The 71,733-nt window shown below is 49.1% G+C and overlaps 1 protein-coding gene, 1 long non-coding RNA gene and 1 other non-coding gene across 10 annotated transcripts; 1 reads left to right on the top strand and 2 right to left on the bottom strand.

Annotated features, from left to right (window-relative positions):
• Positions 1 to 38,461: 38,461 nt before the first annotated feature.
• Positions 38,462 to 38,542, bottom strand: TRNAL-AAG (transfer RNA leucine (anticodon AAG)). The gene has a single exon. It is a non-coding gene; the product is annotated as a tRNA-Leu (tRNA).
• A 298-nt stretch (positions 38,543 to 38,840) lies between these two features.
• Positions 38,841 to 56,872, top strand: LOC125547748 (uncharacterized). Of its 8 annotated transcripts, XR_015619380.1 has the most exons (13): positions 38,841 to 39,056; positions 41,134 to 41,245; positions 41,790 to 41,868; positions 41,980 to 42,084; positions 42,655 to 42,823; positions 43,423 to 43,516; positions 47,260 to 47,326; positions 47,400 to 47,617; positions 48,359 to 48,506; positions 48,590 to 48,648; positions 48,727 to 48,928; positions 51,612 to 51,665; positions 51,756 to 56,872. It is a non-coding gene; the product is annotated as an uncharacterized LOC125547748 (long non-coding RNA). The 8 variants fall into 8 exon arrangements; XR_015619376.1 differs by having other exon boundaries at positions 51,612 to 56,872; XR_015619378.1 differs by having other exon boundaries at positions 48,727 to 51,665; positions 51,756 to 56,870.
• Positions 44,563 to 47,040, bottom strand: LOC125547736 (transcription factor MYB61). The gene is made up of 3 exons (XM_048711532.2): positions 46,524 to 47,040; positions 46,259 to 46,388; positions 44,563 to 46,141 (listed from the first exon to the last, which is right to left on the bottom strand). Exons 1-3 carry the CDS (start codon positions 46,654 to 46,656, stop codon positions 45,115 to 45,117), a joined length of 1,290 nt encoding a protein of 429 aa, XP_048567489.1. The 5' UTR covers positions 46,657 to 47,040; the 3' UTR covers positions 44,563 to 45,114.
• Positions 56,873 to 71,733: the final 14,861 nt, after the last annotated feature.

Below are 71,733 nucleotides of genomic sequence, written 5' to 3'. Positions count from 1 at the left end.
TGCTTATTCCGCAGCTCCTGTTTTGAGTTACAAATATGAGCAACCGCACCGGTATCAAATACCCCAAAGCTACTACGAGCGCTGGTAAGGTACACATCAATAACATGTATATCACATATACCTTTGGCGTTGACGGCCTTCTTATCCGCTAAGTACTTGGGGCAGTTCCGCTTCCGGTGACCATTTCCCTTACAATAAAAGCACTGAGTCTCGGGCTTGGGTCCATTCTTTGGCTTCTTCCCGGCAACTGATGTACCGGGCACGGCAACTTCCTTGCTGTCCTTCTTGAAGTTCTTCTTACCCTTGCCTTTCTTGAAACTAGTGGTTTTATTCACCATCAACACTTGATGTTCCTTTTTGATTTCCACCTCCACTGATTTCAGCATTGAATATAACTCAGGAATGGACTTCTGCATCCCTTGGATATTGTAGTTCATCACGAAGCTCTTGTACCTAGGTGGAAGCGACTGGAGGATCCTGTTAATGATCGAGTCATCTGGAAGATTAACTCCCAGCTGAGATAAGCGGTTGTGCAACCCAGACATTTTGAGTATATGCTCACTGACAGAACTGTTTTCCTCCATCTTACAACTGTAGAACTTGTCAGAGACTTCATATCTCTCGACCCGGGCATGAGCTTGGAAAACCATTTTCAGCACTTGGAACATCTCATATGCTCCGTGCTGCTCAAAATGCTTTTGGAGCCCCGGTTCTAAGCTGTAAAGCATGCCACACTAAACCAGGGAGTAATCATCACTACGCGACTACCAGGCGTTCATAATGTCTTGAGTTGCTGGGAAAATGGGTGCGTCACCTAGTGGTGCTTCAAGGACATATGCTTTCTTGGCAGCTACAAGGATGATCCTCAAGTTATGGACCCAATCCGTATAGTTGCTACCATCGTCTTTCAGCTTGGTTTTCTCTAGGAACACGTTGAAGTTGAGGGCAACATTAGCGTGGGCCATTTGATCTACAAGACATATTGTAAAGACATTTTAGACTAAGTTCATGATAATTAAGTTCATCTAATCAAATTATTTAATGAACTCTCACTCAGATAGACATCCCTCTAGTCATCCAAGTGATACATGATCCGAATCGACTAGGCCATGTCCGATCATCACGTGAGACGGACTAGTCATCAACAGTGAACATATCCATGTTGATCATATCTACTATACGACTCATGTTCGACCTTTCGGTCTCTCATGTTCCAACGCCATGTCTGTATATGCTAGGCTCGTCAAGTCAACCTAAGTGTTTTTCATGTGTAAATCTGGCTTACACCCGTTGTATGCGAACGTTAGAATCTATCACACCCGATCATCACATGGTGCTTCGAAACAACGAACCTTCGCAATGGTGCACAGTTTGGGCGAACACTTTTCTTGAAATTTTAGTGAGGGATCATCTTATTTATGCTACCGTCGTTCTAAGCAAATAAGATGTAAACATGATGAACATCACATGCAAATCATAAAGTGGCATTATATGGCCAATATCATCTTGTGCCTTTTGATCTCCATCTTCGAGGCGCGGCATGATCACCTTCGTCACCGGCATGACACCATGGTCTCCATCATCATGAAGTTGCTCGCCAACTATTACTTCTACTACTATGGCTAACGGTTAGCGATAAAGTAAAGTACTTACATGGCGTTTTCATTGACACGCAGGTCATACAATAAATTAAGACAACTCCTATGGCTCCTGCCGGTTGTCATACTCATCGACATGCAAGTCGTGATTCCTATTACAAGAACATGATCAATCTCATACATCACATATATCATTCATCACATCCTTTTGGTCATATCACATCACATAGCATACCCTGCAAAAACAAGTTAGACATCCTCTAATTGTTGTTGCATGTTTTACGTGGCTGCTGTGGGTGTCGGTGTCAAAACCGGCGGATCTCGGGTAGGGGGTCCCGAACTGTGTGTCTAAGGCGGATGGTAACAGGAGGCAGGGGACATAATGTTTACCCAGGTTCAGGCCCTCTTGATGGAGGTAATACCCTACATCCTGCTTGATTGTTCTTGATGATATGAGTATTACAAGAGTTGATCTACCATGAGAACAAAGAGGCTAAACCCTAGAAGCTAGCCTATGGTATGATTGTCTGTTGTCCTATGGACTAAAACCCTCCGGTTTATATAGACACCGGAGGAGGCTAGGGTTACACAAGGTCGGTTACAAAGGAGGAGATATACATATCCGTATTGCCTAGCTTGCCTTCCACGCCAAGTAGAGTCCCATCCGGACACGGGACGAAGTCTTCAATCTCGTATCTTCATAGTCCAACAGTCCGGCCAAAGGATATAGTCCGGCTGTCCAGAGACCCCCTAATCCAGGACTCCCTCAGTAGCCCCTAAACCAGACTTCAATGACGATTAGTCCGGCGCGCAGTGTTGTCTTCGGCATTGCAAGGCGGGTTCCTCCTTCGAATACACCATGGAAGAGTTTGAATACAAGGAAAGTGTCCGGCCCTGCAAAATAAGTTCCACATACCACCGTAGAGATAATAATATTTCCATGAATTTAATCTGCTGACACATTTTGACAGCATGATATCATGCCATGGCCCGGTTATTTATTCGAACCGTTTTTCTCAACCAGCTCCGCACATAACGCGAGGCGGTTTTCTTGACACGTCTTGTCAAAGCAGAGATCATGTCCCCCTTATCACGGGATCCTCATCAATACAAACATCGGTAACCCAACCGTGCCTGTTGGTATGACTCCTAGATTTCAGGCAAGTCCCAAACGGCCACGAGGAGGACGCCTGATATTCACCCTCTTTATAAAGGGGACAAGGCTTTTTCTTTTTTCCCTCCCGTGCTCAATCGAATCCTTCCCCGCCTCGAGTTCTAACACCCAAAGCTCAGGTCAGGTGCTTCAGACCTTCAACTATGTCCGGATCCAACCTTCAAGGTCGGTGGATGCCTTCCTCCGTCAGAGAGGAGGACATCAAGAAGTTGAGAGAGGCCAGATATCTGACTGCCGAAATTTCGCATAGGCTGACCGCCCGAACCCAACGAGAGTGTTGTGTTCATCTCCCACTTCCTCCGAGGACCAGGCCTCGCTCTGGATCCCTTTGTTAGGGGTCTTATGTTCTATTACGGGCTGGATTTTCACGACCTGGCCCCGGATTCCCTTCTTCACATCTCGTCATTTATTGTTGTATGTGAGGCCTTCCTCCGCATTACCCCTCACTTCGTCCTGTGGCTCAAGACCTTCGATGTGAAGCCGAAGATGATCGATGGGCAGCACGCAGCGTGCGGAGGTGCTTTAATAAGAAAAATTGCTGACGCTCCATGGCCAGAGGGTTCCTTTCCAGAGGTGTCCGGATTGTGGCAGCGGGGGTGGTTTTACGTCACAGCTCCCCGAAGTGCCAAGTGGGTAGCTGCCCCCACCTTTCGCTTGGGCCCCCACCACAACTGATGTCATGGATCAGCAGGGGACTGAGCTGGGGTCCAGCAAAGGACGTGCAAATACTGCAGAGCCGCATCCGAGATCTCTTTGAGAGAGATTTCAGTCTGGTTATGGTAATGCAAGTTATGCTAGTTCGTCGAATCCAGCCTTGCAAACGTCGGCCCCTCCGCGTGTGGGAATTCAACCGGGAAGGACCGCGAGCTATTCAGCATTTCCTCGGCATAACGCTCGAAGAGATGTACAAATCATTCTTCGGACCCCAAATAGAGTGTCCGGACACCACCGAGGACGTGGGTCTGAGCTGCAACCGCCCCGCTGCCCAAGTAAGTAATCCCATGTCGAACCTACTGTCCTTTTATTTATCATGGCATCATTATAAAGAGCCGCTTTTTGACCAGGACTGGATAACAAAGGTGATGATGATCAGGTGTTTGGCCCCCCTTCCAGAGGGCTTGGACAACCTGGTACTGGACAAGATGCTCGAGCGGGCGCCTTATCCAGTGCCCTCAAAGGAAGATGATGGGGGAACAAAGAGGGCGAAAGCGGGCCTCACTCGCTACTTATTCCAACCGGGGGACTCAACACCTCCGCGAGGGAGAACAATCAAAGGGAAGAATCTGACATTCTCTCTCCACGGGGAAGGAAGAGGACTACCTCTGAAGATCTAGAAACTAAGGTTTCCAAACGGGAGAAGAAATCTTCATCAGAGGGTCCTGCCTCGGAGGGTATTCTTGCCGCACAATGTCCGTGCGGGGATCAGCCCTCTACCGAGCTGTAAGTAATCGAAAAGTACTTAATAGTGGAAACATCCTACCTTACTTCCGAAGACAATAACCGATGCTTATAAATTGTAGTCCAAATCATAGCCCTTCTCGATAGAGTTCATCTTTGGGGGATCTTATTCCGAAGATGATGGAGAGCAAAATGCCTCCCCCGGACACCCCGCCTCATGAAGCGGGCAACCTTGAAGTGTCGTCGTGGAGGGTATCTCCAGATCCACTAAGGCCAGAGGATAACCCTTTGGCTACCCGAAATCCCCAGTATTCGGCTCCTAAGGAGAGCGACCGCAAGGGTCCGTATAGTGTGCGGTCGGACGCGCTGAAGGATCTTCTGGGGCAAGCAGCCGTCTCAGAAGCGCATCGTACGCTAATGGGTACCGTAATTGAAAGGATTTCATCCACTGAAAGTGGTTTGCATGAAGCTTTTATGAGTCTGCTGAAAGGCTTTGAGGTACGTGAAATAATGTATGTTTTTAACAGTACCACATACGTTAGGTATGCCCTATGAAGATAGTAGCCCCTGAGACTCTGGTCGTCGTCGAAAACGGCGGCAAACTGAGGATCATAGTCCCAGGTAATAACCAGACCGCCTTTATGTGCAGGTGGCTGAAGCTCCGGTGGCTAGCTGGACTGATGGGTTTGCCGAGCTAAAGCGGCAACTTGATGCGGCAGATGCCGACATCGTGCTTGTCAACAAGCGGCTTGACGAGGCACAGGGTGAGCGATTTCTCTGGTGATCGTCACATAATAAGAGTAACATGATGCCAGTATCTTTAATATGTTGTGACTGCAGATGGAGTTGCCACCGTGGAGACCCTTCGGGCGGAGCTTACCCGAGCCAAAGAGCAAGCAAGGAGTAGCCATGCGGCCGCTCTAAAGGCGGCCGAGGAGTTAAGGGCCGAACAGGCCGCGCATTGCGAGAGCAAGGAAAAAATAGCCAAGATGGCTGTAGAGTTAAAAGATGCCACTGACCGTTACCAGCTTCTTGAAGAAGAAAACCGGGCGAAGGCGACGGACCTGGAGAAGGCCCTGGTGGCTGCCAAGGAAGCCTGCTCCAAAATTAGAGCGACGAAGGAGGAGCTGAATCAAGCTGCAGATATCATGTCTGGGAAGCCCTTCTTGTTGCGGACTAAGTTCAAAGATCCAAAGTATGCTCCTCTGGACCGGCTATGGAGTTCTCCGGACGCCTACATGGATTTGGCTACAAGTGCTGCTGATGCGGCTGAGTACTTCAAGGATCAGAAAGGTCCCGAAGTGGAAAAGTTGTTCTGGTCACAGTTTCACGCTCCAGTCCGTCCGCTGCTGTTGAATGAGCGATTGGCCGAGTGGGCCGAGCTCCATAGGTTGTCCAGACTTGCCATGAGGTCCGTTGTGGATCACATGTGGCCGGGAGGGCCAAGGCCGAATAGCTACTTTAGCTTAGTGCAACAATTCCTTGGTGTTGTGCCACGCATCAATGTTGTAAAGAGATCAGCATGCATAGAGGGTGCGCGGATGGCCCTTGCCCGTGTCAAGACATACTGGGCGGATATGGATGCCACCACTGTTGCAACACAGGGTTCGACCGTAGGCCGAGTGGCTGCCGAGCACTACTTTGAAGAAGTTCTTGAAGGCACTCATTCGATAGAGGCTCAGTGCTCGAAGAATATTATGTTCTAGTGACATGTATTCCCATTGTAAAAACAATGTTTACTGAATTATCAAGGTTGTATTTATACTTTTGCCTGAAAGTACTATGATGCCTCCTATGCGGTCGTTTATGTATATATGTATATAACCTAAAAGTTTGCAGTCGTCGGCTTCCGCCCCCACACATATAATGCGGGGGTGTTCGCAGAAAATGCATATCCACACTTGATCCAACGTCTTGGTCCGTTAAGGAGGTGATAACACAGCGAATGAGGCAATCGGACTATATTGCTTTAACACTTTCACTTAGCCATAGGAGTTTGACAGTGGGGCTACTATATAGCCCCTGGTACTTCTGCGCTCGTCCGAATACGGGGAGGGTACATACATGACCGGGAAACGGCCCTTCGTTAATGCGGAGGAACCCCGAAGATTGCGATGAGTCATCGAGTGGTTGACCAGTCTCTCGCTATATCATGACGGTCAGTTTTCGGCTTTCTCTACTGAGGTGCTCGTCCAGATGAAGCAGGGCACAATAGCAGTAGTTCACCCAGTGCTACCTTAGCCGATATAACGGAATGTAAGGTACCAAAACGTGGGAGCCGGGCAAACCCAACATGTGACCAAAGACATGATTCGGAGCTGATGCATATAGGGCCAAACTCGCAACGCCGAACACTCCCTAAGGTGTTCGGTCTTTATAACATATTCCGGGCTAAACAATGCCCTTAATAAGAAGTCCCATGTGTCCAGGTACGTGCAAAATCCTGACGTGGCCACATGCCTATAACGCCAGCATCCTTCTCGGTTGTGTGGAGTATCCGGAGGATGTGAGCAACAAGAGACAGTAAAAAAAGTTTACGCAGGGTCTTAATCAAAAAAGAAACCTTTGTGCGGGTCCCTGCTGCACGTCTGCGCATGTGTCTCCGTTGTGCCGTGTCCTGAACGGGTGTAGCACGATTGTCATCTGCAAAAGGAAAGAACTTAGGTGAAAGTTGCCGTGCCAAAAAGAAGAATTGGTTATTGTCAATGAACTATCAAAATTCAAGACAAGCCAAGTTGAGTCGGGCTGGCCCTAATTACACGCGGGAAGCCCCTGGTATCGTTTATGAGGGTTTGATCATCAAACCAATTGTCGGGGGTTGGGTGCGACATATGCCAAAGGATGGCTTATCATAGTGGGAGCGAGTAGAACGTCACCAGTGCTCGGAAGCGGGATTAGGCGTAAAGAAGAACGTCGGCGTACTTTACCCAGGTTTGGGGCTCTCCTAGGAGATAACACCCCTAGTCCTGCTCTATGGGGTCTTCGCATGATCACTAAGGCAAAGTGAGTACAAGTGTCGGTGTCAAAACCGGCGGATCTCGGGTAGGAGGTCCCGAACTGTGCGTCTAGGCCGGATGGTAACAGGAGGCAGGGGACATGATGTTTTACCCAGGTTCGGGCCCTCTTGATGGAGGTAAAACCCTACGTCCTGCTTGATTGATATTGATGATATGGGTAGTACAAGAGTAGATCTACCACGAGATCAGAGAGGCTAAACCCTAGAAGGTAGCCTATGGTATGATTGTTGTTCGTCGTACGGACTAAAACCCTCCGGTTTATATAGACATTGGAGAGGGCTAGGGTTACATAGAGTTGGTTACAATGGTAGGAGATCTACATATCCGTATCGCCAAGCTTGCCTTCCACGCCAAGGAAAGTCCCTTCAGGACACAGGACGAAGTCTTCGATCTTGTATCTTCATAGTCCAGGAGTCCGGCCGAAGGTATAGTCCGGCCATCCGGACACCCCCTAATCCAGGACTCCCTTAGTAGCCCCTGAACCAGGATTCAATGACGACGAGTCTGGCGCGCAGATTGTCTTCGGCATTGCAAGGCGGGTTCCTCCTCCAAGTACTTCATAGAAGATTTTGAACACAAAGGTAGTGTCCGGCTCTGCAAAATAAGTTTCCACATATTGCCATAGAGAGAATAATATTTACACAAATCTAATCTGCTGACGTATTCCATAGCGTGACATCACACCACGGCCAAGTCTTTATTCGAATCGTTTTACTGTCCCACCTCAGTGCGTTTAGCAAGGCGGTTTCCTTGGCACGTCTTGTCAAAGCAGAGATCGTGTCCCCTTATTCCGGGATTCTCATCAATACGGGCGTGGGTAACCCAACCACGCCATTGATTACGGCGCTTGGGAGATAAGCGAGTTTTACCAGGCTGGTGGGGGCGCATAGTCGCGTCCGCCCATATAAGGGGATAAGGATCCACCTTTTCATCCACGCCTTCTTCCTCCTTTGCCTATCCATTTCTGCGCACTCAAGCTCCAGCGCCAAAGTCCGCACACCCCACCTCAACCTTCTCCAGCCATGTCCGGAGCGGGAGGCAAGTGGATGGTCTCCTCCGTCACGGAGGGACACTTCAAAAGACTGAGGAAGGCCGGATACTTGTCTAACGACATTGCGCACCGGCTTCCCGAAGAGGGGCAGCTCATCCCCACCCCTAGGCCCCATGAGAGGGTGGTGTTCCTCCCCCATTTCCTCCGCGGACTGGGCTTCCCTCTCCACTCATTTGTCTGGGGGCTCATGTTCTACTATGGCCTGGATTTCCGCGATCTGGCCCCGAACTTTGTCCTCAACATCTCGGCATTTATCGTCGTGTGCGAGGCTTTCCTCTGCATCCGCCCCCATTTCGGCCTATGGCTCAAGACTTTCCATGTCAAGCCGAAGGTGGTGCGCGGCACCCAGGCGGAGTGCGGAGGCGCCATGGTGGGCAAGATGCCCAACGTCCTATGGCTCGAGGGCTCCTTCGTGGAGACCCTAAAGGGGTGGCAATCGGGGTGGTTTTACATCACCGATCCGCGCGACCCTGAATGGGTCGCAGCCCCCGAGTTCCGATCTGGACCCCCTACGCGGCTCACCTCCTGGAAAGAGACGGGCCTGTCGTGGGGTAAAAAAGGAGAGCTGACCGGACTCCAAACATGCGTCCAAACCCTGGTGGACAAGAAGCTCAAACTTGTCAACATAGTCCAGGTTATGCTCATCCGCCGGATCCTCCCGTGTCAACAACGGGCTTTCAACCTGTGGGAGTTCGACCCGGCGCAGCACCGAACTCTGAGCAGGCTCTTCGACACGACATACGAAGATGCCTGGAAGGTGCTTTTCAAGGGCGCCGAGGCCCCCGCATCCGCTATCGAGGATCGCGGATTCAGCATGCAGCGTCATGCTAGTGCGGTAAGCTGTTTTTACCTTTTACAGGGTATTAGTTTTTCATAGTTTGACTCCATGCGGGATCTAAGCTCCCTTACCTTTGACAGGATTGGCAGGAGACGTCCGGATAGATCAACTGTCCGGCTCCTTTGCCCGAAGGCCCAGCGGACGCTCGCTTGGCGAAGCTGCTGGTTCCGGCACCCTACGTGGTGTCGGAGAAGAAGGCCAAGAAGAAGGCCACGGGGACTCGAAAGAGTGCCCGGCGCCAGGAGGTGTCGGATTCATCATCCGACGACTCCAAGGCGCACTCCTCCCATGAAGACGAGGAGGAGGAAGAAGAGACCTCTCCCCCTCCAGTGGGGGGAGGGAAGAAAAGGAAGGCCGCCCCAACTGGGGAGGACGAAGGGTCCAAGAGGGCGAAGACCCCTCCTCCGGACTACTCCACCAATGCTGACGACGGCGAAGAGGAGTGGCCGCACAGGGCCAAGCCCCTAGCGAGATCGTAAGTATTCGGATACCAGAGTGATTCATAGTATTCCCCCATTGCACAACTTTTCCTTACGTCGAACATGATTGTGCAGTCCGCCCAAGGCCGGGCTCGACGAGTCGTCGAGCGGCTCCCTGGATTCGTCGGATGTGAATTCGCTTCCGACAGCTTCCTCCCCCCACCCTACGGACGGCACCGAGGTGGCGTCCCAACAGGTTCCAAGCCAGGAGGAGGTGGTCCTGGAGGCGCCGCAAGGCAACCTCCCGGACTCCAGGCGTAAAGGGGATAGAACCCCCAAGGGCTCCAAGTCCGGCCTTGAGCCAGACACCGCGCCGGAACCTTCAACGGTTCCGGACTCTAGTAGGCAGCCTCCTTCCAAGAGGAGCAAGCCTACCGAGCCGGTGACCTCCGTCCAACCGGAGGCACCGGACAATTTGCTGGAAACGCTTAACGGCGCCTCCATCGACGAGGAGCACCGCACTATTATGAGTGCGGTGATTCAGAAGGTTCATTCCGCCAAGAGCGGACTGACTGAAGCCTGTGCCAGCCTTCTAACGGGCTTTGAGGTAAGTAAAGAATATGTAAAAATATTACCGCATAGACAGTAGCCCCTGATGCTCTGTTCGGTGTTCGGAAAGAAAAGCCGAATAGAGGATCTAATAACATTCGCATGAGTCTAACATAATCAAGTCAATATGCGTATGCAGGCTTCGCTGCTGGCCTCCGTTGTACTGACTGTGGAGGTGGATACGCTGAAGCAGAACCTCGAGCGGTCCGAGCAAGAGCTCGGCCTAGCCAAGCAGCAGCTCGAGGTGAAGGAAGGTAAGAAATACCTTATTGAAATATGTGAAAGGTGCAATTGCAAAAAGTGACAGGATTAACGCGGCTATTGTAGGGGCCACAACTGAGGTGGCGACCCTTAAGCAAGCACTGTCCGAGGCCGAAAAGAGGGCGGCCATGGAGCGCACCGAGCGGGAGAAGCATGAGACGCAGGTTGGCGAGGTGCGGCAAGAGCTCCAGGCTCTCATGAAAAAACATGAGAGTTTGGAGCTTGACTCGAAGATGCGAGAGTCTGAGCTCGCGGCGGCCATTGAAGATGCCAAGTCTGCCAAGGCCGAAGCCCAGAAGGCCCTCTAGGAGGTTGAGGCAATAAAAAAGATAGCGGCGGGTAAGGCATTCTTTATGCAAAGTAAGCACGTAAAAGTGAATTACTTGTTACTTACCCGAATCCGGAGCTCTCCAGGAGCATTCGCAGACTTGCCCCGTAGCATGTCGGATGCCGCCGCCTTCTACCGAGCCGAGGAGGGAAGCTCGACGGAGAAGGTGTTCTGGTCTCAGTATGCTGAGGCCGAACATCCGGTGCCCTTAAGCGACCAGCTGAAACAACTGGTCGAGCTCCATAAGGTGGCCGAACAGGCCATGAAGGGCCTCATAGTCCGGCTGTGGCCTGGAGAGGCCATGCCTGGGAGCTACTTTGGGCTGGTGAGGCGGCTGGTGGAGGCCTGTCCAAGGCTCGAAGTCATCAAGCGCTCTGTATGCATCGAGGGTGCTCGTAGGGCGCTTGCCCGTGCGAAGGTGCACTGGGGCAAGCTGGATGCTGAGAAGCTTGTGAAGGACGGGCCACTGCCGGGAAAGGAGCATCGCAAGCCCGAGATGTATTATGAGGGCGTTCTGAAGGGTGCCCGCCTTGTGGCGGATGAATGTTCCATGGATGTAATTTTTCAGTAAACTCGCTTGTTTTGTCCTGTGCGCTAAAAACTTGTTCATGTGCACTAAGCAATGCTTTTTGAATTTAAAATATTACCTTCTGTGCGGCCGTTTATCAAATTTGAGAGATGGCGAGTCGTCGGCTTCTGCCCCCATGGCACGAGTGCTGGGGTGTTCGGGATAAACATGAGCGCTCTTTTTCCCATTCTTGGGTCCTTCGAGGGAGGCGCTCAACACAACGAACAAGGCAATCGGACTATAATTCTTGAACACTCTCACTTAGCCATAGAATTCTATAATTTTAAATTTTGGCGAAGCCCCTAGTGTTCGGAAGACCGAGTTCGGGGCGCTATCCACGCCTAGGCCGGACAAAGCCGACTCCTCGCTCTAAGCGGCATAAGTCTTTAGGGACTCGAAAACCTCTCGAACAGCGACCAGCTCTCGCCTCATCATGATGGTCAGTTTTAGCTTTCTCTACTGAGGTGCTTAGCCCAGCTCAACTGGGGCACAATCGCAGTAGTTCTCCTAGTGATACCTTAGCCGATATAACGGAATGTAAGGTACCAAAACATAGGAGCCGGGCAAACCCAACTATTGACCCAAGACATGATTCGGAGCCGATGCATATAATGCTATAAGTTCGGGGTGCCGCACTTGTGAAAGTGTTCGGACTTCTCACACCGTATTGTGGGGTACTTAAGCCCCTGGCGTATTGGCCGTACCAAAGTGTACGGGTGCAATATGTCATTAATGAACATATATTCGTAAAAAAGAGTAATGCAATAATAGATGGGAGCTATGCATTGTTTATTTAAAAAGGCTGCGAACAAAGCAGGACGATACAAATAGTGCGATAAGCAAAAGATGGGACTATCAAATATGTCCTTTCCAGGGGCGAGCTGCGGAATGTTATGCGAAACAGGTATACTGCTCGTTATAGAGACCACCTTAGAGTTCCGTAGTGCGGCGTAGCTTTCTGCTTTCCTGGTTGTATCGTTTGTGCGACAATTGTACTGCCGGACAAGCCTTCCGAAGAATGGAGTCCTGAAAATAAGAGAAAATTAAGAAATCGGCAACCCCTAGTGCGGTTTAAGCCGCGTTTCGGGCATGCCGTGATGGTGCCCCTCCCCCTGTGCCCATGGTATTTCCAGAGCGTAGTTATGTAAGCACAGCACTGGTTTCGCAAGTTCACGAGGGCTGGGGTTGGGCCGCATTGCTACGGTTGCTCTAAACGTGCCGGGCGGTCTTGGTGTAGGTTACTCCGGGCGCGCTTGATGGTGTCCAGACGTTTAATGGCCGGACTAGAGAATTGCCTTGAGAGGCTGCTTTGTACTTCCGTTGTGATAGCAGCCGTATGCTCCTCCGTTCGGAGAGAGCGTTCGGTGTTTCCATTGACCGTGATGACGCCTCGAGGGCCTGGCATCTTGAGCTTGAGGTATGCGTAGTGCGGCACCGCATTGATCTTGGCAAATGCGGTTCGCCCGAGCAGTGCGTGATAGCCACTGCAGAACGGGACTATGTCGAAGATTAACTCCTCGCTTCGGAAATTATCCGGAGATCCGAAGACCACTTCAAGTGTAACTGAGCATGTACAGTTGGCTTCTACACCTGGTATGACGCCTTTAAAGGTCGTTCTGGTGGGTTTAATCCTCGAGGGATCAATGCCCATTTTCCGCACTGTATCCTAATAAAGCAGGTTCAGGCTGCTGCCGCCGTCCATAAGGACTCTAGTGAGGTGAAATCCGTCAATAATTGGGTCTAGAACCAATGCGGCGAATCCGCCATGACGGATGCTAGTGGGGTGGTCCCTTCAATCAAAAGTGATCGGGCAGGAAGACCATGGGTTGAACTTTGGGGCGACTGGCTCCATCGCGTATACGTCCCTTAGCACATGCTTCCGCTCCCTCTTGGGGACGTGGGTTGCGTATATCATGTTCACCGTCCGCACTTGTGGAGGAAAACCTTTCTGTCCACTATTGTTCGGCGGCCGGGGCTCCTCCTTGTCATCGCTATGCAGCCCCTTGTCTCTGCTTTCGGCATTTAACTTGCCTGCCTGCTTGAACACCCAACAATCCCTGTTGGTGTGATCGGCTGGTTTTTCGGGGGTGCCATGTATCTGGCATGAGCGGTCGAGTATTCGGTCCAAACTGGACGGGCCCGGAGTATTTCTTTTGAATTGCTTTTTCCGCTAACCGGGTTTAGAGCCTCTGAATCTGGCATTAACTGTCGTATCCTCAGCGTTGTCGCCGTTAATGCGGCGCTTTTGCTTGCTGCGACGCGACCTACCACTGTTGTCCTTGGTATCCGAATTACCAGGGCTCTTGGTCATGTTATTGCTGCGAGCTAGCTAGCTGTCTTCTCCCGCGCAAAAGTGGGTCATAAGTGTCGTGAGAGCTGCCATAGATTTCGGCTTTTCCTGTCCTAGGTGCCATGCAAGCCACTCATCGCGGATGTTATGCTTGAAGGCTGCTAGGGCCTCTGCGTCTGGACAGTCAACAATTTGATTTTTCTTAGTTAGGAACCGTGTCCAGAATTGTCTGGCCGATTCCTCTGGCTGCTGAATTATGTGTCTTAGGTCATCGGCGTCTGGTGGTCGCACATAAGTGCCCTGGAAATTGTCGAGGAATGCGGCTTCCAGGTCCTCCCAACAACCAATTGATTCTGCTGGCAAGCTGTTAAGCCAATGCCGAGCTAGTCCTTTAAGCTTGAGTGGGAGGTATTTGATGGCGTGTAGGTCATCACCGCGGGCCATGTGGATATGAAGGAGATAGTCCTCGATCCATACCGCAGGATCTGTTGTGCCATCGTATGATTCGATGTTCACGGGTTTGAAACCCTCGGGGATTTGATGATCCATTACTTCATCTGTGAAGCATAGTGGGTGTGCGGCGCCTCTGTATTGGGCTACATCACGTCGCAGCTTAAACGAGCTTTGTCTACTGTGTTCGGCCCGGCCGGATTTACTGTATCCAGCGTGATGAGTACCGTCTCGTGCCGTGGGGCGCCCACGTGATCCATAGATCGATCTTGTTTGCCTTGTCCTCCAATATATCTCGCAGGTCTGGCGCATTTTCCCATGCCTTGGTATTTTTTGAGCGGCGTCGGGGTGCGGCTTGAGTGGAGGGCCGAGAGGCCTCTCTGTCACGGCCATAGGGTGGCCGGTCGGCCACATCATGCGCTGGTGATGTAGGTTTAGGTGCTTCCTCCTCTAATTGGGGTAGCAACCTGCGCTTTGGGTAGCTCTTGGAGGACGTTCGAGTTCATACTCTTCGGCCGCAAGGACTTCAGTCCATGTGTCGGCTAACAAATCTTGATCAGCTCTAAGTTGTTGCTGTTTTTTCTTGAGGCTGCTCGCCGTGGCCATAAGCCTGTGTTTGAAATGCTCTTGTTCGACGGGATCCTCCGGCACGACAAATTTGTCGTCGTCGAGGCTTGCCTCATCTTCGGAGGGAGGCATATAATTATCGTCCTCGACCTCTCTGTCTGCCGCTCTCTCATGAGGGCTGGCTTCTCTATCCTCCTGTGCTGAATCTTGCTGGAGGTGGTTGTCTTCGGCACTGTCCGGGGTGTTATTATCTCCCGTGCCGGAATCACCGTTTTTGTTTTGGCGGGATTTAGAGCGGCGCCGCTGACGCCGGCGCTTAGGCTGCTTCTTGGAGGGGTCATCCTCCGCTGTTCCATCGTCATTGCCTTCTTTTGGGGTGTCCACCATGTATATATCATACGACGAGGTGGCTTTCCAGTGCCCTATAGGCGCTGGTTCTTGATCGTCTCCTGCATCAGCGTCCATACCGTCGATGTCTTCGGAGTCAAAGTCGAGCATGTCGGTTAAATCATCGACAGTGGCTACGAAGTGGGTGGTGGGTGGGCTTTGAATTTCTTCATCATCCGCATCCCAACCTTGCTAACCATAGTCCGGCCAGGGCTCTCCTGACAAAGAGAGACTTTAGTGAATTCAGAATATCGCCGAAGGGCGAGTGCTGAAAGATGTCCGCGGCGGTGAACTCCATGATCGGCGCCCCATCGGGTTCGATCGGTCGGGGCTCGGAGGGCTCGGAGTCTGGAAAGGAGTCCAGCTCCTTGGAGTCACGGGCTTCGTAGAGAATAGGGCTGGTGTTCGGCTCGATCGCCGTAGAGATTGCAGCCCCCGAGGCGGTGTCTAACCACCCATCCTCAATTGGTGTGATCGGCTCCAAGCTAGGGGTCGGAGCGGACACAGGTGCGGCCTCCAGGGCACTATTCGGCGGCAGAGCTAAATCATGCCCATCGTGACAGTGCGGCGCGCTCGGCTGTGGCTCGAATCCGTCGAAGATCAAGTCTCCGCGGATGAGGAGGAAGGGGTGGGGATGGGGTGCACTGTAGCCATCCCCCGCCCCGCCCCCCTTGATGTGGGTACGGGCTTCGAAGGGGCCGCGGGCCGACTCCTCGGAGCCGGCTTCTCTAGAAGCCGCCTAGCAGGAGTCGGCTCGTCTCGACCTTGCCTTCTGGACTCGGCCGTCTACGGGCAGTCGGCTATTTCTCCAGCCGGCTTCCAGAAGGCGGCTCTTTTCTTTGGCATCCTGAGGGGCGCGGTCAGCCGGGATGTCTTGAAAGGTTATGGGCGTCGGGTTAGCCTACCCGTGGCCCATTACTCTGACAGTAGTCCCCGAAGCTGGTGAGGCGCTGGGGGCGACTGGTCGAGGAGCCTCAGCAGTTTCCTTTCTCCGAGTGCTTGAGGCGAAGCTTCGTTCGGCTTCTCCCGGGCCGACTGGCAAGAGTCGGACTCGCCCAATATGACTTGTCCAAAATTTTCGAATGCCTCGGCAGGATCCAAGTGGCGTGCTAGCTAAGCTTCCGGGCCGCCGCTTGTTTCGGGCCTGTCACGTGGCGACATGCGGCCGGGCCAGTCTACCCACCCACGCGCGCGACGGGACACGCCTATAGGCAGGGCCCACCACTACCATGCCACGGCACGCGAGCGGATCCGCTGCAGCCGGGGCGGACGGTTGAGATTCCCGCAGAGTTACTGTGCGCAGTAACTTTGTGTGATAAATGTGGGGGCATGGGGTAGTGGGCGCAACAAATCCCACACCCGCCCCCTCGGCTTCGCAGCCCACCGGTCTATAAGTAGGGGGAGGAGGGGGAGCAGCAGAGCACGCGCGCCCCTCCTCCTCATTGCTTCCTCCTCTTCTTTCTCTCGCCGCCGTGCCCCAAACCACGCCAAACGCCGCGGTGACCCGTTCCCAATGAGCTCTTCTTCCGCTGCCACGCCCCCCGCGGTGCACTCTGGCACCGGGACGGTTCGGAGGTCCACGATGACCACATAGATTTCCTCCGCATGACATGGCGGCTGCCCGGCAAGGACTTCGTGAGGGTCCGCCTCGCGCCGAAGAAGGAAATCTCGCCGGCGCCGAAGGAGGGCGAGCGGATCGTCTTCCGCTCGCACTGCCTACGCGGCCTTGGCCTTCCGGCAAGCGGCTTCTTCCGCGCCTTTCTCGAGTTCTATGGTCTCCAGCCGCACCACCTCACCCCCAACACGGTGGTGCTGCTGTCTGCCTTGGTCGCCTTGTGCGAAGGTTTCCTCGACGTTCTCCCCACCATCGAGCTCTGGGGGGGGGGGGGTTCTTATACTCCAAGCTCGGCCCCCAAGCCGCAGGCGTGCCGGCTCAGTGCAGCGCATTCATCGTCGTGCGAAGGTCGGGGGCCGACAACCCATTTCCCCCCATACGGCTAATAAAGTCGGTGAAGATGTGGCAGCGGTCGTACTTCTACGTGAAGAGCGTCTTCGCGGAGGGCGACTGGGTCAATTTTCCAGCCTACGTAGCCGGCCCGCCGGCTGGGAGATAGCCCAACTAGTCGTATCGGGCCAGGACGCTGACGCCCGCTAGAGCCGGCGCCATCGCGCGACTCCGACTGCTGACGCAGTCGGAGGGCCTTACCGGGCCGGATTTGTCGGCCGCCTTCATGGCGCGTCGAGTGCTCCCACTCCAAAGTCGCCCCCCATGATTTGCTAGATAAGCGGGCATTAGGACCCGAGTCGTCTGTGCACCAAGGAGATGCCTCACGCGGAGGTAGCTCACATGGTAAACAACCTTGCGAACTGCGAGCTCACGGGAGAGTGGCAGTTCGGCAAGGAGCCGTATTCACACGCCAACCCTCCACCCATGGTGAGTTGTTTCTTTTCCTTTTTCTCTGACTCCTTTGCCGCCAAGTCCGTCTTGTCCAATTTGACCAATCGGCTTTGGTTAGAACCCCCTCCTTCATCCGGCAGCCGGCACCATGGGGCCAGCCCGCGAATTCCTCCCCGACCAGGCGGAGAGCGACATCGACGACCCCGACTTGGGGGCGGCGGCCTTGGAGGACGACGCCGAGGGAGGAAGTAGCGAAGTGGGCGGCCCGAGGCTCGGGGCCAGTTTCAAGGACTGGCCTGACGATGACGCGGAGGAGGTCGCCCCACGCCACCAGCCAGGAGCCGGCCAGCCCAGCGTGAGCTCTTCTGCCGCGCCAGACGCCCAAGGCAGCGTGAAGAAGTGTAGGGCCGCGCCGAGCCTGTTCAGCAGCCGGCCAAAGAAGCCCAAGGGCTCGGTCGTGGCGACCAAGCGGGACGAGGCAGCCGCAAAGGCCCACCGCTTCCACAAGGAAGTGAAGAAGCCGCTGCTAGTCTCCACGTAAGTGCTACCTTTCTTGTGCTTTTATTTTTTCTTTCGTTGATCTTGTCTGAGTTTGCTTGCTTGCCGCCCTTGGGTCCACGGCTCCCCTCTCTCTTGACAAGGTCGTTGCCGCCTCCATCGTGGGGTCGGCGGAGACTTCCGCCACCACTTGGCGGATCGACCCTGCCGCCGACCTCCGGGAGGCAACAGAGCGGAACGCACAAGAGGTGCGTGAAGAGCAGGAAGCCGCCTGCCTCAACAAGGCGGAGGCTGAGAAGGCGGAGGCCGCTGCCAAGAAGAGACTGACGGAGGCCGAGGCCGCCGATGCGGTGAAGAAGCGAGCTGAAGAAGCCGTGCACCGCCAGTCGGCGGTTTTTCTCGTTCCTCTGAACTCCACGCCGCAACCCCCGGAGTTCACGGCGCAGACTGGGGAGGCCAGCGGTGAGAACCCGGTCATGGAGAGGGATGGCGGCGACACTGCCACGCCGACGTGATCGTGCCGCCACCGCCGCCATCTGGGAGCGTGCAAGGCGAGCAGCCGGCGGACCCGCCGGTGCCGCCGACTGAAGACGAGGTGGTGGCGAGCCTAGTTCTCCAGGTCGGCACACCGACACACCGCCGTCTCGCGAAGGCGGCTTCGGCGCCGCGCCCTCTGGAGACCGGCGCCGCGAGCTCCGCGATCCCGGACACCGAAGCGAAGAGCGCCGCGCCCACTGGGTGGGTGCGGGGAGGCGGGACGGGCCCATTGAACCGGGCGCTTCTGGACGTCCAAGCCAAGCTCCGAGCCGAGGGCGATGCCATCAAGAACTGCACCAAGGTGTATCTGGCATCACGAGAAGCCGTCCGGGTACGTTCCCTTCCTCTTTGTTTCTGTTTCTTGTTCTTCTCGGTGGGGGCGCGCCAGCGCACCCACTGGGTGTAGTCCCCGAGTTTCGGGACGGCTGCTGAGCAGGCGGCCCGAAACTCTGATCGGCGAGTTCCAAGTACTAATACTTGTCTGAAATTTTTTCACAAGACTACCACAATCTTCGTGTGACCACCTTCAACGCCAATGTGGAGGAGCTGTCCAAGCGGACCGCCGAATTGTCGGAAATCCGGAGTGATTCCTCTTCCTTCTCTGCGGGGGCGCACTGGCGCACCCGCGGGTTGTAGTCCCCGAGATTCGGGCCGACTGCTGAGCAGTCAGGCCGGATCTCCCCGGCGACTATTCTTTGTTCTGTTGGTGACTAACACCTTGTTCTCTTCTTTCTTTTGCAGAGGCCAACGCCGCCCTGCAGCAGCAGCTGGGTGAGGCCAACACCGCCCTGCGCACCAAGGAGGAGGAGTGCGGCCAGCTGGCTGAGGAGCACGGCCGGCTGGCCACGCAGCTGGCAGAGCAGAAGGAGCTGCTCAAGAAGGCCCAGAAAGAGGTGGAGGACAAGGAGACCACCCTCCTTGCCGAATTCGCATCCGAGCGCTCCTCCTGGACCGACAAGGAGGCGATGCTGTCCTCCGGCTTCCATGAGATCGAGGATCTCGTCGACAGTGAGCCTCTCCTCACTTTTCTTCTTTGAGTTGCCGGCTGTTGGTCGAGCTAGCTTCTAATCTTCTAATTTGGCTCTTTGTCTTCCTGTCCTGGCAGACTTCTTCCCTGGCCACTCGGACGCCGCCAACCAGGCCATCGAGGCTGATCGTGAAGGGCGGAGGGCGGATGGCGCGAAGATCGCCGCTGACTCCCCCCGAACCCTTAACGAGCAGATCCTGAGCATCGAGGCTTGTCTTCGGCCGGCTCACTGGATGTTGTGCCGGCTTCGACGTGTCGGCGCCCAGGCGATCGCCGCCCTGTGCCCGGACATGCCGGCACCGCGCACCCCAAGTCTGACTGCCGACTGGCTGGAGGTAGTGGCTGGCCGCCTTGAAGCCTGGAAGGGCTCTTCGGCCCGGGTTGGAATGTGTCGGGCCTTAGAGTTCGTCATGGCGTGGTATCCTGGGCTAAGTCTAGCCCAGCTAGCCACGTTCCGGCTAGAAGCTTAGGCGGAGTTGGTGGTCGTGGAAGATGACCTCGTCAAGCGCGCGACGTTGATCGCCGAGTACACTGACACCAGCGTCTTCGTCCCAGAGCGGGCTGAGAATGGCGACGAGACGCCACCGGAATGGTTCGGGATGAATCCGGCTGACGGCGAGGATTCAGCGGAGGTGATCGACTCCAGTGGTGAGGAAGAAGGCGGGGAGGAGGAGGAAGGCGAAGGGGAGGCGCCAGAAGTCGGAGCGGACGGCCAGCCTCAGCTCGACCGCGCCTCCAACAATGAGCGACGCCCAACCGAGCCGGCTACCACTTGAGGCGACCAAGCGAAGACTTCCCAGCCGGCCGCTTCACCAGCCGGCGCCGCCGATTCCGCCGTTCCACCAAGACCGCCTGCTGCTTCCTAGGCTGCCACTTTACCTCTCTTTTTTTATACCTGCTTATCGGTCTCGATGAACTTTGTTAATTTGCACAATTCCACCCGCGGGGTGTATCTTGAACTGTTGTTTGAAGATTGGCCAAGGGCCTTGCTATCTAAATATATTCCGAGTTCTATCCCTTCTTGCCTGTTGCTCTTTGGCTTTTTTCCTTTGCCGCCTTCCCTTGGTTGCCGTCTTGCCAGTCAGACAGCCGCTCTGTGGACTATTGCTAGATCAAGTACTTAGCTTATTTTGGGAAGGCAAGTACTTAGCCGTTTAGAGTTCTTTGGCAAGTTAAGTAGAACACGGCGAGCCAACTGCTCAACAGTCGGTCGTAAGAGGCGGGAAGCCGGCTTAGACTATGCCCATGCTTGTGTCCTTAGCCATTTTTCATATGGGCACCCTTTCTACCTTACTCCTACCCACCGTCTGGTCGCTCTGCGAGCCGCGGCTTCTGGCAGGAGACGGCTTAGGTGCCACACATTACTTGTCCAGCTGCAGGAAGCATTTCGTAGTGCAAGGCGGCAAGTCCCCAGGCCGCCTAGTCAGACCCGGTGCCAAGCGGCATAAAAAATAACACACTTATTGGCATGATTCTAATCATATAGATAAAAGAGGGCAGTCCCCGAGCTCGTCTCGGGGGACCCGGAGTCTTCGTACTTAATACAAAAGGTAGCGTGGTACATACTGCTTTAACTATAAAATCTTCAGAGAAGGTTTGCGTTCCACGGCCGTTCCGTCTCCTTGCCGGAGTCGTCCCTCTTGCGTGCTCGAGGCTTCTGAGCGTCGATCAGGTAGTAGGAGTCGTTTCCTAGCACTTTGCTGATGACGAAGGGGCCTTCCCAAGGCGCTGAGAGCTTGTGTTGACCGGCTGTTCGCTGGATCAGCCGGAGCACAAGGTCTCCCTCTTGGAAAGATCTCAACTTGACCTTCCGGTTATAATATCAGCGCAGGCTCTGCTGGTAGATGCTGGACCGACTGAGTGCTAACAGTCGGCCCTCTTCCCCAGCAGATCGACGCCATCTTGACGTGCTTCTTCTGCCTCCTCTTCGGTGTACATAGTGACTCGAGGGGAGTCGAACTCTATGTCTGTTGGGATGACGGCTTCGGCACCGTAGACGAGGAAGAAGGGCGTGAAGTCGGTTGACTTGTTTGGAGTTGTGCGCAGGCTCCAGAGGACGGCCGGCAGCTCGTCGAGCCAACAGCCGGCCGAACGCTCCAGAGGCTCGACCAGTCGAGGCTTGATGCCGGACAAGATGAGGTCGTTTGCTTGCTCTACTTGTCCATTTGACTGCGGATGGGCAACGGACGCTAAGTCCAGTCTGATGCCCTGCGTCGTGCAGAAATGGGCCAAGGCGCCTTTGGCAAAGTTTGTGCCATTGTCGGTGATGATGCTGTGCGGTATGCCGTATCTGATGGTGATGTCAGAGATAAAAGTCACAGCAGTCGGACCGTTCAGCTTCTTGATTGGTTTGGCCTCTATCCGCTTGGTGAACTTGTCCACCGCGACAAGAAGATGGGTCATGCCGCCTCGCGCTGTTTTGAATGGTCCCACCATGTCCAGGCCCCAGATAGCAAAGGGCCAGGCGATGGGAATAGTCTTGAGCGCAGAAGCCGGCTGATGTGGCTTGGAACAGAACTTCTGGCACCCTTTGCATTTTTGGACCAATTCCTTGGCGTCTTCAAGAGTAGCCGGCCAGAAGAAGCCATGGCAAAAGGCTTTGGCGACGAGTGCTCTTGAAGCCATGTGGTGGCCACACTCGCCTTGATGGATGTCTTTGAGAATCGCTTGGCCTTGCTCCGGCTCCACGCGGCGCTGGTAGACACTAGTGACACTGCGCCTCACGAGCTCTCTGTTGACAATGGTGTAGGCTGCTGCCCGACGTTGCACTTGCCGAGCCGAGATCTCATCAGTTGGTAGCTCTTTGTTCACCAAAAAACTAAGGATGGGCTGGGCCCATGAAGGTGCTGCGACTTCTGCAACTGTCTGGACTGCAACTTGGACAAGGGTGGCTGGGCCGGGAGGCGGCGGGTTGGAGTCGGCAGCCGCTTGCTGTGTCGATGAAGTCTCCGGGCCGATTGGTGCAGTCCTCGGGCCGAGTTCTGAAGTCCCCGGGCTAGTCGCTGCAGTCCCCGGGCCGGGTTCTGAAGTCCCCGGGCCGGGTGCGACTGCTGCGACCCCTGAGCCATCCGTCAGAACTCCTGTGCCGGCTAACTGAGCTCTCAAGTCGGATTCGACTGCTTCAGGAGGAGCCGGCACGAAGATAGAATCTGACTCTGGTGATGGCTTGACAGACGGTTTGAGAAGGCGCTGAAGGGCGACACCGGTTGGTATTGCTTGACAGGTGGAGCCGATTCGTGCCAGGGCGTCTGCTTGGTCGTTGTCGTTTCTTGGCACATGGAGAAACTCGCATCCCTCAAAATATCCACTGAGTTGCTGTACGAGGAAGCGGTAGCTCGCCATGTTTGCATCTTTGGCGTCCCAGTCACCTGACGACTGCTGGACCACCAAGTCGGAGTCCCCATAGCACAGGATCCGGCGAATGCCGAGCTCTTTGGCAAGCCGGAGCCCGTGAATGAGTGCCTCATATTTGGCGACGTTGTTGGAGGCGGCAAAGTGGATTTGCAGCACATATTTGAGCTTCTCGCCTTTGGGAGAGGTGAGGACGATGTCGGCTCCCAAGCCGGTGCGCATTTTGGAGCCGTCAAAATGCATCCGCCAATGGGTGGAGTCAGGCGCTGGCGGCAAGTACTGGGTCTCGGCCCAGTCGACGAGGAAGTCGGCCAGCGCTTGTGACTTGATGGTGGTGCGAGGCTGGTAGTAGATGGTGTAGGGGGCCAGATCTATGGCCCATTTGGCCACTCGGCCCAAAGCATCCCGGCTTCCAATGATCTCGGCCAGTGGAGCTGTGCAGACCATAGTGATTGGATGCTCTTGAAAGTACGGTTTCATTTTTTTGGCGGCAAAGTGCACACCATAGCACATCTTCTGGTAGTGGGGTAGTTTTGCTTAGAGGTTGACAGTACTTCGCTCAAATAATATATCAGTCTCTGGACTGGTAGGGCTTTGCCTTCCTCCTTGCGCTCTACCACGATGACTGTGCTGACCACTCGGCTGGTGGCGGCGATGTATAGGAGCATGGGCTCCTTAGGAGTCGGAGCCGCCAGGACAGGTGGAGTGGTCAACATCTACTTCAACTAGAGAAAAGCTTCGTCAGCCTTGTGGTTCCACTCGAAAAAAGTGGTCTTCTTCATGAGTTGGTATAGGGGGAGAGCCTTCTCGCCCAGCCGACTGATGAATCGGCTGATGGATGCCAAACAGCCGGTGAACTTCTGTATGTCCAGCAGTCGGCTGTGTACTTCCATCCTCTCAATGGCCTTGATCTTCACAGGGTCGCATTCTATGCCGCGTTTGGAGACCAGGAAGCCAAGAAGCTGGCCGGCTGGTACTCCGAAGACGCATTTCTATGGGTTGAGCTTGATTTGAAATCGGCACAAATTCTCAAAGGTCTCCTTGAGGTCTTCTAGCAGCGTTCCACGCTTCTCCGTCTTCACCACCACATCGTCCATGTAAACATGGGCGTTTCTGCCGAGTTGCTTGAGGAGGCACTTCTGCATGCAACATTGAAAGGTGGTGCCGGCATTCCTCAAGCCGAACGTCATAGTCAAGTAGCAGAAGGCTCCAAATGGCGTGATGAAGGCGGTCTTCAGTCTGTGAGCTGGGTTCAACTTGATCTGGTGGTATCCTGAATATGCATCCAAAAAAATCAACAGCTCGCATCCGGCTGTGGAGTCTATTACTTGGTCGATTCTTGGTAAAGCAAACAGGTCCTTGGGGCATGCTTTGTTGAGGCTGGTGTAATCAATACCCATACGCCACTGCTTGTTCTTCTTCAGCACAAGGACCGGGTTGGCCAACCACTCTGGAAAGAACACCTCCATGATGAAGCCGGCTGCCAGCATTCAGGCAATTTCTTCTTCGACGACTCTTCTCTTCTCTTCTGACAGGCGGCGCAAGGGCTGCCTGATTAGCTTGGCATCAGGCCGGACGTGTAATTTGTGCTCGGTGAAATCTGTCAGGACACCTGGCATGTCTTTGGGGGACCATGCGAAGATGTACCGATTCTCATGGAGGAAATCGATGAGCTCGCCTTCTATTTGCTGTCGAGGTTTGTACCTATGACAGCGTACCTCTCCGGGTGCTCTGGGTCCAAGGGTATCTTGTTTGTTTCTTTGGCCGGCTTGAACGAGCCCTCAGCTTCTGACTCCTTGGGATCGGGCGACATCTCTGGCTACTTGCTTGCCATCGCCACAACCTGGTTAAGGAGCCGATTCTCAGCTGCGATCACGAGGGACTCGGCCAATCGACTGCTCTCTGCCGCGCAGGCGGATGACTTCTTGTAGTCGCCAGTTATGGTCAAAATCCCCTTAGAACTTGGCATCTTCATCTTGAGGTAGGCATAGTGGGGAACAGCCATAAACTTGGCCAGGGCAGGCCAGCCAAGTAACTCATGGTATGGGCTCTCAAGGTCCACCACTTCAAACCATACTGACTCTTGGCATAATCTTTGTCTCCAAAGAGGACGTCTATCAGAATCTTGCCAATTGGTGAGCAGGAAAGGCCAGGAACTATGCCATGGAATACTGTCCGGCTGGGCTGAAGCTGCATTTGTCTGATTCCTAATTTCTCCATGGTATCCTTGTATAGGATGTTAATGTTGTTGCCGCCGTCTATCAGGACTCGGGAGAAGCGAGCTGCTCGCTTGTCCGTGGCAAAGGTGGCGTCCAAAATCAGGGCATAGGAGCCGGGCTTTGGCATCACCTCTGGGTGATCAGCTCAGCTCCAACTGATGGGCTTTTCAGACCAATGCATGAACTCTAGGGTCTCTGATGCTACCGCATTTACTTCTTGTTGCCGCAGCCGCCTGCTATGTCGATCATCGGCTACACTGGTGAAGATGACATAGGCTCCATGCTCTTCTGGGTATTCGTCTTGTATTGCGCCGACTGGTCTGACCGCTGGCTGCTGGGGGAGGAGGAGGAGGAGGCTGCCCAGCAGGCGGGGGTGGCATGAGGTCGTCTCCCTTGACGATCCTGGTGAGCTAGTGGCACTTCCGAGTGGTGTGATTGGACGGCTTCGCACCACTATGGAATTTGCAGGGAGCATCCAAAGTCTGCTCATATGATAAGGCCGGCAACTAGTTGGGCTTGCCGCCCTTCTGTCGTTTGGGCAGAGGCGGCCCTTCCGGCTGCTGGTCTTCGACTGTTGCCACCTGTCGGCTGATGGAAGCCGGCTGTGTGGCCTTGCGCTTGTGGTCGTTCTGTTGCTGACGCCAACTGGCGTCTCTAGCCGGGGTTCGAGGAGCCTGAGGAGCCACCTTGCCAGTCGCACTAACTTGGATTTCCGCCTTCATGGAGGAGTCAGCCGTGGCATATTTGTCTGTTATGATCAGCAGCTCGTCGAGGGTCTCTGGCTCGTCGTAGAGGAGCTTGTGCTTGAGGAGGGTGCCCTCTCGGCACCCGGCGGTGAAGTATTCGATGGCCTGCACCTCATGCACGCCCTCGCAGGAGTTACGGAGCTCGGCCCAGCGCGTGAGGTAATCGCGAGTTGACTCGTTGGGGCCTTGCACGCACAAGAAAAGCTGGCGAGGTTTGGGAGGCCGCTTGTACGTGCTGGTGAAATTGCGGATGAAGGCATCGGTGAAGTCGACCCAACTGTTGATGCTGCGGGGCTTCAAGCTATTTAGCCAAGTCCGGGCCGTGCCCTGGAGCATGAGCGGAACATACTTCACGGCAACACGCTTGTTGCCGTTTGCTATGCTGACTGCTATGGAGTAGTTAACCAGCCAATCTTCCAGATTCACAGAGCCGGTGTATTTGGGCGTGTCTCTTGGGAGTGTGAATCTCTGGGGAAAGGCTCGTCTTGAATGCGGGGGCCGAAGCACGGCGGGCCCAGCTCATCTTCTTCTTCAAGCGCCAGGGATCGGTGGAGATGGTCGATCCGGTGGCGGGCATCATTCTCTCTGACTCCCTCTCGGCGGCCAAGACGTTCGCCGAGCGTCGGGTGGTCAATAGGCGGCGGGGAGACTCGCCTTTCCTTGCGAGGGGGAGGAGGCGGACAGTCGTCCCGTTCTTCCACTGCTCTTGGGCGGCCGTCTTGGTCGCGCTCTATGGTGATATGACTCCAACTGTGGCTAGCAGCCGACTCCTTGTCTTTTCTTCCACGGACGCCGTCGGTCGGCGTCCGAGACATCGCGCCGTGGTCTCGGCGGGGGTGCAGGTCGTCATTATGCCGTCGCAGCACGTTGGTGCGGCAATCGGCCTCGTTCTGCTCGGCGGCCGTGTCGAGGAGCCGCTGAACGCACTCCGCCATCAAGCGACGCTCTTCGCCCTCGAACTTGTCCAGCTCGGATGTTGCCGCATGGGCAGCTCGGATGTTTTTCGTCGACGTGGCGTAGACGGGGCGATCTGCCCCGAATAGGTTAGCGATGGCCATGCCGCGTTGCTGGACTACGCCAAGGCGGCTGGGCCCAGCGGGAGCCGACGTGCCACCCACAGCGCGGTCCACCTCGCACTGATAGGCCTCCGACAAGCGTCTCATGCTGGCCAGCTTCTTGGCGCCTTCAACAAGCTGAAGGCGGCGCGCCTCCAACATCTTGACTTCGGCGTCTTCAGGAATGGGCGTGGTCAGGTCTTGTACTGCAGCATCAAGCGGGTCGCGAGCACCTCCGTCGGAGTGCTCGCCGTGACCGATGACAAGCACCTCCGTGATGGTGCTTCCGCCGCTCTCCGCGCGAGGGAGCGGCTCGTCATAGACCACCATGTTGGTGGGAAACACGTCGAGCAACGCGGTGGTCGGTGGAGCCTACGGACTCCAAGTCCACAGCAGGCTCACTGGCGACATGGAGTTGGTCGAGGAGGCCCGCGAGGAGGCTCTCAGGGTCGCTTGTGCCCGTGTCGGATGCGGGCTCGTCAGAGAGGCAGACCTCGCCGACAAGATCGGTGAGGCAACTGGCCGCGCAGGCGATTTCTGCGCCACGCAGCGCGTCGACACAGACTCCATCTGGTGTGCCGGGCTGGCTGCGCTCGCCAGGGAGAAAAAGGGTTCCCGTCCAGAATAGGTCTCCGGACGACGGTGCACCTTGCCCCATGGTGGGCACCAAATGTCGGGGGTTGGGTGCGATATATGCCAAAGGATGGCTTATCATAGTGGGAGCGAGTAGAACGTTGCCGGTGCCCGGAAGCGGGATTAGGCGTAAACACGAACGCCGACGTACTTTACCCAGGTTCGGGGCTCTCCTAGGAGATAACACCCCTAGTCCTGCTCTACGGGGTCTCCGCATGATCACTAAGGCAAAGTGAGTACAAGGGTGCTCCTCGAGCTGTATGCTGGAGGTAGGAGAAGGCGAGGCTAGCTTTATCCTACCTATACCTCTGGTCTAGTTCTAATGGGTCCAAACCCTTTGCATGGGCGCCCTGGGGGTTTATATAGGCCTACCCCCCAGGGGTACAAGGGTAATATGACTGGGCATAGGCCCAGCTGTCAGTCTCTTCGGCCGCCGACTGCTGGGGCTCGCCGATCGGGGGGGCCCGCCGACTGGTCTGGTACGGAGCCGACAGGCCATACCCGCTGCTTGGGGGTCTTGCTGGCTGCTGATCACTGTGACGCGCTTCTAATGACGTAGGCTTGGTCAAAGGATCATGGCTATAGCACCGCCATCATGGCGGGCGATTACTATAGCCATTCCCCGTCTAGTCTTGTTAATGGTGCGTGGGGCCCGTGGGAGGAGCAGGCCGACTCCTAGGGGCCGACTCCCATCGGGTCCGATTGTAGGGCTCTTCGCCGTCTTCCTGACTCTCGCTGACTGGTGGGGCCCGTCGTCCTTGGGCCGTACAGACAAGCCGTCATGGGAGTAGGACTCCGCCTGCCCATGGTGACGTCAAGGCTGGCATGGCAACAGTGCCGCGCTGGGCGGGGCTCCTCGTTGGTACAGCGCACTGTGGCTGTGCCAACCCTTTAGGAAGGGATGGGGATGGGCTGCACTGTAGCCATCTCCCACCCCATCCCCCTTGATGTGGGTACGGGCTTCCAAGGGGCCGCGAGCCGACTCCTCGGAGTCGGCTTCTCTGGAAGCCGCCTGGCAGGAGTCGGCTCGTCTCGACCTTGCCTTCTGGACTCGGCCGTCTACCGGCAGCCGACTATTTCTCCAGCCGGCTTCCAGAAGGCGGCTCTTTTCCTTGGCATCCTGAGGGGCGCGGTCAGCCCCGATGTCTTGAAAGGTTATGGGCGTCGGGTTAGCCTACCCGTGGCCCATTACTCCTTCACCAATCTCATGTATACATGATGGAACGCAGGACTCGTCTAACCATTTCTGTGGTCTTGATGACCTGCCATTTTTTTGGTTGGTGAGGCCGTCTAGTTCGCGATTGTTAGAGCCGCCACATCCTCTTCCGTACGTAAAAAACGCTCGGTATTTCCGCTAACTGAGATGATGCCACGTGGACCGGGCATCTTGAGCTTGAGAAAAGCATAATGCGGTATTGCGTTAAAACGAGCGAACGCCGCCCTTCCGAGTAGTGCTTGATAATCACTTCAGAATGGAGCGATGTGAAAAGTTAACCTTTCGCTTCGGAAGTTATCGGGAGAACCGAATACCACCTCTAGTAGTAGAGAGCCCGTACAGTGGGCCTCTTGGCCTGGTATTACTCCCTTGAAGGTAGTATTATTGTGGCTTATTTGTGTTGGGTCTATCCCCATTTTGCGGACTGTGTCCTGATATATCAGATTTAGATCACTGCCGCTGTCCATGAGGACTCGTGTGAAATGGTACCCGTTTATTATTGGGTCTAACACCAAGGCCGCCAGTCCTTCATGCCGGATATTTGTCGTGTGATCCCGACGATCAAAAGTGATCGGGCAGGCCAACCAGGGGTTGAACCTAGGGGTGACGGGCTCTATGGCGCGTGTGCCTCGGAGTGCATGCTTGCTTCTCCTCTTTGTCACATGGATCACGTTTACTGTTTTAACCTCTGGTGGGAACTTTTTCTGTCCTCCGACGCTTTGCTGGCGAGGCTCATCATCGTCTTCGCTTGGTGTCTCTTCCCCTTTGTGTTCGGCGTTTAGCTTACCGGCCTGCTTGAAGACCCAACATTCTCTGTGGGTATGATTTGCAGGTTTGTCTGGGGTGCCGTGAATCTAACAGAGTTTGTCAAGAATTTTGTTTAGGCCCGATTGTCCTTCTCTGCTGCCTTTGAAAGGCTTTTTCCGCTGACCTAGTCGAGAGCCCCTGAATCCGGCGTTTACCACCGTGTTATCCGGGCTACCTTCTTTATTTCGACGCTTGTTTTTGTTACGTCGTGGTTTACCATTGCCATCCCTAACTTCGGATGTGCTTGGGTCGCTGGTGCTGCTACGGGTCAACCAGCTGTCCTCGCCCACACAAAAGCAGGTCATGAGGCTTGTTAGGGCTGCCATTGTTCTCGGTTTTTCTTGGCCGAGGTGTCTGGCGAGCCATTCATCTCGGACGCTGTGTTTGAAAGCTGCTAAGGCTTCGGCGTCCGGATAGTCGACGATTTGGTTCTTCTTGGTGAGGAACCTGTTCCAGAGCTTTCGGGCGGACTCTCCGGACTGTTGGATTATATGACTTAAATCGTCTGCATCCAGAGGTCGGACATAAGTCCCTTGAAAATTAGCCCGAACAGCGTCCTTGAGCTCCTCCCAACTTCCAATTGAGTTTTCGGGGAGGCTTTTCAGCCAGTGCCGAGCTGGCCCTTTAAGCTTGAGGGGCAAGTATTTAATGTCATGGAGATCGTCTCCACGGTCCATATGAATATGGAGGATGAAGTCCTCTATCCAGACTCCAAGGTCTATGGTCCCGTCATACGCCTCTATGTTCACCGGTTTGAATCCCTTTGGGAATTCGTGATCCAGCACCTCATCAGTGAAACATAAGGGGTGTGCGGCACCCCTATATTGGGATGTGCCGTGGTGTTCGGACGGTTGCAGTATTTGGTGTTGGTTTTGTACCGTAGCGCGCTTCCTAGATCCATAGATGGATCTGGTCGCGCCGGATTTTTGACGCAAGTTCTCACGTAGATCGTGTGTTGACTTATGCGTGACTTTGTTAGCCGCTTTGTCGCGTTCACAAGGTGGTGGATCCGGCCGGTTGGCCGTATCATTCTTTGGCTGTATAGGCTCTAAGGCCTCGTCGTCGAATTCTGGTAATAGCTTGCGCTTTGGATAGCTGTTTTTATGGTAGCTTCCACCATACTTTGTTACTTTGTTCCACCTGCTGTTGAGCGTATCTTGTGCTACCTTGAGCCTTTGTTTCTATTTCTTCAGGCTCCTCGTTGTGGCAATAAGCCTTCTATGGAGGTTCTCTTGCTCCAAGTGTGTTTCCGGGATGATGTGTGCATCTTCGTCCGGACTGTTTTCTTCCCCAGACGGGGTTTGATGAGGCTTATCTTTGGCGCCATCGTGTTCGGATGTCGGATCCGTACTATGCTTGCAGTTTGATCTTGATCGTGCTCTGCCACCGGGGTGGTGCAGTCGTCGTTTCTTCTAGAGTCGACTGGACTGTTATTTCCTCTTGCGCTGCTATCGTTGTTTTTGCTATGGCGGGACTTAGAGCGGCGCCGCTGACATCGGCGCTTGTGTTGCTTGGAGGGGCATCCTCCGATGTCTCTTTGCCATTGCCCTCTCTGGGTGTATCCACCATTTATATGTCATGTGATGAAGTGGCGGTCCAACGCCCTGTGGGCGGTGGTTCCTGTTCGTCTCCTGCATCGTCGTCTATACTGTCGATGTCTTCGGAGTTGAAGTCGAGCATGTCGGTTAAGTCGTCGACAGTGGCTACTAAGTGGGTGGTGGGTGGGCCGTGAATTTCTTCGTCGTCCGCATCCCACTCTAGCCAGACATAGTTCGGCCAAGGTTCTCCTGACAGGGAGAGAGACCTTAATGAATTTAGCACATTTCCGAAAGGTGAGTGCTGAAAGATATCCGTGGAGGTGAACTCCATGATCGGCGCCCCATAGGATTCGATAGGCACGGATGTAGGCGGCTCAGAGTCCGTGGCCGGGGATAAATCCAGTGGTTCGGCGACGTGGCTCTCGAAAGGGGTGAAGTCAGTATCTGGCTCTATCGCCACTAAGAGTGCGGCCTCCATGGTGGGGTCTATCCCTCCGCTCTCGGACGGCGCAGTTTGCTCTGGATTAACGGCCGGAGTAGCTGCGGACGTGATCTCCCGAACACTGTCCGACGGCAGAGTTACGTCTTGCTCGTGGCGACTGTGCGGCGCGTCCGGCATGGGCTCGAATCCGTCGAAGATCAAGTCTCCGCGGATGTCGGACGTGTAGTTTGAGTTTCCAAATCTGACCTGATGGCCAGGGGCATAGCTCTCGATCTGCTCCAGATGGCCAAGCGAATTGGCCCGTAGTGCGAAGCCGCCGAATACGAAGATCTGTCCGGGGAGGAAAGCCTCACCCTGGACCGCATCGCTAGCAATGATCGAAGGAGCCATCAAGCCTTATGGTGACGACACAGTGAAACTCTCAATGAAAGCACCAATGTCGGTGTCAAAACCGACAGATCTCGGGTAGGGGGTCCCGAACTGTGCGTCTAAGGCAGATGGTAACAGGAGGCAGGGGATACAATGTTGACCCAGGTTCAGGCCCTCTTGATGGAGGTAATACCCTACGTCATGCTTGATTGTTCTTGATGATATGAGTATTACAAAAGTTGATCTACCACGAGATCAAAGAGGCTAAACCCTAGAAGCTAGCCTATGGTATGATTGTTTGTTGTCCTATGGACTAAAACCCTCCGGTTTATATAAACACCGGAGGGGGCTAGGGTTACACAAGGTCGGTTACAAAGGATGAGATATACATATCCGTATTGCTTAGCTTGCCTTCCACGCCAAGTAGAGTCCCATCCGGACACAGGACGAAGTCTTCAATCTCATATCTTCATAGTCCAACAGTTCGGCCAAAGGATATAGTCCGGCTGTCCGGAGACCCCCTAATCCAGGACTCCCTCAGTGGGTTTCTAGCAAGAACGTGTCTTACCTATGCAAAACCACAACGGTGATGTGTCAATTGCTATTTACCCTTCATAAGGACCCTTTTCATCGAATCCGATCCAACTAAAGTGGGAGAGACAGACACCCGTTAGCCACCTTATGCATCAAGTGCATGTCAATCGGTGGAACCAGTCTCACGTAAGCGTACGTGTAAGGTCGGTCCGGGCCTCTTCATCCCACAAGGCCGTTGAATCAAGATAAGACTAGTAACGGTAAGCAAATTGAACAAATCATCGCCCACAACTACTTTGTGTTCTACTCATGCATAGAATCTATGCATAGACCTAGCTCATGATGCCACTGTTGGGGAACGTAGCAATAATTCAAAAAATTTCCTACATGTCACCAAGATCAATCTAGGAGATGCTAGAAACGAGAGAGAGGGAGTACATCTTCATACCCTTGAAGATCGCTAAGCGGAAGCGTTGCAAGAATGCGATTGGTGGAGTCGTACACGCAGCGATTCAGATCACGGTTGATTCCGACCTAAGCGCCAAACAATGCCGCCTCTGCGTTCAACACACATACAGCCTGGGGACGTCTCCTCCTTCGTGATCCAGCAAGGGGAGAGGAGAAGTTGAGGGAGAACTCCGACGGCACGACGGTGTGGTGGTGATGGAGCTCGTGGTTCTTCGGCAGAGCTTCGCCAAGCGCTACAAAGGAGGAGGAGGTGTTGGAGAGGGGGAGGGCTGCGCCAGGGGAAGGGTGTGGCTGCCCTCCCACCCCCCCCCCCACTATATATAGGGGCAAGGGAGAGGGGGTCGGCCCCCCTTAGATGCATCTAGAGAGGGGGCAGGGGCCAAGGGGGAGGCTTGCCCCCCAAGCTAGGTGGGGCGCCCCCTCTAGGGTTTCCCCCAACCCTAGGCGCAAGGGCCCTAGAGGGGAGTTGGCACCCAGCCCACCTAGGGGCTGGTTCCCCTCTATATTCATCCCATAGGGCCCTTCGGGGCAGGTGGACCCTCCCAGTGGACCCAGGAACCCCTTCGGTGGTCCCGGTACAATACCGGTAACCCCCCGAACACTTCCGGCGACCGAATAAGGACTTCCCATATACAAATCTTCATCTCCGGACCATTCAGAAACTCCTCGTTACGTCTGGGATCTCATCCGGGACTCCAAACAACCTTCGGTAACCACATCTTATTTCCCATAACAACTCTAGCATCACCGAACCTTAAGTGTGTAGACCCTACGGCTTCGGGAACCATGCAGACATGACCGAGACATCTCTCCGGCCAATAAACAACAGACAGATCTGGATACCCATGTTGGCTCCCACATGTTCCACGATGATCTCATCGAATGAACCACGATGTCAGGGATTCAATCAATCCTGTATACAATTCCCTTTGTCAATCGGTATGTTACTTGCCCGAGATTCGATCGTCGGTATCCCCATACCTTGTTCAATCTCATTACCGGCAAGTCTCTTTACTTGTTTTGTAACGCATGATCCCGTAGCTAACTCCTTAGTCACGTTGAGATCGTTATGATGATGCATTACTGAGTGGGCCTAGAGATACCTCTCCGTCATACGGAGTGACAAATCCCAGTCTCGATTCGTGCCAACCTAACAGATACTTTCGGAGATACCTGTAGTGCACCTTTATAGCCACCCAGTTACGTTGTGACGTTTGGTACACCCAAAGCATTCCTACGGTATCCGGGAGTTGCACAATTTCATGGTATAAGGAAATGATACTTGACATTAGAAAAGCTTTAGCAAACGAACTACACGATCTTGTGCTACGCTTAGGATTGGGTCTTGTCCATCACATCATTCTCCCAATGATGTGATCCCGTTATCAATGACATCTAATGTCCATGGTCAGGAAACCATGACCATCTATTGATCAACCAGCTAGTCAACTAGAGGCTTACTAGGGACATATTACGATCTATGTATTCACACATGTATTATGGTTTCCAGTTAATACAATTATAGCATGAACAATAGACAATTATCATGAACACAGAAATATAATAATAACCACTTTATTATTGCCTCTAGGGCATATTTTCCAATAGCCGATGACTTGATTGGGAGTCATAGGACGGAGCACATACTCTTTGCCATTCAACTTGAAGCCATAGTAGTTTCTGCACCTGATGAGTCCAATTTATGTGATAATTTTGGTAGTTATTTTGTGCCTACATGGTAGGCTTTATGAGATTTTTATCGCGTTCATGCACCTCTCTTTGTTGGTATTCCGCATGTAATGCCTTTTGGAGGAAATAATATTTTATGGAAGGAGTCCCAGAAAATAGCAGTGAGATCATGTATTTAATGTGATAATCAACTACCATAAAAGAATGGAGCAAAGGGACCAAATAAGATTGCTTGCGGCGCCTCCAGAGCAAAAGATGGTGCTCCATAGGAGCACGCCTGCTCATATGGGCAGTCGTATGATGCACCAGGGCCACCGGCTCGTCCACTAATTTCACCGTGTGAAATCGAATCGGTAACGGGATGCATGAGACACCAGAAACACATTCAGAAGGTAGAACCATAGCCTCTGGAGATCATCCGGATGAGGGATTGGCAAGAAGGAGATTGCATCTTCACCACCAATCACAGGGGGGTTACAACATCATCACCATTGTCATCATCATCATCATTCACATCCATCTCATTGTAACATCAGGAACCCTTAGTGAGACTCTATTAAATGCTTAGTTTAATAGACTCCGTGAATGTTGTGAAGGGGCCCCACTTCGCATTACCGTTGTAAGGCCATGAAGTGTATCACCATCGTTGTAAATAGTGGCAGAGCTTGATTGGGATGTTGGGGGGAGGCAAAGTGTGCATGTGGGGGGGAGGGAAAGTGTGCATGTTTGGGAGGGGGCCAATGAGAAAATTTTCTTCTAACTATATGTCCCTTAAAAAAATTCTAGAGGAATTTTTCATGGGCTGGGGGGCCACAATCCCCTGAGGAATGCCCATAGCTCTGCCCCTAGTTGTAAACGTTCGGATGTGAAGGTAATTCGAGGTGACAGCAAAAGCCTTTGCTTCTAGCCTTTGCAATTGATAGGAGATTTACGGAGAACCCTTAGTGAGGCCGCGTCCACGAGGTAACCCTTAATTACCATAGTCATAATCTACAGGGGGGATTATGGTGGTGTGTGCGTGGCACGAAGTCTACCTAGAGTAGAACGTGTATTGTACCAGGCTCCACCCCGCATAATCATCAAGAGTGGGCTCAAGTATCTAGAGCATATTATGCATATGCATGTATTGCACTAGAAATACCAATGGAGATTCTGGACTCCCTAAGAACGCCTTACTCCTCTGCCATTGCCACTTGTTACTCGTGTTGTTGTTTTCTATTTACTTTTATGTTATTTATTTTCAGTCCACTCTAAATCCAAATCACTATTTACCTCCACCCTCACTTTATCTGTAGTCTACAATTACTTGCAGGCACAAATCCATAATTAACTACAAGAGGCAACACTCAATTCCTATGCTCCATGTGGGATTGATACTCTTATTTTGAAAAGGCTACAAATAACCTTGTGCGCTCGCAGGCCATCAACACCCATCATGGGTGACGTCCTGGTCATATAGCCAAGGTCGCCCCAATAGAAGGTGACAAACAGTCATGGGCATCACATTGCATTCCAAAATATCCTCATAGGCTCCAATTTTGAAAAAACACTTGCACCATGTGCTCCACTTGGATGTTGCCGGAGTAGCTGAACCATTGTACCTTCTAAGGACGAGGATGTCGCTTCTTTGAGAGATGCAACTTGGGGCAAAGTTCTTCATTTGCTAAGTTTTGACAACTTCCACCGTGGATTATGACCTTGATAGATTGTCCTTGAATGTCCGCTTTGGCGTGGAAGATGTTTCACCATTGGTCACCATCATTGTGTTGTTGAAGTGTAAGACCTTGGAGACAATTAGAGCGAGGCTCGTGTCATTGTCACAAAACTCTTGAGCATCTTCATGTTGATTGAGTTGATGATGACAAGTGACTTGTTGCAAAGCTTCCATTTCTCCTTCACTCAAAGCTCCATAGTCTCCATCTTCATCGATCATCATGGTTCACTTTGTTGGGAACTCAAATGACTTATGGTTGAGTCTCTTGCAAGTGAAGCACTCAATCTTGCTTGCATTCTCGTTTGAGTTCCTTAGAGGATTGGCACTTGTAGCAGTGGTCAGCGCCTTGAAGCTTGAAGTACCACCACTAGTGGGTGTAGCTCGAGGACATGGCACCAAACTTAGAGAAGCTTGATTGTTGGAGTCAAATGTTCTTGATGGTAGGTGGAGTACTTGGCATTGAATCTGACTACTCCCAAGTTATCTCGCCCCTTGATTCTAATGCTCCAAACAAGATTGTTTTGTTTCCGATTGTTGCTGACATAAAGAACAAGATGGATAACTTTCAAGAGATCACACCTATGTCAAATAAAAAGGGCAACAACAGACTTGCCGACGAGCTTGGGGCGCATGCAAGGATATACGGATATCCGGTGATGCTTGCTGACGTTACCATGACTTGAAAATTTTCCTCCTGAAAGAGCGCAAGCAGTTGAATGTTCCCCTTAATGTATGGATGTGCGTCTAATCTTAAAATAAACTAGATCATATTTGGCGCGCGTTGCCGCACCAGTCTATTTGAAGACTAAATATATGAATGTATGAAATATATAAATTTTGCACAATCGAAACGTCTATCAGTCAATCAATCATAATTGGTGATTCAACTTCGCGGCTGTTCATCACCACACCCCATCCCGCCGGGCCACCCGCGTCCGTGCAACCGACCGAACCGGCGAGGCGCTGTCCTTCGCGCCCATGCAACTGAAAAGACCGACCAGGCGATGTCCCTCGCATCGGTGCAAACTCAGCTAGTCGCTATTGCAGTCCAAGTCCCACATTGGTCGGCACCTAGATTGGTCAACCATGGAGAGGCGCCGCCAGGCGAGATTGTGAGCGTAGGAAACCAGGGTCACGAGTGTCCAGATTGTCTTAGTTTTCCGCTTTTGCGTTGCACAGTAGCCTAATACTGGCTCAATAGGCCCAACTGAATCTCAGAGGGCCGAAAAAGACTACCGAAGCAGCTGCCCGCGAATTTGCTCGTTAGGCTGGAACAAAGCATGTACGCGCAATGGTGCTATTCAATCGGACGGCCGAGAAGCCTGAAAGTGATGATCCAACGGATACAAATGCTAATGGTCTGAGAGGGCATAAAAATGTGCAGTTATAAGACTACCCACGATGGGAGTAACATAGGTAGTAATATCACACATATCTAGATAAAGTAGATGGCGTGGCAAAACAATAAATAAAGAAAAAGAGGAAAGTAGTAACATAGCTAGTAGTATGAGTAACATCACACATATCAAGACAAGATGTGTCTATAAGCTAATAAATGAAGTGTTGCATGTTACCATACATATGTTACTCCCCACTATAGAGGTAGTAATATAGACTAATAACATGTGTATGTTACTAGTCTATGTTATTACCCATTATGACTAGTCTAAGGTATCCATCTAAATTTTTAAAGTAGTAACATAGCTAGTAGTATAAGTAACATCACACATATCTATAGCCTAATAAATGAAGTGTTGCATGTTACCATACATATATTACTCCCCACTATAGATGTAGTAACATAGACTAATAACATGTGCATGTTACTAGTCTATGTTATTACCCATTATGACTAGTCTAAGGTATCCATCTAAAATTTTAAATTAATAAAAGACGACTATTGAATTTAGTATCTGCTTGTCAGCCATCAAGGTCCCCTACCTAGCAGTATACAACCGGAGAATGAAAATATGCGTCTTATGTTTTGGAGGGGAGGAAATAGACAACCTTTTCTTTCATGTACAAACCAAACATGTTCTTTTCCCTCCCTCAAAAAAACCATGTTCTTCGTGGTACTATGTCAAACTTCTTTGAAGAACCGCAAATTAGATGGCCCCAGAGCACCCGTAAAAAAAAAGATGGCGTCAGAGCGATTCAGCAGGAGGGAAATCATGGGGCTGCCCGAGGAAAGCATAGGGCGAGAAATTAGGGTCTCTTCCCGAGGAAAGCATACGGGCGAGAAATCATGTTTCATAAAAAAAAAATTGACCAGAGTGGGATTTGAACCCACGCCCTTTCGGACCAGAGCCTTAATCTGGCGCCTTAGACCAACTCGGCCATCTGATCTTGTTATGTAAACTTACTTTTAAATTTCTATAAACCGTGAGACCTAATTGTGCTCGCTGTGCTCCCTCGTCAAAGTCACTCATGCCTGCATGAAAATTCTCGACATGTCTCCCTTTGTTTTTCGGAAAACATCTCCCCTCGCCCAACTGCTCTTCCCTATTCCCAGTTCAAAGAAAAACTGCTCTTCCCCATTCACGGCCCGAGCCGTAATTAGCTTTGCGGCCCAACATAAATGCTTAACGCGCTTTACAGCCCAACAAACAAAATCCTTGTGGCTCACCCAATTGGCCCATTATCCTCCACGCGCACCTCCCCGGCCGAAATCGACGGCGCCCCACTGCTCCGCCCCGAGGAGACAGGCGTACGAGCGACGGAAGTACCGCACCACCGGCAGCGCAGAGGAAGAGAGAGGCGCAGCCAAAGCACCCTCGCCGCCCGCCTCCTCCCCCCCGCCGGCCGCAGTTTCTCGCCGCCGCGCCGCCAACGCCCTGCTCGACCCCCGCGCGTGATCACGGTACAGGTTCCCCCTCCGCTCCCTCCCTCCCTCTGCCTCTCCGCTCGCGATGTTAATTTCGAATTAATTGGCCGCACCCTCACGCCTGGCCTCGCGCATACGAATCCGGCCTACGATGGTACCTCGCATTGCTAATCGCGGTCCATCCGCAGCCGAATTGATTAGCCATTTTGGTGGGGGAGCGGGTGGATGATCTCTGTTCCTGCGCCTGCTGCTGCAGTGGTTACCACTTACCACCAATGCGGCATCAGTCGATCACGGAAATGTTTTCCCCGCGTGAAATCGCGGTCCCAGTGCCCCCCGGTGTCAACTATCGGGCGTACGATTTGTCATTTGCGGAAGGGGGCTCGCTGCATCCGCCCTGACAGGGAGGGTTTGCTAGGGTACTGGCCAGGTTCAACGTCCCTTAACTCCTTTGCTGGCGGTCTCCTCAGGGAGTCAGGGTGCGGTCTTGAGTCCTGGGCTCACTTCATTGTTACTTGTGGATATGGACCGTGACGCCCATGCCGACATTGCTATTTGCTGGTCGAAATAAATAATTGATCAGTGTTCACGACCGTACATACAATCATGCTCTGTAAGCTTGTGACCCCAGCCAGTTACCTGTACTTTGTCTGAACTATTGCTTTCAGGAAAGCAGGGCGCCTTGCCTTTATAAAAACAACACTGCGTTGATGGTCAATCAAGTTGGATAAGTTGGGTGTTTTCGTGTAAAAAGACAACTCAGCTGTCAAAACCATAATGGTCTGTTGATAAAAAAAACCTTAAAGGTTTGTAGGCTTTGGAGCTGAACCCAGTTTCTAGTGCTGTAGGGTTTGCATATAAGTACAGCACTGTTGTGGTAGTTGAGTGCTTGCAAGAGCAGCACTGAAGAAATACATTGGGTCTTAATTTCTTAATCCTGGAGTAGAGAGTTATTAGCTTAATCTCTTGATCCTAGACTAGTTTCTTTAGCTTTAGATGATACATTTATGCTTTTTGTATGTGCCTATGTGGTAGCTATAACGTCCTAAGTATACATCGGAATCATGAATTTAAATTTTCTTATGGTAATTCTTCACTTCCTTAGATGTCACACCTTGCTCTCCCTCACCTGTGTGAAGTCAATATTTAATCTTCTTTTGACATATTTCAAGCTTTGACATATTTCAAGCATCACCCATTGCTTCTTTTTTTATCAAATTGCTATAGGGACCTAGAAGTGACTGTTTGAAACAAGAACCCGTGTTACCTACGTTTTCTCCTAACTGGCAACTATGATGAAAATGTGATACAGTTTCCTTTCTGATATCTGTGCTGCGATCTTATCATCTATTGAATATGGTTTCTCCAATCAGCATTTGGAAATAATTCAGAACGACGGGCTCTCAAGTTCCATAGAGTACATTTGTTAGATGTTAGTATGTTTTTCCTGGAGAATAGAATTTAGTATCAATGCTGTAAAATATGTTTGCTGTACTGGCTGTTTCTAGTTTCTAGAACAAACAGTAACAGAAAAGGATCGAACTAGTTCTACTGCCATTTGGATACTGCCCTGTGTAACTGATGTAATGTTGATCAATATTATTGTGTTATCTACTCCCTCCGTTCCTAAATATTTGTCTCTAGAGATTTCAAATGGACTACCACATACGGATGTATATAGACATATTTTAGAGTGTAGATTCACTCATTTTGCTCCATATGTAGTCACTTGTTGAAATCTCTAGAAAGACAAATATTTAGGAACGGAGGAAGTAGTAATTTATTCTATTTGTTTCAGTGGATTTATGTTCATGCCTGTTGACATTATGCAATGTTATTTTTCACCTGTTCAATTAAGTACATGTTAAACCTAATGCGTCCAAAAAATAATAATTTTCATTTTACAGTATCACCTAAATGGATAAACATGTTGACATATTTTTAGATTGAACACCGCTTGTGGTTTGTACTTTAATTCCATGAATCTTCTGGAAGTGCAGTGTGTTTAAGTTGATAATAGGTTTAGATACAACGTTTTGGCCTGTTGGAGCACCGCTATAAATTTCTGAAATTTGCAGACTAACTGGGTACCAAATTTTGTTGTTTCATGTAGGATCAAAGGTAGTTGGTACTGGTAGCTTGGTATAGATCATGGTGCTATTGTGTTTGATAAGTTATGAAAGGCTAAGGACACCTTTTTGTATGTCGGGAGTACCTTTCAAAGTGTAAGGATTTCCCATTTATTTTCAAGTCCAAGTTCTGTAAATTAGCATCGTATTATTTTTGGGTACTGTGATTTACTTATGTCAGTGCTTGCCTCATTTCATAGGCTGGCAGTGCATCCTTAATACATAATAAATTGTTTTGCTACATAAGTCTCAACTGTTTGTTCTAAAATGAATGTACAAACTGGATAAATCATAAAGCAAAAAGATAATAAACAGCAAAGCTAATGCCTCTGATTTGACCAGATAGGTAGTAGAAATAGAGGAGGGGCGCATTGTCAAGATAGATACATATTTGGATAATCGAAAAATTAAAATTTTGCAATGTAGCAGTTGTAGTTTCGTATTTATGGACAGTCTAAGTCAGGTTCTCAGAGTGAAGGACTCCCAGAGAAATAAAGGTAAAGTCATAATGGTCTCAGCTTCTGCTCTTAGGTTCTGTTGTCGTAATCTGCATCAATCTTTCTTATTTTTATCAACTGAAGTGCAATTGTTACTTACACTTTGACCAAGTTCTAACATGAATTGGGAACTTTGGCAACAGATCAACCATACGCGCTGAGGTGCTGCTCAATGAGACATTGTTGGAGACATTCTAGATCGTCCCTAAGTTGTTAAAGAGAGTAAGAGAACTTCCTTGTCCTGGGCAAATGCTTGTGATTTACATAGTAGGCTCACAAGAATGACCCTTAAACTGCTGGTACGCTAATGAGAAGATGGCCTTGATTTGCCAGGACTTGTGCTCCCGAACATAGCAGCCAGCCTGTGAAGGAGGAAAGTGCAGCAGTACTCTTCACAAGGCCTATTGACTCATCCTCACCAGCAAATGTGTCATAGAGGTAAAACGAAAACTCAGAAGAAAAAAGAAGCATGATGCCTTGCCATATGATTCCATGAATTAAATTGTTGAATGCACATACACTTGGGTTGTATATTAGATACATTCATTGCCACTGAGTTAGGCTGTATCTAGTTGTTATTATTTTCTTGGTTGATGATACCATCTACTTGCACACCTTCATTAGTAGACAGTCAACTGAAGGATGGTTCCAACTAATTAAGCTGCTCATATTTGCTGCTTCTTCCTATCTTATGCCATTGGGCCATTCATTTTGATTGAGTGGACCTATTGAGTAGTGGCTAAGGTATACACTGTTGAAACTCTGCAAATGCTATAATTCTCCCTCTACCTGATCCTGGCATGGTTCATAGAACCATAATCTCATCTTAGTTCTTTGAGCTTCTTATGGACTATATAAGAAGAGATTGCTAACATGAGCACAAAGATGTACCAGCTTTGACATTTGCCTTTACATATCTGTGAATTCACAGTTTAATAATAACTGATGGAACTATTCGTAGTCAGTTAGTCATGTCTCCAGTCTGTAATTGACACATGTTGTCTGCAGAGACAGATAGTGCTGAAGACAGGGAAATTAACTTGACACGTGCAGCCCCAAGATGGAGAAGCCTTTTATAATTACAGAATTCCAAACTTAAAGCTGTGCCAATATGCTTTCCTATTTCCATCATCATGCTGATGTCAAAGGGAGGCTGAGAGGAAAGAACTATTCGCAAGTACATATATCATGCAGCAGTAGATTCGTGTCTTGCTTTTAGTTATTTGCTTGTAAAACAAGAACTCTATGGCTTTTATTTTTTGCTTTACCTAAATTTTATGTTTCTGTCAAACCAAAGCAATACTTGATCACAAATTCACAATCAATTGCAGTGTGGGTTGTGTCAAATAGAATGGGTGAACTGGCTGTTGATTGTTCTTTTGCTCCATTTGGACCTCATAATAGTACACACATTACAATATCTCAGATCTAATGTTGTGAAGTTACTGTTGCTTGAGTAATTATGCAAAACGACATGCAGTCCGGTGCATGTTCGAGGAAAAAAAAACTGCTGATTGTGTAATTTGTGATATTATTCCTTCTCATCTGTTATCTTCCATTCGTTAATGATGATGTTAGGTGGTCATTATTGCAGTCTACTGCTGCTGGCAATCTTGACACTAAATATCAAATTATTAAATTAAATGTCCTTTTTCATCTGGAAGAGCACTAGCATCCTCCTTTTTGAACAGTTGCTATTTTCCTGTCTTGTTACTTCTTCCTTTTCAACCTTTTGTTTTTTCTGTCAACTGATGTGTCAATTTCTAAAACATGCAGATGCATCCAATAATACAGCTCATACGTCCAAGAAGACACAGGATATAAACAAAGCGAATTAAAGTGCATATGCCACATAAGTTGAAACGGCATGGTACGCAACCAAGCTCTTATGAAGTGTAATTCATTATGAATTATTTATCAGAATCTAGAGATAGACATGTACTCCTTCCGTCCCATTGACACTACACTAGTGTCAAAAATGCTCTTATATTATGGGACGGAGGGAGTAGTATTTATCACTGCATTCCAGAATTATTGGGCTTCTCTAATTTTCCTTTAGGTGCTAATGGTCCTTATGAGCATTATTGGTCTCATCGTGTCTTTGAAAATGAAAGTGTCAATCACTTTATGCCAGCCTTTTTTTCCACATGACCGAGCCCTGTTAGTTGTGTTATGTAAATATAGTCTGTAACTTCTAAAGCTAATTTATTGTTTGGGAACCTGATTTCATAGGTCCATTATTTAGCACTATTGCAACCCATAGAAATAAACCCATATTTGAGGGTTTGAACATGAGGAGTCATAAAGAAAGGATCCCACCATGGCCAAGCCAAATTGGTTAACAATCTAACTCAGCCCATGACATGGTCCCTCAATTGTATTATTAGCAGGAGCATTAGTATTATCGCCCTTGGTACAGCGATGTTGAACGTTGAAACCAAGTTCTGGTACTCTATTTAGCCTTTTCAAGTAAAGGCTAACTTTTCTGGAGGTTGGTTGTGGGTTACTTACAGTGTCACCTAGCTCGTACCACAATTTGTTCGTGATAAACCAAATAAGCACCCAAAATGGCTTAAGTTTCATGGTTGCCGAATGTTGAGCTCCTAGCCAAGTTTAAGGTACATTTTGCAACGCTATGATGTAATCATGGGGAAACCATGATGCGCAGCCATAGTTGAGCATATGGTTGAGTGCTCACCACAAAATGAGGCTTCATCTGCTACCCATCTTGCATGGTAGGTAGATATTCTTAAATACTTGCCTCCTTTTCTCTCAGCCGTGCTTACTCTCTCCTGAGGATGGTTACCTCTTTAGACCATATCAAATCAACCAATCCTTTTCCATGCTGGTATTGAAGTAGAAAGCGATCAAGTAGCTTCGTATTCTCCACAGGGAAAAGATTAAGACAGAAACAGGAAAGGGAAAGCCAGAGAAAAATTGCTCGTGGGTCAATATATTCCAATTTTCTGCCTTTACAAATATACGACTGCAGTTTGTCGGCAACTTCTCAAAAGATATAAAAATACAACTTGCAATAATTAATTCCCATCTACGTGCATGGCAGCAGTTGAAAAGTTTGGGACTACTAGTATGGTCTGTGATAGCTACCGACACATGCAGTTTTTCCCATTCCTGTCTATTTATTTGATAAACAGAGAGTGAACAAAAACTCAAGTATCCAAAAGTTGAGCTGTCGTGTACAGAAGAAAACAACAATTTCAAGAGAAAGAAAGGGAGACTCCAGAATGTACTTTTCTGTGCAATTTGACGCCACTCCTGATGACAGAGCTGTCTTTTCCATGGCACTGCATGATCTTTATAACCAAGGAAGGTTGTGGAGGGTTGATTTCTGTATCAACCCGCATATGTATCTATGCAAGCACCTCAGCATAGCCTGCTCACGAAATTGTGAGACAAGTCTCAGCTTCTGCTGATCTTCTCTGTTCCATGTATGGCAGAACATGGTACCTAGATATGCTCAAAAGACAAGGGCATTCTTTGCAAGTCTTTATCATACATGTCTGATGCTGCTTGCAGCTGTTGCTGTGGCTGCTGATTCTGGAACCAAGAAGCACATATCCCTTCCATGTTGAACTGGCTCTCTGCTTTGATCACATCATCGTATAGTGATTGGCTCTGGTTCTGCATCGCTGTGGTTGCCTCTGCAAAGGTTCCATGAAGCAAGTCAGGCCACTTGAGTTCCTCCACTAACTGAACTCTGGTATCCTTTTCTTGCCCAACTCCGATATCTGTCCATGGGAATACACTGTTCTCCAGAATTGAGTTCGTGCTCTGTGGCTCGAACCCCATGCTGTTGCTTCCGCTGCTCCCAGTACTACCGCTGCTGCTAGGATTAACACCATCCCAGTAGAAAGGGGCACTGCCGATGCCAGTGCCCCCATGGCGGTGATTGTCTGGTGGGAGGTTCAGTCCCATCGGCGTCGAGAGGGCTGATGGTGAAACTGTTGGCATCACAGTGGAAATTGTGTTGCAACTGAAATCATTCTGGTTAAACCAGAGTGAGTTCATATTTGCACCATCTCCACTGCCACACTCGTTGCTGTAGCCTAATTGCTGCTGGAAAGGAAAATACAGCGTTGGACCTGATGAACGGCAGCTTGATGGGCTCTCATGACCAGCAGTAAGCTGGTCCAAGAACAACTCCTTTGCTGGCACCTTAGGTCGTGCCAAGCTTGGAGTTTCAGGGCGCTTCTTGTCATACACCGGCAGCAGCATTGAAGACTGGGCTGTCTCGCTGAGGAGGTGACCAAAGTTCCCTAGAGCACCAGCGCTTGACGGGTTGACGTCACTGGAACCAGAGGTCCTCTCGGTGCTGATGGTGGGAGCTGCTCCACTGCGATCAGCCTCAGTGAGGGGCTTGTGGGTATTGGGGTCAATGCCCTTCTGCCGCAGCTTCTTCTTGAGGGACGAGTTCCAGAGGTTCTTAATCTCATTGTCAGTCCTCCCAGGCATCTGTGCTGCAATTTGAGACCACCTTCTCATGGAAAAAAAGGAGGCGTATTAGTTGAATTATTATCAAGGTTTGCTCTGCAGTTACTAATGCCTAATTCTGTTAGGGTCCTCCTAGTACAACTATAGGCTTAAAATTCACCTGTTCCCGAGCACAGCATGGAGTTCAACGATGAGGTCTTCCTCGTCCTGAGCGAAGGCACCTCTCTTAAGGTCTGGCCTCAGGTAGTTTATCCACCTCAGCCTGCAGCTCTTGCCGCACCTTTGGAGTCCTGCAGCAATTTACGAGGCAAATTTAGATAATTGGATTGACTAAGAGAGGGAAGCCTTCTTAGGAGGAGAAGAAGGGGGAAAGACTGGAAGTTGCTAATTGACGAGTGAAATGCAGAAGATTAGTTTTTGCTCACCTGCAAGTTTAGGGACAGAGCTCCAGCAGCCATGGCCATGCTTGGTGATGTGGTTCATGAGCTTCTCATCCTCCTCAGGGGACCAGAGCCCCTTCCTCAGCTTCTGCTTGTAGCAACACGAATGCCTCCCCATTTCAGTGCAATGCAGAGCCTGCGAGCTTGAAATTCGCAGACCCGACGGGTTCGCGGAACTCACGCAGCTTGCAATCGTGCACAGCAGAAGTCTCCTCTGGTAGCGCAGAGCTTGTTCAGGAATCCATGGCTGAAGGGGTGGGAAATGCCGAGGGTATAGTGACTTATATATGGGGAAATGATTGCTGAGAGCAGAATTGAGCAAGAAGAGCAACAGTGTGTATGGTTGCAGATAGGAGATTTCAGTGGAAAGCAGGGAAAGGTTAGGGGGCACTCCTCTCCTTTTCTTTGCAGGACACCCCCCCTTTAGCACCTTCTTTTAAAGGTGGTGGTGGTGGAGGTGGTTGCGAGAGGAGAAGGGGGTGGGGGTTTAACCCTTCTTCTTCTTCACTTGGTTGCTTCCGGCTACGTGTGGGGGTACGTCTCGTCATCTCTCCTAAGAATCTATGTCTGGTGCCAAAACCGGTGGGGTAGCCGCCTCCACCGATATTTTAATTGTCGCGGCCTTGTTTATGAAACTCTACTTTCATCTTCTCCTTCCTTGTGTTTCTTTGAGCACAAGCCAGTGAAAGTAAAACGGGTCCATCTGCCTCTGCATTATCAGGAAAGGGACTGCCTGCTCCTGCTCCTCCCATGGCGAATGACCACGACCCCCCAGAGCAGCATCCAGTGTACACCACTCCTCCTCCTCCTCCTGCTACTAGAAGCCTTGTCTTTTTATTTATGTTGGCTTCTTTTCTGCAGCTACTTCTACGTCACGAGTGTTCCATGCAGGGTAAAGCACACACACAGTTGGGGGAGGCGGCCATGCCCACCTTTCTTCTGCTGCTAATTAAAACTCATCTTTGTTAGCTGCTGCTGCTGCTGTTCGTTCGTGCATGTGCACCTCGTTTTCCGCCCACCTGCAAGAAGATTTTATGTGTCAGGCCCAAGAATTGTCCTCTATCTCCGTTGCTTTTCAGGTAAGTCACTGGATCACTTCTATGTGGGGGAAAAGCCATCGGCAATCAATCATCACAGTTGGGGTCCTGGGGAGAAAGAGGTGGCACTAGATGTTCGTATTCCAGGACAGAGGGCATCTCCCTTTTGTTTACCCGGAGCAGCAAGCTGCTAGCTAGCAATTTCCAATCAGAAATCTTTGCTTCTCCAATCCGGGACGGAGCACGTTGCCGCCGCTGAACCTGTCCGTGATCAGTGGTGAAGAACCGGGCTTTCTATAATGACACGGGTACCAAGCATAATGATTTGCCTGCTGACTGTCGCTAGCCTCGTCAATGGATGATACTCCGATCATTGTAGAAAGGAAATAAAAAACTCCTTGTTTTCTAATTTCCCGGATACAAAATAGGTCCATAGGAGGGGACAAATATTCGCGGCACAGTAGTATTCCCGAATGAGCCAGTCAATGCACGTATTATTGTTCCCATCCTTGCATGTCCAATACAAAGGAGAGAGTTTAATCCATGGTTCCATGATTAGGATCGTAATGGCATCCTTGTGTGCCCATGTGATGGCCGATACTCGTCCCCATTAAACAAGACGCGGGGCGGGGACGAATCAAAAGGCATTGATGATTGGGCGTTTATATAGTCTGGTTTCCAGCTGATCGTCTTGTCCTTTGATTCCCCATGCAGCGGATCTCATCCGTTCTGGAGGCTTGCATTGTCTGTTCTGATAGACTCTTGTATATATTGTTTATGCAGGTTTTTGGAGCAATTAGCACATCCCCGCTTGTTTCGTATCGCAACGATTAAAACCAACCGGTGCGTGTGTGCCCGTGGGGGTTAATGTCACCATCTGTTCCTCCTCCATGCAGGACTTGCGGTTGGGCCGAGATAAACCGACTTTTAGGTAACAACAACCTGCCTTTTGCTGGGCACTGCTCTAGCTGTTTCACTCACTAATTTGTTGGCTCCTTGGCTTTTCTTCTCCAGCACCTTGAGCCAAGAGAAAGCTCGCTCACTGAAGCACTCCGGGCGACCCTGCTGCCATGGTAAGGAAGCAACTCTATGACCTCTGCCACGACAATTGCGAAATTACAGCGTAATTCTGATCCTGTACTATCTTACAGGTGCATGCATTATCTAGAAGGGGGTGGGAGATAAGGGACGGCAGCGGCGTGGCGATTAGCAAGGCTGGCATTAGAAGATCACGGGGGTAGGGCGAGTTTGACGAATGAACGGGAGGGCATCTTTTCCGGGGTCCCCAACAGGACATAGGTCCACCCCCTCCCTCCCTCCCTCCCTACAGCACCACACAGGCACAGGCCCAAGGTGACTTACTCGCCCACTTTTCAATTCATCCCTTCCAATTGGGCTTACGATAATACTATTGTTACGATCAGCAGCATTATGCATGAGAGAGAAAGAGGAGAGAGAGAGAGAGAGAGAGAGAGAGAGAGAGAGAGAGGGAGAGGGAGAGGCGTTAAATTTGTGATGCATGGGTCCTGCCGTCCTGGCGATGATGAACGAATGATCGGTACAGCCGGGATTCAAGAGGGCTAAAAGAAGAGATCAGAACAGGACGGACGGCATCCCATAGTACGCCCGGCGGGCCCGTCGAAGCCAACACTGGTGCACGCGTACCTTTCGTCTCATTTCCTCTCCCCTCGTCTCCTCCTCTCTAGTCTCCAGAAGAGAGAAAAGAAGAGGGAGGAGAGAGAGTCGTAGGACACTGGGCCGTCGTCGGTAGGGGTGGGGGTACCGTCCAACCCAATCCAATCCACCCATCCATTGCTCCCATGTAGACACAGTCAGTGGCTGGCTACCCATCGATGGATGGAGCGAACGATGCAGCTAGCGAGGCTGCTAGGGGGCCAAAGGGGAAAAGGGACCACGTCTCCCGCGCGCGCGTGTGTGCCAACCAACTCGACGCGCACTCGCGCTATAGGCTGCTAAGCTACTGTACAAACCTCCTACGAATGAGTATGTTCATGTCGCAAATAGTTGGCAGCTGCCCTGGGCCTGGGGTAGCTACCCGGCCACTTCCCCTTGCCCGCTCTCTCGCTCGATTCCCCGTTGAATTCGGACGGACCATGGATGAAACGCTTGAAAGTTGCCTTCAATTCATACGGCGAAACTTTAACGACGATGCGACGCGGAACCCGGTGAAACTTCTCTCAAACATGTGCGTGCAGATACATCTTTATCTTTCTGTATGCATATCTGTTCTTTTGGTAGAATATAATCTATCTGTATGTGTACAAGATGCTTTATTTTACGTGGTCGGAGCAAGTGAATACTGCTGTCGCCCCTTTTTAGCCGTGTTTCGTCCCTGTCCGTGGCTAGCTGTCAGCCGTGCGCGCGTGTGTGTGGTATCCATGCGTCCGTAGCCAATTCTGCGCCTCCTGTATCCCACATAACCCCAATGCATGCCTCTGTGGAATGCATGCATGTGGGCGCTATAGAATGGCGTAATCGGCAAGAATCTGGGGTAACATGGCCTGCTTGCCATAGGTTTGCGGCAAGGAGTGCTGTTTAAGTACAAGAGGACATTCATTCCACGCCACACAAACACACACGAATGCCACTCTACTAAACATGCTACAAATACTACTCGCATAGCGTGGGCACGCGCTTTACCGCCCTGATTAAAATACCTGATGTAGTCATTTCAATTTGTTTTCGCATGTCTTTGCCTCTTGTTTTTGCCGTTTGTGTACCTTGGTGGCCAATTTGAACAATTCCGATGTTCTCGGTTCTGAGTCCTGCAACTATGTGAAGATTTTAGGGGTTTTCTGACCGTGCTTAATCGAACGGTCCTCTTGCCATTTCTCCTTCTCATGCACCCTGAAAGAAACGGTATCTACTTTTGTGTGAAGTGGATGCGTTTTGGGATATATGTGACAGCTCATGGACAATTTCCGCATGCACGCCCACTTCTCCACCGATCCAGTGGCCAGCAGTTAGAATCACCTTTTTAATCAACTATAAATTGTTCGTCAAAGACTACACCAGGATTGCCCAACCATTTGTAGCTCTAGCTTACCTTCCTAATGTAGTCTATCCAGGATTAAAAAGTGTAATTAAGGACGAGATCCATGCATGCCTCTCTCGCCCGTTGTCCTTTTCATGGCAAACAAATGGTCTATATGAATTTGCTTTCATGTGGTATTCTGGAGAATTTGCTTTCATGCGATTGGCATCACTTTCTCCAGCCTAGTATATCCATGTAGCTTGAAAAGAGCCCGACCTTAATTCTATTCTAGTCTCTTTCTTTCTCCCTTCACTCTCAGCGATAGACACCCGCAAAACCAGTAATAGATGTTGCATTCTTGGTAAAAGGCGACATCATGTGTAAATGTCCTCTAATCGCAAGAAACTGCCCATGGTTGGCACTTCTTTTCCATTCCAATATGGTAATATGAAATATCTGTTATAATATTATTACATCCAAGTTACATATACAGTGTTGTGAAAGCTTTATATGGAATTCAAGATTCTATTATATTCTCAATATGAGGTTAAAAAGGTTTCCACATTTGCTTTGACATGCTAAAATTAATTGTAAAAAGGAGAGAGCTACATTATTCATTCTATGGGCATAGGTTCTAAGTTAAGATGGAGTTTAGTTAGATGCACATAGAGACTCATATCTCTTATACAAATAGTAGATTTTTATAAGAGGTATACAAAGAGTAAGAATGCATCTACGTTCAATGAACATGTCTTTCTGATCCGCTTTGGCCATCACAAAATGCAAATAGGCTTGCTAACGGAGTTCACTGTGGTCACTATATGCATCTACTATGGTCACTAGCCCACATGTTAGCCTCGTCCACCCTCCATCCCCATAACTCTTTGTGCTCTCTTGCCATGATGCCATCACGTCGTTTGATTTAGGATTGTGGCACCAGTGAGACGCTGCTCGTGTAGCACTACATCCAATGACTCTATGCTCCTTAGTTTTAAGCTTCCACCCATCCATCACCATTAACAATTAACAAGAAATGTGCAGGAGACAGGAAAAAGGAGATGTATAGGTCACCGATGAATCAAATTGCTAAATAAGGTGAGCTTTCTTGCCCTAGATATTGGGCAACACAACAACACATTCGCCTGCAAGACCTATGTTTAATGATGTCACTGGTATGCGCCTAAGGATAAGGAGTCAGGGGCAAGGGTGCTGACGCAAACATGTTGAGGAGGACAATATATGCTTCAACGTGGTAGTGTTTGGAAACACACGAGATTGACCTAGATGTCAATTAGCATGAGGATATCAGAGAGGACATGTAATACTTCCTCCGGTCCTTTTTACTCTGCATATAAGGATTGTCTGAAGTCAAACTTCATAAAGTTTGACCATATTTATATGAAAAAATATTAACATCTATAATGCTAAATTTATACAATATGAAAGTAAAGTCATGATACATCTAATGTTGTTGATTTCACATTTTAAATGTTTGTATTTTTTTCTATAAACTTGGTCAAAGTTTACGAAGTTTGACTTCAGACAAATCTTATATGCGAACTAAAAAGGACCGAAGGGAGTACAACCTGTTACATCCGCCCATGCCAAGGTATCGTGCTGGCATGGATGGGCATCAGCGACATAGCAAGAGTGGCACAAGCGCCCTTGGGTGAGGGCGTGGCAGAGAGCGTGCACTGTAAAGGCGGTTGCTTCGCTTAGGCCTCCATGAGCTCCGTGGTTGCCTGGCTGCAGAGAGAGGGTAAGGAAGAATCTGACGTGTGGGGCCCTTCTAATGTAAATACACTACTATGTATAGGAGGTGTGCTAGTGACCGTATTGGACCTCTGAAGCGTAGTGACCATATATATTCTGCAATTTCCTGTATACAATGGCCAAATTGATTGAGATGAAGTGGTTCGTTGATGATAGATGAACCTTATACTCTCAAGAGAAAATACAACTACCCCCCAACAAAGAAATGACATTTATGCATGAAATGCAACTGTGTCTTTACTCTTTAGACATACACGTTGTTTGTGGGCAGAGCTTAGCTAGTTAAGAAAACGATAACAAGTCGTATGTAAGCTAATTATGCTATACATGCTAGTACAAAGAATGTAGAATACACAATTGTTCTTCGTGTAATATTAGAGTATATACGTACCAACCGACAGATTCCCTCCCATCTCTCTCCTCTCGTCTATGCATAACCTCCTAATTATGGTCAACATGTAAGTTAAGATAACAAAATAACACAATTTCGGAGTGGCAAAAGGCTGCAAATGCATGATTAGTTAGTTGTCAGTGTTGGGGGGTCCAAATTACCCTACTACTTTTAGCAGGACATGACAGCAGACAGCACGGCTGGGCTCCATTTCCACGATAACATCACTTTCCATGATCCCCTTTTAATTTGTATGAACAAAACCTAATTAATGCTGTGCCGGATATGTACATGCATGACTGCAACTCGCACTACCACTCTAGTCTCCGAGATCTTATTCGTATAGTCAAGCTAAGCGCAAACTGTGGCACGAGAGAGAGCCACGTCACCGTATTTTCAGATACACGTAAGAAAGCCATATAGTGTGCATCATACCTATAGCACAACCCTTAGACTTTTTTGCCAACAATTTGTTTCAAAAGGTTTGCATGTATACTCTTTCACCATTGATGATAATACAAGATTCACTCATGCTCCAGTCCTGTACAACACATTCTAGTCCACACAATTGGGTTATCGATATCTATCCTGCTACTACCTCCGTTTCAGTTTACAAGTCCTACGCGTATACCTAAGTTGCCAATTTTATCACCTTAATATAAACTATATAACACAGAAATTATACGGTTTGAAAATAGAACACTTGAAGTTTATATTGGTATATTTTTTGTAATATATGACTTGTATTAGGTTGGTCAAATTGACGACCTAGGAGCACGTGCACGCCATGTAAACTGAGAGAGAGGTAGTAGTACTTATATTCATCTTAATTATGCTAAAATCCTTGATTAATTATGGCTGTGGTTAACCCGCAAGCCCTGGCCACCCTTGTTGACAAGCCATCAATTAATTAAGAGGGTCCAATCCGTAATAATACTAATTAATCTCCTGTCCCTACTTGATGTGAGGCCGCACCTTCCACGCATATGGTCCCCCCATGCATCATGCATGAGTGTCACTCGTAGTGTAGCGCTTTTAGCAGCTAGCTGCCGCTAGCGTACCAGTGCACAGTTTTCTTCTTAGTTTCTTTCCAGTGTCACCATACATGCCCTGTCTGTGCATGTATCCGTCGACATCCGTGTAATCCCGTCAATCCCTTCATGCGTGTATACATCACGTACGCTGTCCTACGAAAATTGTATGTATCACGCACGTACACGTACACGTACGATGACACACATCAGTGTGCTCGCTCGTACACCGGCCTGTCCTGCTGGCAAACGTTGATACGTACATACGCGCATTTTACCTATGCACGTACTCTACCTACCACTGTAAATACTTTAAAAGTATGAATGCGTATTGTTGTATCTTTTGCTGGCTGCCCAGCCGTGTTAATAGTTCTTTGCAGGTCTGTATGCTTGTGTATTGTTGTACTTGTTGTATAGCTGGTGTACGCCCACGCGCGTGCAATATGCATTATGAAGATCACATGCATGATATCTACATGCGTGGTCCATTCTCTCCATCTTTGTTGGAAATTTTGCACGGTCCATTCCTTTTCGTCTGCATATCCTCAAGGCTAGCTAAGATCACAACTGTCCATTGGTGTAGCTCGAAGAGGGAGTGTCACAACTGTTCATTGGTGTAGCTCGAAGAGGGAGTGTCACAACTGTCCATTGGTGTAGCTTGAAGAGGGAGTGTACGCGTGGCCTCCAGTAGTATACGTAGCTATAGTATCCTCCTGCCATGCACGCCGGCCAGTGTCTTGTTCAGACGTCGTTTTTCCTGTCCAAGAGTATCTCCATCGGGTCCTAGGATGAGTGCTTACAAATAAAAGATGCCAGCTATGAATGGTCTAGCTTTTCTTGCTAGCTGCTAGCTAATTGATACGTATGCATGCGCATGGGCATATTCCACGTTGCCCAATATTCATCAAGAATTATGGGACAGGCAATTCATCCAACCCTGTTTAGTTATAACACAATAATTTCACATGCATGAAAATGTTCAATTCCCATCCCATAAGACCCACAAAATAAAACAGACCATTACATCGAAACCTTATGAAAAAAAGCTGGCAACACATTGTTTGTGCTACATCTTATTTCGTTGGTTGCGACCATGATGCATTGATGCCCACCTTGATTATTTCTGCCGCCTGCAACTAGTGTACATGTTAATTAATTATCTGCTTTAAACACATGGCCATTGATGCTAAAATGACTGTATGTTATGTTCTCTTCACAAAACCATTATGCAGTTAGCGTGCTGTTACTTTTTTTTTCATGATAATACATGTCTCATTCATATTATAAAGATCAAATTACAAGTCATGTAAGGACTGACATGACAAAATTGAAAAGATAGTAGAACATCCCCGAACTTGACACAAACGTCTGTCACCTGCCTCCGGCACCAACATAGCAGCCACTGAAGAAAAGAATGACAGATCACCTCCTCATCCGAGCTCGACGCGGCTCCATCACTGGTTTGCAGCTTTGCGGACCAACAAGGTGGCTTATCAAAAGTGAAGCCCTTGCCGTTGAACGAATCAGACCGGGGCAACACCCCGGACACGCCATCGAACTCTAGATCTGACACCCCACCATGACTAAGACGCCGAAGGAGGAAACCATACCTGCCATCCACGAACCACGAATCCAGCACACGTTCCGTCTTCCAGATGTCGTCGATGCAAACCACAATTAGCATCCGCTCTTGGACTACCTCCCAAGCTTCGCGCTGACGCAGACCCGCCGGTCTTAGTTTAATTTGGACACTACGTGACATGAAAGCAAGGCTAGTGGAGTTTTTATCTAACGGGAAATAGGGTTAAAATATACAGTCTTGTCAACCCAACACGGCACAAACATACGCCAAGTGGTATGTACAACGGTCAGTAGAGTTCATATGCTAGAAACCGTTGAGGTGCAACGGAGAGATCAGAGAAGGCAAGGTGGGGGACACAATTATTTGTACAATCCACTTTAGCCGTGTGAACCAAGAGAGCCCGGTCTTAATTTGGTAGAGCAATTGCTGTTACAAGGATGCAGTACTCATGTATGGTCAACTATCAGGTATAGTCCTTCCCTTGTCTTGCACTTCTGTTTGTATTCAAAACACAGCTAGCGATCAACAGTATGGTCATTATGAGCGTGATTTAGTGTGGTTCGAATCACATAATCACTTCAGGTCATCTCTAGCCGATCCCCTACAAGTTAACGGAATAAAAACCTTCGTGGAGTATTATACTTCATTAATTTTTGGCCGTTTTTAGCCGATCCCCTAAACTTAAAAGAGTAAACATCAATTTGATCAAATTCAAAGCAATTTGAACCAAAAGTAGCATGCATTCAAACATAAACATAGATATTTTTGCACACTGAACATGAAACATAAATTTAAACTAAACTAAAGCAACTAAACTACTTTTGATCGAAGTGGAGGTCGAGCCAATCCCTCCTCGTCAGGTACGGTGTGCTGTGAGCCGGGTCCGGGCCGGTGCGTCTTCAGGGCCGTCAGGGAAGACACTCCTCCACTCGTTGACGTCGATCTCCTTGTCGTCGCCGCCCACCTCGCTGCCTTGGACCTCGTCGCCGGAGGAGATAACGATAACCTCGTCGTCAACGTTGGCAAAGATCATCCGCTCCGCCTCCATGAGCTCCAGGTGCTCCCGGCGGAGCTCTTCCATGTAGGCCTAGTCGGCGGACTCGGCCTCGAGGCGCTCCCTCACCTCGCGGTCCTCCCGCGCCATAGACGAGCTTACTACCCCCAGCTCCGGCGGGACGAGATGGACCGGACGTGTGCCCGGTGGAAATTGAGCCACGCCGCCGCGCCATGGAAGCGGACCTTCCAGCGGTCATACTCCATGGCCACGAGCTCGGCCGTGTGGAAGGTCCCGAGCCACCGCTTGGCGTGGGTCTCTCGATCCGAGATTTCAGCCACCCACGTCCCCCAGTGCTGCTGCCGGACCCTGAGGTAGGTCCTCGTCAGCGGCTGCGGCAGAGGGAGGACGGGAAAGTCCTCGAACCGGCGTAGGGGCCCAGCGGCGAGCGGATCGGGCGACCAGCGACGGCGACTCGATGAAGAGCCCGTTGAGGACGACCCATGCGCGTAGCGGCGCGGATCCGCACTGCGGATCAGCGGCGGGGACCCGCGGCCACCACGTCCAGCCATCGAAGGTGCCGGGGAAGGGGGGGGGGGCGTGCCGGCGGCAATGCGGGGAGAGAAGAGGCACCGATTTTACTCAGCCGCGTAACGATGAAGTAAATATACTCAGATTTTTACGGATGGAGTAAAAAATTTACTCCACTAAACCGTATAGGGGATCGGCTAGGTCAAACTTAGTGGAGTAAAAAGCCAAATTTACTCCACTAAGGAGATATATGGGAGCAGTTAGAAATGCTCTTAGCAGATGGGTGTGCCCACAGATGTATTACCGGTATGTATCTGAGTATCTCACAGGCTTGCATTTGTATGTATATAGAGTATTGCTATGCATTTAATCTAGTAAATGTGCATGCACCTGCAATTGTACTGTTCAACCTGTTGATGTTCTAGAACTTGGAAATTGAGCCATGCATGTATTTGTACGTGGAAACATACAGTAGATGCCTCCAGAAGGCGTGCGATTGCTTTCGCTCCTCCCTTTGATGCTCGCCATTTGCATGTGCTCTCTCGTCTCGTGCTACTGTGCATATTATGGTGTCAAATACGACCGAGATTCCAGTCGTACGCCCATCGTCGTCCGATGTGTACTGTCACTGTAGCTTAATTTACGTTTAATTATGCTATAATTAGCCAACCAGATTAATCACACTCGCTTGTTTTTGTCGTCGAGGGACAGCGATGCGTGGAACGGACGGCTCACGATTAGCGTCTGCATGCGGGCCCTCCCGTGTTGTCAAGAACGGACAAACTTACAAGCACACCTGTAAAACTTTGTTAATCCGTTGCTTTTGGTTAGTACGGCATCTGAGCAACATCGAATATGTGTGCGTGGATTGTTGTGGTATTAGGTGAGTGCTGATGATGCGGCAGTACCGTTAATTCGGTATGTGTCCAGCGTGCAGGACTCTTGTGCAGTGGCGCATCTTGAACAAGAATCCCTTCCCTTCCGAGAGCATCTCCAACAGGTGCGCGGTTATGCGGTGCGCTAAATTATTTATTCAGCGTCGAAATAGCGTTTTTTAGCGCGCAAGAGGGCATTTGCTTCAACGGGCGCTGCAAAATATGGCGCACGCGAGCAGTTGGTGCTTAGAAAAAATTGAAGCAACAGATACGGAAAATATGAAACAACACATAGATTAAATTCATAGCATAGTTCAAGCCCAACACCACAAGCTAGTCCATACGATACAAATAAATCTAGATAAAAACGATACTACGATGCAAATATAGTAGATAAACGCGTCGATGATAAACTAGATAACTACTTCTCGTCCTCCTCGGTGGTGTAGTTTGATGATAGAAACGCGTCGAACCACCGAGGATCATTCTCGTCCCAGGTCGACGCAGGTCCTAGTTCGCACCGTGCTTCCGCCAACGCCTTCCGCTCACGCCTGTCCGCCTGATCCGCGGCTCGCTCCGCCATCCTCTGTGCCCAGAACTTGTTCTCGGCGGCGACATCCCGCGGGAAGCGCTCGCACCACACCACCATGGCGTGCTCATCCGCCTCGGCGATGAGGAGTCCGCTGGATGCGGCGATCCTCCGCGGTGACTAGCCGCGGGGAGGCATGAGTTCATGCGCCTGCTCACGCGTCCAAGCGCTCGAGAAGTTCATATGCGCTCGTGGCCTCCCGAGGCGCCACGCTGCCGCGTCGTACGCGTGGGCCCGTGACCGTTGTGGATGTCATGAATCCAAGCCCGATACTTGAGACCTTAGCGCACAATGCTGTTGCGATGACGCCGCTTGGGCACCATAGTGAGAATCGGAGGGGCGGGGTCAACGATGGACTCCCGTCGATACAATGATCCGACTACAACATACATGTGTTTCCATCCCCAGCGGACCAAGGTGTAGAGGCACGGAAGATCCGCATCGCCTCAAAATCGACAAGGAGGTGGATTGGCTCCACGGGCGAGAGGGGTCCGTGTGTTTGAGTAGCAAACGAGTACGAAGTGCTATTCCCACACGATGAAGATCTTGAACGTCAAGGCCGTCGAGGGAGGTAGGCCGACAAACCTTAGCCCATTTGACACATCACTGGCCACCGTTGGTATCCTTGCGACCTACCTAAAGGAAGACGTGGATGATCTGGTTAACCTTGGCGAGGATGGGTATATTGAGGACGATGACCACGAGCAAATGTGTAGGCATTGCACAAAGAATGTGTCGGGCGAGCGCGTGCCTGTTGCCGACAGATGGCATGGAAGCCCGCCAAATGGTATAGTGGGCCAAGCGAACTATCGAAACTCCCCTAAATCTCCCCCAAGTATGGCTCAGGTTTGTGCGAATTTAGACATCTGGATTAGTCCGTGGATGTTTAATGCAGGGCACTGGAGGGCAAAATGTGTCCAGACAACGCATCTAGACATTTAGGGGCGTTTCGATGGACCATGCTGGAGATACCCTTATACCAATGGCGATGCTACATGGTGACTAAGATGTCAAGCGAAATCATAGAATTAAAGTTTGCAGCCAATGTGTTACCACTTCTAGGTATAGTTTGTGTACTCATAAGCTAAATTTCTTGCTTCCACATCACAACTTGTGACTCCTAGCGCCGCCACTGTCTTGTACCCTATACACCGTGAGTGTTACACCTTACTTAGCTACATTACTTGTCCCTCTATTTTAAATCAGTACTTGTCCCCAAGCAAATGTGGATGGAATTCTGGATATGACCACGTTGACATCCTCCCACCGCGTGGATAGCCCAAACTCTGCTATTGATGAGAGCTTGAAGGATCACATTGGTTCCTTTCTTGACCAATCTAGTGTCTAGTATTTCTACTGGTTTAGGTCAATGAATGTCCAATTGTACCGCCTTCAACAATTCATAATAGACACAAGTCTGCAATAAGATCAGAACTCCTTGAATCGCGAGACATGTATTATAGGGTGAACAAAAATTGTTGCCTCGTATGTCCTCTCGAAAAGTGACTGCGTAAATATGTTCCAAAATTTGGTAGGTGGCAAAAAATATGCATGCTGAAAGATCGTGGATGTCGCCTAGAGGGGGGGGGGTTGAATAGGCGCTTTAAAATAATTACGGTTTAGGCTTGAACAAATGCGGAATAAACCTAGCGGTTAATTTGTCAAGCACAAAACCTACAATAACTAGGCTCACCTATGTGCACCAATAACTTATGCTAAGCAAGATAAACTACTAGGTGATAGCAAGATATATGATAAGAAACAATATGACTATCACAAAGTAAAGTGCATAAGTAAAGAGTTCGGGTAAGAGATAACCGAGGCATGCGGAGACGACGATGTATCCCGAAGTTCACACCCTTGCGGATGCTAATCTCCGTTTGGAGCGGCGTGGAGGCACAATGCTCCCCAAGAAGTCACTAGGGCCATCGTAATCTCCTCACGCCCTCGCACAATGGAAGATGTCGTGATTCCACTAAGGGACCCTTGAGGGCGGTCACCGAACACGTACAAATGGCAACCCTTGGGGGCGGTCACCGAACCCGTACACTTTGGCAACCCTTGGGGGCGCTCACTGATACCCGTCAAATTGCTCGGGGCGATCTCCACAACCTAATTGGAGACCCCGACGCTTGCTCGGAGCTTTGCACCACAATGATTGAGCTCCGAACAACACCAACCGTCTAGGACGCCAAGGCACCCAAGAGGAACAAGCTCTAGGGTGCCCAAACACCCAAGAGTAATAAGCTTCTCAAACTTCACTTCCACGTATCACCGTGGAGAACTCAAACCGATGCACCAAATGCAATGGCAAGGGCACACGGAGTGCCCAAGTCCTTCTCTCTCAAATCCCACCGAAGCAACTAATGCTAGGGAGGAAAATGAGAGGAAGAACAAGAAGGAGAACACCAAGAACTCCAAAATCTAGATCCAAGGGGTTCCCCTCACAAAGAGGAGAAAGTGATTGGTGAAAACGTGGATCTAGATCTCCTCTCTCTTTTCCCTCAAGAACTAGCAAGAATCATTGGAGGGATTGAGAGTTAGAAAGCTCGAAGGTCAACAATGGGGGAAGAACACGAGCTCAAAGGATAAGGTTCATTGGGGAAGAAGACCCCCTTTATAGGTGGGGAAAAATCCAACCGTTATGCTCACCGCCCGCACAGAGTGGTACTACCGCTCCAAGGAGCGGTACTACCGCTAGGGCGGAAGTACCCCTTTGAAAAACAACAGCGAGGAGGCAAAAGGCCAGTAGAACCGCCGGAGTGGTACTACCGCTCGTCCTCACGGTACTACCGCTCGACCTCACGGTACTACCGCAAATGGTAGTGGTACTACTGCTTGCGAGCGGTACAAAAAAAGATACTTCCGTGCCTACTTCCGCTGAGCAAAACACGAGATTTTGGTCCGGAGCGGTACTACCGCTCAGGAGCCGCGGTAGTGCTGCTCTGGAGCGGTAGTAAAAAATTACATCCGCTCTAGCCACGATAGTACCGCTGCAGCCTTTACAAAAACAACCATAACTTCTGCAAACGGACTCCGAATTCGACGAAACCAAATTTGTTGGAAAGCTAGCGACAAGGGCTAACACAATCTTGATATAAATACCAATAAGAAGCAAATGAGAAAAGGCCCAAAAGAAAATGGTGAGAACCCTTCCTCAGATAAGACCGGTAAAACCTCCAACACCGAAAACATCATAGAAGACGCATGCAAACTCCATTTTCGATGAACTCAAGCTTGTCATCAAGATGACCATAAGCTCTAAGACTCACAAAGAGAACCAAACAACAACCAAGAAACATGATGCAATGATGCAATGGTTTGAGCTCTCGACGAACGATATGATCAAGCTACTCACTTGAGAGCCCCCCTTGATAGTACGGCTATCGATCCTATAACCCGGTCTCCCAACTACCACCATGAGACCGGTAAAATAGATCAAGGGAAAACCTTTGCCTTGCACATGATCCACTTGAGCTAGATGATGACGATCTTGTCCTCATCTTTCTTGATTGCGTTGGGTCGATGGAGACTAGATGTTTGCTCCCCCATACTCCACTATGGGTGAGCCATTCTTCGGCACATCTTCACAAGTCCATTGACACCACAATGGATGGCAAGCTTCAAGCACTTGATCTCTTCGTGATGCTCCACTTGAACTTGCACACGGAAATCTTGATGACGATCACCACTTGATGTCATCCTCTCCATGGGTTGAGTGATATCTTCCTCTTGACGCAAGCCCATGAACACGTACCTAACCCCACATAGAACTCTCACATAGACCATGGGTTAGTACACAAAGCACAATGGACAATGCTTACCATGCCATGGGATCACTTGATCCCTCTCGGTACATCTTCTATGCTTTGTGAGTTGATCAACTTGATTCACTCTTGACTTAGTCTTGATCAACCTTGAATCTTTCCAACTCTCTTCATTTGGATGATGTCTTGAAGGTAAACATGAATGATCACACAATCTTCTTCTTCAAGACATGCTTGCAATAAGCTCAACACTCATATGACCAATCTTTGGATAATTCCTTAATAGCACCTTGGTCAACCCATAAACTCCTTGAAACCAACACATGGACTTCAAGAAAAGCATATGGACAAAACCTTCAAATATAACTCAAGGCAACCATTAGTCCATAGAGATTGTCATCAATTATCAAAACCAAACATGGGGGCACCGTATGTTCTTTCAATCTCCCCCATTTTGGTAATTGATGACAATCACTTTCAAGAGAGTTTATATAAGGAATTATGCATCACCAATCAATGCAACAACCAATAATGCATGCGTATGAGATGCAAATGCTTAGGAACAAAACCAAAGCAAGGAGAAAACTCTGAAGACTTTTCCACAAAACTCTCTGAAACTTCTCCCCCATTGGCATCGATTGCCAAAATGGGCAAAAAGCTTAGAAGGCCAATATAAATTGTGTTCCTCCATAAATTGTGTATTTCTCAACAAGAGAGTGGAATGCAATACACATATCCAACGGTAAATACTTGGAGGAAGACGAACAATATTGAGGCCCAAAGATTGCAAAAGGAAGATATGCCACAAAGACATAACAAAGAGAGAAACAAGCAATCAAGCAATCAAAAGATAACAATTGAAGCAAGCTATAAAAAGATACCAATTGAACCAACTAGGCCAATGATCCTACGAGCCACATGAATAAAGGATATTATGATAAGAGCGGAGCAGTGTTCTAAAGAAACTAGAGAAGCTCCCCATGATTTGTGCACATCAAGAATTTTTGTATTTGGATACAAAGTGCACAAAATAGGATCATAGCTCCCCCAAAATCAATAGAAACTTACAACAAGTGCAAGAGAGCATATAGGAAACTAAGCCTAGTACTTGCAACAAACACATGGTTGAGCGACAAGTAAGAGAGGCGACTTAAGAGTGGGCTCAACCAAAAGATGTGTGTGAGTCAAGGCAATGCACTTGAGAAGACTAATGTACAGAAGAGCATTAAGCATCAATAAAGTCTTCAAAGAATGAGGCACACAATGCAAGGCCTTTCATTCCCACACACAACTAGCAAATGGGTTCACAAGCTTACTAATAAGCATATAGAGAACCTATGCTTGTGACAACCCGCGGTGAAGATAGAAGATGAAAGGCGCATCAAGACGAGGGATGCCAATTAAGATGGCAAAAACCTCGTAAAGATAAGCATGAGGAAAATAATCTTCACCACACAAGAGCGCATCAAGATGCAACGATAGAAGACACACACTCAAGGCAAAAGCTTTCACGGAGCCACCAAATAAATAACATAAGAAAGACAAGGTGGATGTGAAAGAAAGGATATCATCTAGATATGCAACTTCTCTCAAGTGTATAAGATTCTAGGTAGACGAAATCATGATGACATATATATCTACAAAGAAGGATGTACACCCGAAATAGTTACAACATGAAGGAACAAGATATCCAAAAGGAAGTCATACATATACCAATAAGATATTTGCTTAAGAGCATAGCACATGGCTAGATATGGTCTTATTGTATATAAATGAATTCCAACCACACGAACATCAAAGACATCACAACTAGCAACAAGACATCATTGTTGGGATGCTTTGAGAAAGAAAACAAGTATCACAAGAAATAATGGATAACATGCCATGATACAACCTACACAAGGTTGATGCAAGAAATGTGTGCATGAAGTATATGAAGATACTTGTTACCGAGATAACATTGGAAGGATGTAGTAGATACCAATTGAAGGTACAAAGTAGTTCATTGATCATCCTAGCTTGACTCCAATAAGCACATGATGACAACACCTTCCTTGTGAGTGAGCCGAGCATCCAATGCATCTCCACTTGTTCCTAGAATAACAACACAAACAAAATGGTACCCAAACTCATTGGGACCAAAGAGTTAGAGAACCAACAACACATAGGACAAACTCCACATAAATATGTGCATATAGATATAAAAATGAATTTCATGCACATCTCATCCAATTTGAGACTTGGTGGAGTTCCCCCTATATATTGGGTCAAAGAAAGAAAACATGCCAAAGAAACTACAAGAAGTAAATATGCATGCTCAAGAATTTCAAGAACCGAGACCAAAAGACAAAGAAATACCAAGCGAAGAAAAGATACCAAATGAATAAATCATCACTTGAAGGATATCCATAAAAGATACATCAAGAAATGAGATATCCATTGATACACTCACAAAGAAAGATGTCAAACTCTCAAAAGAGAGAATGGTTCCAAACAAACCAAGCCCTCTACAAAGTTTCATGATGGCACAAAGCACCAAAAAGAAACGGCTTGCCTTCCACAAACACACACTTGATAAGGATCACAAGATGAGTGTTTTATAGAGAATAGGATAGCTCCTCCAAGACTAGTGCATTATAGAGAATTTGCATTTGAATACAAAATGCACGAGGTGGGATCACCACTTTCACTATATCTAGAAAACACTAGACAAGGTCAAGAAATTAACAACATCCACAAGTGGTATGGAATACAATGGGAGTTGACACAATCCTAGGCAAGAGATAAAGCAAATTAAAGCAAAGGCTAATGTAAAGATGATCAATAATTTCTACCACACATAAGTGAGTACCAATTGTCAAAAGACAATAAGTATTTGGAAATAATTCCCGGTGGTAGATAACAAGGATATCCGACATCATCTTCACACCAAACAAAAAGCAAATTGCAACTTGTAGAGCTAACATGCCACCTAGGAACAAGATAATTTACAATATCAATTCTAGGTGACAATATCTCAAATGTACACATTTTCTAGGCTAGTAATATACACATAGCATATTACTTCCCCATAATGTGATACCAATTAAAGATAAACAAGAGGCAAAATAACGATCCAACACGAGATAATTAATGGACAATATAGAATTTGAATTTCTCATGAGAAGACATACCACATAGCGACTAGATAATCTTGAAATACCAATACTAGATGGTATTACTCATGTCCACACATATATAGGATTGTGAGGTGCACAAAGCACATCACTCCCCCATAATGAGATATTCCATTAATCTCTCACAAGAGCCAACTAAGAAAAGAACAAGATGAAAAAGGCTCAATGCATGACACACACATACATGATGTGCAAACCAACACACACATACTTGATTGCTCAAGATAATCAAGTTGAAAGCACAACATATACAAACACATGCAAGGAACAAAACCAAACATGCAAAGGGGTAAGTAACTATCAATGTAAAAACTTTAAGCACGAGTTACCGCATGGAGAAACATTGGATATAAGATAGAAACTTGATAATTCGAATAACTTGGCTTGAGACAATTAGAATGATGAAGTCCCCTTAATTCTTCATAAAGTAGCCAAGTCTCCAATGCCCTCCAACAACACCTATTGATCAAGTTTGAGCTTGTTGGTCCCCAACCAAGTTGGGTCCTAAGAGGTTAGTCACAATAGGCTTGGCTACCCAAATGGTTCTCTTCTTGACACCACTTTGAGTACCAACAACTTTGGCAAACACATTGCCAACCTTATCCTTCCCAAGAGAATAGATATCATCAATAATAATTGGGTTGGATAAGTTACCACTAGTGCATGAAGAGGCGAGGTGACCTTTCTCACGACATAAGTAGCAACGTCTACTCTTCACTTTCTTCTCACTTGATTTCTCAACTTGAGAAGCATTAGCTTGAGGATTCTTGGGAAGAGGACTTTCGTCAACTTGTGGTTGAGCATGAGATCGAACTTGTGGCCGCTTCCCTTGTTGCTTGTCACTAATGGCCTTCTTCTTCAATGGGCAAGATCTAACATGATGCCCTTCTACTTTGCACTTGAAGCAAACAATCTTGGCCGAATTCTTAACTTGTTCTTGGCCCTTCTTTTTGTTCATCTTGGACTTCTTCTTCTTCTTGGAGTTGAATCCAAGTCCACCTTTGTCATTGGGGGATTTTTGCACACTCAAGATATTGTTGAGTGTGAATTTCCCTTCATGACTCTTTTCCAAGTCTTTCTTCAAAGAAGTGACTTGGGCCTTGAGCTCTTTGATTTCCTCTACATGGTTAGTCTCAAACAAGTACTAGAGGAAGTATAAGCTTCATTGTTAGAGCAACAAGGCAAGGAAAGCAATTCATCACAAGATGTACCAACATTGTGAGTAGATGAATTACAAGGACGAGCACATGGCAACATAGCATTTTGACTAGAAGTAGTGCTAGTATCCACATGAGGCTCACTAGATGTTACCTTAGCAATCATGGCCTCATGATCTATCTTTAGCACATTATGGGATACTAGAAGATCATCATGAGAGCTTGAGAGCTTTTCATGGCTTTCTTCCAATTTCCCATAATTGCTAGATAGCAACTCAAGTTGAGCCCGTAGCTCAACGTTCTCCTTTAAAATGGACGCTTCACAAGAAATGGAGTTAGTAGCACAAGCATCATCATTAACAACAAGAGGAGAAGGCAACTTGGCAAGCTCTTTTAAATAAGAAGCTTCAAGTTGAGCATGAGATTCGGTGAGTTTGATGAGCTCACCCTTGATGACCCTTGAGCCATTTTTGAGGTGCTCAAAATCCTCAAGGAGTCTAGCATGAGCAACTTCAAGCTTAGCATTTTTAGTTTCAAAAACATTGGCCACCTCAAGAGCTCTATCATGAGATTCCTTCACTCTAGTTAACTCTAGAGCAAAAGTCTCCTCAAGAGATTCCTTGGTGGTTTGTTCAAGTTCAAGAGCTTGAGAGAGGTCCGCAATCTCATTAGCGTAATCATGCTCACGACCTTCCATTTTATCAATGGAGACCTCATGCTCCTCAAGACGAGATTCCAACTCATCAATATATTTCTTGCCCTCAATAGCAATAGACATGATTTCCATGAAGTTGGAACGAGCAATTTTATTCTTAAGAAGAGCTTTAAAAATCATTTCCCCCTTAATTTTTATGGAGGCAACATCATCGTTCTCTTCATCATAATCAACATCCTCATCACTCTTGCCATCATCAATATCATCACAAGATATATTGGGATTCAAAGTGGGAGATACCTTTGAAGCCTTGGCCATAAGGCAAAATGCAATAGATGATGATTTAGGATCCCTTGAAGCACCATCCAAGACCACATCTTGTTCCATGGAGTGTTGGGTTTCCTCTACATTGTTAGCACAACAACTTGAGGAAATACATGCATTTTCATCATGGCAACAAGATATAGCAAGCATATCATCATGAGATTTAGTCAAGCAATTTCTACATGATATGCAAGGACTATCAACACAAGCATGTGAAACATTTGGAGTGTTCGAAGTGCTAAAGTCCAAAGATGAAGCATTGTGATAAGAAAGTGATGAAGGATTATCAACAATGAGCCCACTATGATCACTGCAATGAACACCACTACTCACCATGTCATTACCTTGTGGAAAACCACACGTAGGTGAAGTAGAAGAAGTTGAGAACACAACACGGCCTGAGGTGGAGGGAGAACAATCATCCCCACAAAACTTGGACACGCCATATTTATCTTGAAGCTTTGTCCACAACTCATGAGCATCCCGGAACGCCATGAGTTGAAATATAACTACATTGCTCAAAGCATCGAAAAGCACATTAGAAGCTTGAGCATTGAGATAAGAGTTTTTCTCATCCTCTAAAGATAATCTTAGGGGATACTTTGGAGGAGAAAAACCCATATCTACAATTCGCTCTAAATTTGGGTCCATGACCCTAAAGAGATTAAGCATGCGAATTACCCAAACATCAAAATTTGTGCCATCGAAACTAAGAGTGTCAGAGAATCCTAATCCCCTAGTCGACATCTTTACTCTCTAGGCGGTAAAGCCTAATAAAGAGAGACGAGGCTCTGATACCAATTGAAAGATCGTGGATGTCGCCTAGAGGGGGGGGGGGTGAATAGGCACTTTAAAATAATTACGGTTTAGGCTTGAAAAAATGCGGAATAAACCTAGCGGTTAATTTGTCAAGCACAAAACCTACAACAACTAGGCTCACCTATGTGCAACAATAACTTATGCTAAGCAAGATAAACTACTAGGTGATAGCAAGATATATGATAAGAAACAATATGGCTATCACAAAGTAAAGTGCATAAGTAAAGAGCTCGGGTAAGAGATAACCGAGGCACGCGGAGACGACGATGTATCCCGAAGTTCACACCCTTGCGGATGCTAATATCTGTTTGGAGCGGTGTGGAGGCACAATGCTCCCCAAGAAGCCACTAGGGCCACTGTAATCTCCTCACGCCCTCGCACAATGCAAGATGTCGTGATTCCACTAAGGGACCCTTGAGGGCGGTCATCGGACCCGTACAAATGGCAACCCTTGGGGCGGTCACCGAACCCATACACTTTGGCAACCCTTGGGGGCGGTCACCGGTACCCATCAAATTGCTCGGGGCGATCTCCACAACCTAATTGGAGACTCCGACACTTGCCCGGAGCTTTACACCACAATGATTGAGCTCCGAACAACACCAACCGTCTAGGACGCCAAGGCACCCAAGAGGAACAAGCTCTAGGGTGCCCAAACACCCAAGAGTAATAAGCTTCTCAAACTTCACTTCCACGTATCACCGTGGAGAACTCAAACCGCTGCACCAAATGTAATGGCAAGGGCACACGGAGTGCCCAAGTCCTTCTCTCTCAAATCCCACCGAAGCAACTAATGCTAGGGAGGAAAATGAGAGGAAGAACAAGAAGGAGAACACCAAGAACTCCAAGATCTAGATCCAAGGGGTTCCCCTCACAAAGAGGAGAAAGTGATTGGTGGAAACGTGGATCTAGATCTCCTCTCTCTTTTCCCTCAAGAACTAGCAAGAATCATTGGAGGGATTGAGAGTTAGAAAGCTCGAAAAAGGTCAACAATGGGGGAAGAACACGATCTCAAAGGATAAGGTTCATTGGGGAAGAAGACCCCCTTTATAGGTGGGGAAAAATCCAACCGTTATGCTCACCGCCCGCACAAAGCGGTACTACCGCTCGAAGGAGCGGTACTACCGCTAGGGCGGAAGTACCCCTTTGAAAAACAACAGCGAGGAGGCAAAAGGCCAGTAGAACCGCCGGAGCGGTACTACCGCTCGTACTTACGGTACTACCGCTCGACCTCACGGTACTACCGCAAATGGTAGCGGTACTACTGCTTGCGAGCGGTACAAAAAAAGATACTTTCGTGCCTACTTCCGCTGAGCAAAACACGAGATTTTGGTCCGGAGCGGTACTATCGCTTAGGAGCCGCGGTAGTACTGCTCTGGAGCGGTACTACCGCTCAGGAGCCGCGGTAGTACTGGTCTGGAGCGGTAGTAAAAAATTACATCCGCTCTAGCCACGGTAGTACCGCTGCAGCCTTTACAAAAACAGCCATAACTTCTGCAAACCGACTCCGAATTCGACGAAACCAAATTTGTTGGAAAGCTAGCGACAAGGGCTAACACAATCTTGATATAAATAACAATAAGAAGCAAATGAGAAAAGGCCCAAAAGAAAATGGTGAAAACCCTTCCTCGGATAAGACAGGTAAAACCTCCAACACCGAAAACATCATAGAAGACGCATGCAAACTCCGTTTTCGATGAACTCAAGCTTGTCATCAAGATGACCATAAGCTCTAAGACTCACAAAGAGAACCAAACAACAACCAAGAAACATGATGCAAGGATGCAATGGTTTGAGCTCTCGACGAACGATACGATCAAGCTACTCACTTGAGAGCCCCCCTAGATAGTACGACTATCGATCCTATAACCCGGTCTCCCAATTACCACCATGAGACCGGTAAAATAGATCAAGGGAAAACCTTTGCCTTGCACATGATCCACTTGAGCTAGATGATGACAATCTTGTCCTCCTCAAGATGGACCGCCTTTCTTGATTGCGTTGGGTCGACGGAGACTAGATGATTGCTCCCCCATACTCCACTATGGGTGAGCCACTCTTCGGCACATCTTCACAAGTCCATTGACACCACAATGGATGGCAAGCTTCAAGCACTTGATCTCTTCGTGATGCTCCACTTGAACTTGCACACGGAAATCTTGATGACGATCACCACTTGATGTCATCCTCTCCATGGGTTGAGTGATATCTTCCTCTTGACGCAAGCCCATGAACACGTACCTAACCCCACATAGAACTCTCACATAGACCATGGGTTAGTACACAAAGCACAATGGACAATGCTTACCATGCCATGGGATCACTTGATCCCTCTCGGTACATCTTCTACGCTTTGTGAGTTGATCAACTTGATTCACTCTTGACTTAGTCTTGATCAACCTTGAATCTTTCCAACTCTCTTCATTTGGATGATGTCTTGAAGGTAAACATGAATGATCACACAATCTTCTTCTTCAAGACATGCTTGCAATAAGCTCAACACTCATATGACCAATCTTTGGATAATTCGTTAATAGCACCTTGGTCAACCCATAAACTCCTTGAAACCAACACATGGACTTCAAGAAAAGCATATGGACAAAACCTTCAAATATAACTCAAGGCAACCATTAGTCCATAGAGATTGTCATCAATTACCAAAACCAAACATGGGGGCACCGCATGTTCTTTCACATGCCACCTTGGGAAATGGTCGATTGGCGCATGAAGATTGAGCATATAATAGCAATTTCAATAGTACTTGAAATTGTTTGCCAGTTTGAATTCTTATTTGCCTGTAGCTTCGTCCAATTCTGCATTGCTACAATGGAGCTAGTGCCAACATAGACAAAAGGCGTCATGCAAAAATTGAGATTGCGCAACCATATAAAGCTTTGAATGTCGAACAATAAAGACAGGTGTGGTATTTTAAATTGTGCCATAACTCAAGGAGTGAAAGCCAGGCTCACCACTTCTTGGACATGGGTCATGCATGACACATCAGATACATCTCCAAGAATTTGCCGTGCTCCATTTGGCCACCCGTGAATGGATGGTATGCCATAGAGAAGAGCATCTTTGTGTCAAAGATGGCGAGAAAATCCGCCCTCATGTGGTTCTTATGGCGATTTAAGATGATCGTGAATGGCATGACATGAAGCTTAACAACATTGTAAAGGAAGACATTGGCAATTTTGTGCGCTTTGAATGGATTATGTATAGGCACGAAGTATGGATAACTTGAAAAATGATCCACAAGGGGAAGCCCTTGGATGGAGTTAACACTGATGTCCTGCCAAGCCCCCTATGAAATTTGTAGTGATCAAGGGACGATCACAGTCAGATGGCATGGCGCTATGCGCATGAGGACAATCCTTGCCCAAAATTGTGTTGTAGTTTCCTAGCAAGACTGTGCATATAATTGGCAAATGTGTTGTCTTGGTACCACAAAGTTAAATTTTCTACATGTTGCATACCCGGGAGCACTTGGCAATTGACG

The sequence above is a fragment of the Triticum urartu genome, chromosome 1A (assembly GCF_056163025.1).
Source record: "Triticum urartu cultivar PI428250 chromosome 1A, HENAU_Tu73, whole genome shotgun sequence".
Classification (NCBI taxonomy): Eukaryota; Viridiplantae; Streptophyta; class Magnoliopsida; order Poales; family Poaceae; genus Triticum; species Triticum urartu.
This window is presented reverse-complemented; position numbering and strand designations above follow the sequence as displayed.

Bases quoted from the DNA above. Each gene is read 5' to 3' on its own strand.
- LOC125547736 (XM_048711532.2), bottom strand. From the start codon at position 46,656: ATGGGGAGGCATTCGTGTTGCTACAAGCAGAAGCTGAGGAAGGGGCTC. The intron at 46,389-46,523 runs GTGAGCAAAAAC...AAATTGCTGCAG, and splicing joins CTCTGTCCCTAAACTTGCAG to GACTCCAAAGGTGCGGCAAG. The intron at 46,142-46,258 runs GTGAATTTTAAG...TTCCATGAGAAG, and splicing joins CATGCTGTGCTCGGGAACAG to GTGGTCTCAAATTGCAGCAC.